The 71,298-nt window shown below is 35.8% G+C and overlaps 6 protein-coding genes across 7 annotated transcripts; 3 read left to right on the forward strand and 3 right to left on the reverse strand.

Annotated features, from left to right (window-relative positions):
- Nucleotides 1-333: 333 nt before the first annotated feature.
- On the reverse strand, nucleotides 334-5,020 carry LOC141812151 (E3 ubiquitin-protein ligase RGLG2-like). The gene is made up of 12 exons (XM_074700186.1): nucleotides 4,906-5,020; nucleotides 4,576-4,828; nucleotides 3,106-3,190; nucleotides 2,494-2,634; nucleotides 2,293-2,406; nucleotides 2,108-2,205; nucleotides 1,771-1,850; nucleotides 1,577-1,682; nucleotides 1,355-1,482; nucleotides 1,121-1,232; nucleotides 830-886; nucleotides 334-607 (listed from the first exon to the last, which is right to left on the reverse strand). Exons 2-12 carry the CDS (start codon nucleotides 4,756-4,758, stop codon nucleotides 527-529), a joined length of 1,185 nt encoding a protein of 394 aa, XP_074556287.1. The 5' UTR covers nucleotides 4,759-4,828; nucleotides 4,906-5,020; the 3' UTR covers nucleotides 334-526.
- Nucleotides 5,021-6,358: 1,338 nt separating this feature from the next.
- On the forward strand, nucleotides 6,359-8,121 carry LOC141812225 (uncharacterized protein At4g14342). Of its 2 annotated transcripts, XM_074700272.1 has the most exons (5): nucleotides 6,359-6,587; nucleotides 6,855-6,962; nucleotides 7,030-7,115; nucleotides 7,215-7,338; nucleotides 7,946-8,121. In XM_074700272.1, exons 2-5 carry the CDS (start codon nucleotides 6,951-6,953, stop codon nucleotides 7,991-7,993), a joined length of 270 nt encoding a protein of 89 aa, XP_074556373.1. In that variant the 5' UTR covers nucleotides 6,359-6,587; nucleotides 6,855-6,950; the 3' UTR covers nucleotides 7,994-8,121. The 2 variants fall into 2 exon arrangements, with proteins under 2 accessions (XP_074556373.1, XP_074556372.1); XM_074700271.1 differs by lacking the exon at nucleotides 7,946-8,121 and having other exon boundaries at nucleotides 7,215-7,413.
- A 2,630-nt stretch (nucleotides 8,122-10,751) lies between these two features.
- On the forward strand, nucleotides 10,752-13,893 carry LOC141812186 (GPI-anchored protein LLG1-like). The gene is made up of 3 exons (XM_074700217.1): nucleotides 10,752-10,974; nucleotides 11,059-11,115; nucleotides 13,244-13,893. The coding sequence occupies exons 1-3, from the start codon at nucleotides 10,890-10,892 to the stop codon at nucleotides 13,609-13,611; spliced, it is 510 nt and encodes a 169-aa protein (XP_074556318.1). The 5' UTR covers nucleotides 10,752-10,889; the 3' UTR covers nucleotides 13,612-13,893.
- Nucleotides 13,894-25,044: 11,151 nt separating this feature from the next.
- Nucleotides 25,045-26,293, forward strand: LOC141812363 (chlorophyll a-b binding protein 8, chloroplastic-like). Its single transcript, XM_074700394.1, has 3 exons — nucleotides 25,045-25,225; nucleotides 25,304-25,365; nucleotides 25,458-26,293. Exons 1-3 carry the CDS (start codon nucleotides 25,100-25,102, stop codon nucleotides 26,071-26,073), a joined length of 804 nt encoding a protein of 267 aa, XP_074556495.1. The 5' UTR covers nucleotides 25,045-25,099; the 3' UTR covers nucleotides 26,074-26,293.
- Nucleotides 26,294-27,390: 1,097 nt separating this feature from the next.
- Nucleotides 27,391-31,616, reverse strand: LOC141812362 (putative protein phosphatase 2C 66). Its single transcript, XM_074700392.1, has 5 exons — nucleotides 31,279-31,616; nucleotides 29,859-30,242; nucleotides 29,452-29,569; nucleotides 28,937-29,160; nucleotides 27,391-28,327 (listed from the first exon to the last, which is right to left on the reverse strand). The coding sequence occupies exons 1-5, from the start codon at nucleotides 31,585-31,587 to the stop codon at nucleotides 27,776-27,778; spliced, it is 1,587 nt and encodes a 528-aa protein (XP_074556493.1). The 5' UTR covers nucleotides 31,588-31,616; the 3' UTR covers nucleotides 27,391-27,775.
- A 21,334-nt stretch (nucleotides 31,617-52,950) lies between these two features.
- On the reverse strand, nucleotides 52,951-58,655 carry LOC141812139 (zinc finger CCCH domain-containing protein 18-like). Its single transcript, XM_074700177.1, has 8 exons — nucleotides 58,631-58,655; nucleotides 57,350-58,262; nucleotides 57,112-57,279; nucleotides 56,852-57,031; nucleotides 56,678-56,754; nucleotides 56,411-56,566; nucleotides 56,222-56,324; nucleotides 52,951-53,032 (listed from the first exon to the last, which is right to left on the reverse strand). The coding sequence occupies exons 1-8, from the start codon at nucleotides 58,653-58,655 to the stop codon at nucleotides 52,951-52,953; spliced, it is 1,704 nt and encodes a 567-aa protein (XP_074556278.1).
- Between the last annotated feature and the right edge of the window lie 12,643 nt (nucleotides 58,656-71,298).

Raw genomic sequence — 71,298 nt, forward strand, 5'->3', positions numbered from 1 at the left:
TAACCACGATAGCAATCAATCATTGATTGTTTATAGTGAACTAAACTATACCTTAACGCTATCAACCAGAATATAAGAGAAAGAAGATAGGTGAGCAGAGAGACCGTGGAGGAGAAATTATTCATGGCTCATCTGTTGCCCAAGTAAGAGCCTCAATTTTTAAACTCAAAACCCAAACACATGCAATTAACCTGAGTAATAGCCATTAATCGTCTGGACTGCAAACCATTAATATGTCTCTTTTAAGTTGTAGGCACGAAAAACGTTGGCATAAATGTTCAGTCAGACGAACTGTGTTAATATCATCTAATTAAAATCAGAAGGAACAGTGTGTTCAGAGTTGATTGCACAACTGAAATCATAATTATAAGCTTAGTGTTTTGCAAATACAAGAACAAGCAGGATTTACACCCCAGTACTTCAGACAAACTCTTAAAAGCTTGTACCCAATCACCAGGCAACAGCAGAAGCAAAGCAAAGAACCATTTGGTTTAAAGCATTCCTTAACCAAAACACTTTCTGAACATTAATAAAGTCTAATCCTTGTATTTATAGGATTCGAGCAAATTGGGCAAAGCTTCATGTCGTTTCCGCAGTCGTAACAAACCTGTGTAAGCAGACATGGTTGATTAGAAATGGTGGAAAGATGTGGATGTTTGCTCAAGAGAGCCCTTAGCTTTTAGAACTAGATCCAGCATTTGAAAAAATTAGATAGAAACACACACTCCTGTTATGCTATCTAAGCTCGCTACGAATTGCAGATAGATTTTGATCGGATGAATTGTAAATGTTTGGAGTGTCAAACGGGAAAACTGTAAGGTAGATTTACCTGATGCCCGCACCCGAAAGCTAGGTTCTTGGTTTGGTTGGAACATACACCACAGATCTGAAATTGAAACAGACAAAAAATGGTAGGTATTGGAGCATTTGTTGGAAGAATAAAGCAAACTAACCTTGACTTTTTAGCTTCTCTAAGTAATTGTTTATAGATTTACTACTTGATACTCAGAATAGAATAGTAGTATGTTCGAAAAAAAAGGAAGTTACCTTGTCAAAAGCACCTCCTCTTAACTAATTAACTCATGCAAGAACCAAAAGGAGATAACGTAATATAAGTGACCTTTTTATCATTGACGGGAGAAGCTGAAGAAACTGCACGGCGTTTTGAGGTTGGACCGCGACCATTAATTGGAGGTGGAAGGCATTTCCTTGCCGGAATTCCTCTGCGTTTGCTGTGAAGCAAGAAAAAACAAATCTGAATTAGCTCGTTATAAAAAGAAGAAAACAAATGTAATAGAAAAGGTCTGCCAATTCATGAACTCAGGTTTGTGATAGAATAATGAAGGACCATTACCCCAGAAGTTGGAGATCTAGCGTGGCCTTATATTGTGAAGGAATTTCCATCAAAGCCGACAGCGCAAACTCTGCCTCCTTTTTATTGCTGGCTATGTTTTTTGACATGATTTCAGTAAAATTGACAAACTGCAAGCAGAAATGTGTTGAGCAAGTTTTTCAGTACTAATGTAACATGTTAAACTAGAAACATTAATGTAAATATGAAAGCTCAATCTATGACCTGGAAATTATCAAATGATCGAGAAGGTATGTTATCATCAAACTGTTGCATCATGTCCCAAGGACCATCACCGACTCCAACAAGAACAATTGAGAGTGGATAATCACTATAGTACACAACACAAATCAAAAGAGGGAATCAAAATATAGCATTCCGAGTACAATCTTCCTAGTCTGGTGGCTGCCAGTAGTTACCTAGCTTTAACAATAGACTTTATAGTATCTCTCTCTTGTGAGCTTAACTGGCCGCTACGCATGTTAACCGCACGTGTTACCTGGAAAAGAATTGAAAAAGAAGGATTAGATCGGAATAAGAATCAAAATACAGAAACAAAATGCATGACACCAGAACAGACTGTGTTTAAAAGAATAAAAACTTCAAGCACAGGCTCATTAAGCACAATTAAGATTTGTAAAAAAATTACTGAAGAGAGCAAATGGAGTCGAAAGGATCAAAATACATCTTGCGAAAATGTCAAATTGTTTGAGATAGTAATTGTTTGAGATAGTAGATGCATGTTTGATAATTAACCTGGCCATCTGCTATAATGAGGAGAACATGATACTGGCCGCCAGTTTGATCTACAATGCTTATTGCTGTTTCAATTATTGGAGCAAAAGACGTTGGACCTGTGATATGGCAATTTCATAGTTAATTAACTTGGAAATCGGAGGATGATCTGCAAATTTACCATCCTAGAAAAGATCAGTAACTACCAGCTAGCCTAAGATGTGGAACTATTTCTCTATATCTTTGAAGTGCTTCCTCGAAACCATTACATGGGCGGTTATCTGGAAAAAAACTGAACACCTCCTGATCATGTGTAGTTGCTGCAATAAAAGGTAGCTTAAACATTCTAACAGAAATCAGATAGCTCTCCAAGCTGAATAAGCATAGTAGAAAGGGAGTTAACTAACCGTCTCCAAATCCAAAGCAAGGAATAAGGTTATCCTCATCAAATGCAGAAAGTGTCCTCCCAATGATTGATATTGCTTGTTCATAAGGGTTCGGAGAACAATCCATGTCATGCAAACTTCGGCGATTGAAAGAAACCTTACCTTATAAAATTATAGCATTGCATTAAAAATTTTAAAGTTTAAAGGTTCACTGGTAAAACTATTTTATGTACTTCGTTAAGTTTGCTTGCTAATTCATGTTAGTTCATGAGGATTTAAGTATGACTAACTCTTATATACTTCTTAGTATGCTTGCACACAACCAGGAAATACCTTGCAACTCAGATAGACACCCAAAGACTGGATTAACAATAGTATGATAAAAACAGATTAACTGTTCAACAGCATTACAAGAATAAAAAATGCAATATTTAATATAAGATGCAGAGTGTGGAATTTCATCAAGCTACTAAATTCCAAATAATTGATTTAGGCTATATAATTCCTTGTTTGCAACCAATTTTTGAGGATAAGATAATTGTTAAGAAACTTATTTCTTCCTAAAATTAGTGGCATTGCTAAACTGTATCGAACTGACAAGAATGGTAAAGGCATTTAAGAGTACAAGCAAACCTGCCCACTCATTGCTCTTTGTAAAATCAATACCGACTATCAGATTAGAAGATTCAAGCCCAGCATTTGAAAGAGCTTCAGTAACCTGCATTATTACAAAGGTGGAATGACTTGAGTATTGCCAAGAAAAACCATTTAATAGACAAAAGAAAATTTGTATAAGTTAATTTAGGTTTCATAATAGTTTTTTAATATAAGTATACTGATTGGATAAGGTTAGTATGACAACTGTTTCCAAATGTTTGCTTAACAATGGCTTCTTATATCAAGCAGTGCTTTGAGAAGCATACTCAATTTGGCTTGAGCTAAACTTAGCAAACATGTCAAGTCATATTTGTCCCAACTATTTAAAGTCGGCTATAGAGATTTTATTCCTCCAATGAGCTCGATGCAAGGCTGTATCACTATTAATATTTGAATCAATTAAATTAAATTTATTGCATTCACTAAATTTCTTTGATTACCCTGTACCTCCTAAATCTTCTACTCTAATCAATCAAACTCCTCTACAGATAAAACCTATTAGTCGATTTTAAACATGGCCAACTTTAAACAACAAAGCATAGGTGAATTGAGTCTAGGCAGCCACATTTTGAGTAGATCCAGGTGTTCTATTAATTCATAGAGATCAATCTATTCCTCTTGATCAATATGCTCGGCTCACTAATCCTTGAATTGTTGTTGCCTATAAGAAGCCAAGGAGATAAAGTTTAGGTAAGAAGTCCAGCAAAATAGTAAATATTGGGGTTACAATTATTGCAAGTAATCAACCAATAAAGAATTAGGACTAACAAACAATGCCATATGCAATCATACTCCCGAACATAATCTCCATGCCCTTACAATAATATAGCATCACATTACATCACAGCTATCACATGATCAGCCACATTGGTATTTCATATGGCAATGAGTGCATCATTATTCTAAGTTCAGTGAGATGCACAAGCATGAGTAGATTTAGGAAAAGTAAAACAAGCACACAGGAGATGCTACTTAGTTGAGCAAGGATTTTCTTATCCACAGACACAGTGACATTGCGATTCAGTGAAACTAACAGTATCACTACACATGTAATAAGCACCCATGTGATACCCTTTATGTTTCAGTAATGAGTACGATGTGGTATCACCAATTCACCGCTATCATGTTAACATATTTTTTCAATTTATTTATAGGAATCGTGACTTATTAACTGACCAATACCAGTGCTACGTGATTCATTTGCTAGTCACAGGCACATGGTATCACCTGATTACCTCTACATATCAACTAATGTATTCAAAAATTCAAACCCATGGATATATGATAATACTCTCATAAACCTAAATTTAAGTATTTGAGTTAGGCATATACAAATTTCATCCCTTCTATGCTAAGAAAATCGCCATGCACAAGCAATTTGGCTACTATCATGAAAAAAAGGAAAGCTTCAGACCAATTTAAATGGATAAAAAAAAAAGTATTCGCCTGTTCAACAGAGTTGTAATCATCGCCTATTCTTGAATACTTCATCTTCAACCTTTCTGTTGCTTTGGGCTTCTCATGACTCTCTGCGTATGCCGAGTACCTCGAAGTGCTCGGCGTTGTCCTGGAAACGTACTCGAGCGAACGGTGGCTACTGTCCCTCGACTTCGACGATAGGGCTCCCATGACAAAAGTTGAAGCATCAGATATATCGGTGAGAATCGTACACCCAACTCTCTTTCTTCATCAAATCACTCTGTTGATAATCAAAGACACAAATCAGTCGATCATACAACATTCGACAAGAAGAAAATCTGTCGATCCAAATCGAACCTTTCTCACTAACACACACAATAAAACTGCAAAAAGAAAAGATGAAAAGAATCGATCGGAACCAGCGGAGAGATTAAAGAAGCCGACGAATTGAATGATTGTCCTTGCCTCGATTAGGACGGCGAAGACGAGCGAAAGAAAAAAACTGGAAGAAATCGAGCGGCGATCCATTTGCGGCCTGCGAGGAAGTTTCCTTGCTAGCCGAATTGGTGTTTACAGAATCGTTACGCATACTTCCACCCCCAATCAACTGGCTTTAGTTCTCACAATACTGGTGGGTCCGGAGTTCTTCATTGTCGCGCCATTATTGCTGGTATTCTTTTCTTAAAAGTGCTCATATTTTTTATTTTCTCCGAACACCTTTTTATAAATTAGCCCTTAAATACAGTAACTAAACGTCACTAAAACTTAATTTAATATATAAAAAATATTTGGACTAAAGCGAATGATGCAATGCAATACTATTGATATAACAGTCATTTTGGATTAGATCCACTAGATTGACTCATCCCATGAAGTAATTTACATGAATTAGATTGAAATTTTATCAATACATTTTAAGATGAATTCAAATGGATTAATTCATCTAGACTCGCGACCCATGTGTGTTGATCTGCAACGAACTTGAGTTGACCTGCAGATTGAGAAAATTTATTTATTTATTTTAAATTTTAAAATTAAAATAGAAAACTTAATAAATTAGTAATTTTGATTCATTTAAATTATAATTTAAATTTAAAAATTTCAATTTAATCAATTTAAATTATAATTCAAAATTAAAATTTTTAAAATTTTTTAATTTTTAATAGATCCGTGGGTTGATCTATCTAATCTGCGATCCCCTTGAGTTATGTTAGGTTAGAGATTTTTTAATCCGTTAAGGTGATAGATTGGCCCACCCTATTTCATATGATATGATGGATTTATTATAGGTTGACTTGTCCTGTCTTGGATTGATCGATTTGACAGTTCTATCAATAATAGGTTTAGCATGTTGGCGATAATATTAAATAAAAAGTGAATAGCACAGTTGGGCTATGCTGTCTGGAAACTTGGAGACGGGAAACGGGGAAACGGAAACGGGAAACGGCAATAGTTGAAGTTTTCAGATTTTGGAAACGCCGACCCTTTTATTCCTCTTCCTCGGCCGATCCCTCTTCCAAACCGTCGCTCCTCTCCATGCCTCTGGATTCGAGGGGTAATTCGTAAAGAAATTTACCCTAATTAAATGTTAAATCCCAACCTACTTACATAGTTAATTAGATTAGTCCTAATAAGTCTATTAGGAAGCCCAATTGAGACCCAATTAGCTTTAGTTTCATGCAATTAAAGAGTAATTGATTAAATGAGTTAAAGGTTAATGGGTAAAAAGGGTTAATGGGTTAAAGGCTAAAGGGGTATAGGATTTGAACCCGTTAAGGAAAGCCTAAACCCTAAAAGCCGGCTACGCTTTTCTTCTTCTCCCCAAAATTCGCGATTCTTTCCCGCAGCCACCCCTGTTTCCTCTTCTTCGCTCCGATCGTGCGACGCGGAGGGGCTGGCAGCTGGAGCCGGCGACGGGGAAGCTACCGGAGGTCCCAGATCTTCGATCGTGTGGTTGCTTGATTGCCAGAGGTGGCGCGATCGGCTGTTAGGACGGCGGCGATCGGCGCGACAAACCGAGCAAGGAAGGCCAGATTCGGGTAAGTTTGATCGGTTCTAAAGCTTTGAGTTTCGGAAATTGGGATTGAACCTCAAATATCTCTTCGTACGCCCTCTTCGCTTCGGGCTTTCCGCCGGAGTGATTCTCGGACCAGATCCCGTTTCTGGTAAGTTTCTCCGTGGAAACGTTTCCCCCCGTTTCGGAAACGGGGACGTCGGTGTAAATGCCGTTTCCAGACAGCATAGCAGTTGGGATGGTAAATTAAACGGGTACTTTACATAAACAGAATTATGTCAATCTTCTACAGATACTGAATTAAAAATACCCTGAGAGAAACCCTAGTCTCGAAGCCTTCATTTCGCCGGCCGGTCTCCGCCTCCTCCCTCGACGACGACGGTGGAAAATGGATTTAAAGGTGCAATAATATTGATCGTCCCCCCTGTTTTTCTATTAGTAAAGATCTCATCGAACTGTCTACACAGGCAAGCGACAGATTCAACATCAATTCTCAGCTAGAGCATCTTCAAGCTAAATATGTTGGAACAGGGCATGCGGACTTGAATAGATTGTAAGCTCCCAAATCTTACTTGCAAAATTGCTATCTATTCGTCATATAAAAATTGAATACATAAAAATAACTCAAATATATCTTTCTTATGTGTTTCAGTGAATGGGCTGTGAATATCCAACGCGACAGTTATGCATCATACATTGGCCACTACCCTATCTTGGCATATTTCTCTGTTGCTGAAAATGAATCCATTGGAAGACAACGCTACAATTTTATGCAAGTGAGGCTAGATCCTGCATCTTCATCTATTATTTATATTATTAGTCAGCTACCCATTTAAGTTCAATAGAAGTTAGTTTTGCATAAATGCATGATATCATTTACTTTTGCCTTTTGTTGATGAATAAGTGAAACGAATGAATTTTTTTTTTATCATAGATTTTTGTTTTGTTTTCTTTCTTTATATTAATTATGTATGTGTCCATCACAGATGTGTGTTGTAGAGGGAAAATGATGGTGTCCTTTTACCTGTAATATATGAAATTGATGTAAGTGTGCTGTCAGTAAACAAGGAGTTGAACTTCTCTCAAAACTTATAGATTTGATTAGGTTGATGGCTGTAGTTAGAAAACATTACCCTGCATATGTGTGCAGCTGATTGGCTTGAGAGAACAAGCAGATATTACCTTTCTTAATAATAACTATCCTTTTAGTCCTCTGATTTTGCCCATCAGAAAAACCTGTTGAATACACATGCCAAGCTAGATCCACTAGTTCTTTGTGTTTTTAGAACAGTGCATTTAAAGTGCAGTAATTTGGGCTTCTTTGTCATTTGTATTCCTTTGCAACAAGATGATTACAGCAAGATAACGTGTCTCTTGTTGCAGAAAATGCTGCTGCCTTGTGGTCTTCCTCCAGAGAGAGAAGAAGATTGAAGTCGAGTGTTACTTGTGGCTTCCTTGTAGTTTTATTTCTACTGCTGTGCTACTGTATGCGTGTTGAACTGAGATCTTCTGTAATGGATTTGAAGCTTTCTGGCTACAAATGGTAAACGCTTGTTTAACTAGAGGTTCAAACAATCGATCCGTTTATTGATCGAATGTATGAAACTTGTGTGGCTTTAAGTTCACTCTCAAACATAGAACATATAATGGGTTTTCTTTGTTTGGTTACGAGAAACAGGAATGTTAAAAAGGGCGCAGTTAGCTCAAAAGCTTGTAGTTGTAATCTTATTGCATGCAGCAGTCAGTTTAGACGTTCAGCATCTTTTGATTGTGTTTCCCATTTGAAGTAAATATGTCGTAGTTGGGAAACGAATCATAGGTGCCTGGGTGACAACCTGGATGTCCTACCACGACACCATTGTCCCGGGGACGCTTTAGAGTCTCTTAAGCTTCTATGATATGCATCTTTTGAGGTCAATCTAACAAGTCCATCATCTTAACTTGAGTCGAGTCAACCGGCACAATTAACCATTTATCAAACTTAAAACTACTCACTTAACATGCTTTAGAAACATTAAAACCCACGAGAGACTAACAAGATCAATAGTCCTAGGTCACATGAGTCACAACATTTATTTATTATAAGCTATCGAAGCCTAGTAGAATTACATCCAAGGGGTAAAGAATATCAAAGATGTAAAATATATATTATAGCTTCCTTGCACTCTTCGTTCATGTTAAATTTTTAAAGTTTTAGACGTATCAAAGTCATCAATGAGTTGATTGATGGGCCTAGATAAGTTAATTTTAGTCTAAATTAAACTTTATTTAGTATGTTCCTTTCACTCTTTTGAGTCTTAGTATTCAAAAACTTTTGATTCAAGACCACTATCAATTTAGAAAAATTATTTATTTAATCTTTTTTACTTTTAAAAATCTGGACTTATACACCTCTAATTTATTCTAAAACAACGCCATTAGTTTCCTTGCATTCTCTTGATATTTTATAATGCCAAAAGGTTAGGATTTTAGAAGTATTTAAGTCTTCAATGAGTTTTGATCAAGACTTATTGATGACTTAAATATCTTTAAAATTTTGAAACTTTGGTATTGACAAGTTTAGGAGAGTGCAAGGAAATTATTGGTATTATCCTAAAGTAAATGTCTACGTCCAGATATGCCAATATGTTAAAAAAAAAGAAGGTTGAATTTTTTAAATTATTTTTTTCACTAATAAGGGTTATGAATCAAGAGTTTTTGAGCATGATGAGACTTAAAGAGTGAAAGAAAACTATTGGATAAAGTGTAGACTGAAATTGACTTATCTAGATATATCAATAAGTTTTGACTAAAATTCACGGATGACTTAAATGCTTCTAAAATTTTAAAATTTTAGTATGAATAAGATTAGGAGAGTACAAAAAAAAGCTATTGGTGTTGTTGTCCTAGAATAAATCATGTGTTTAAATCTAAATATGACACTGTGCCAAAAGTAAAGAAGATTGAATTTTTTAAATAATTTTGCTAAATTGATAAAGGTCATGAATCAAAAGTTTTGAGCATAATGAGACTGAAGAGAGTGAAAGGAATCTATTTGATAAAATTTAGAATAATACTAACTTATGTAAGTCCATCAATGAATTTTGGATAAATTTCATTAATGGTTTAGATGCTTATGAAAATTTAAAATTTGAGCATGGAAAAGATTAGAAGAGTGAAAGAAAGTTATTGGTATTGTCCTAAAATAAATTAAAAGTATTTAAGTCTAGAGGACACTTTTTAAAAAATAAAGAAGGTTAAATTTTTTAAATAATTTCTCTAAATAAATAGGGGTGGTGTTTTTTAGCATGATTAAACTTAGGAGAATATAAGGATTCTATTTGACCAAATCTCTTGATATTCCATTTTTGGATCCTAAGATAGTAGTGATGTTCTGACGAAAATAATATCAAAGTGGCGATGCTTTGATTAAAACAACACTGAGATGATGATGTTTTGACGAAATCAACATCAAAGTTGTGATGTTTTGACTAAAATAGTATTAAAATAATAATATTTTGACGAAATCAATACTAAGATAGTGATGATTTACTTTGAAGAAATTAACATTAAAGTGATGATGTTTATTAAAGTTCTAAAATAAAAAATGAATAAATTTAGGACATAATAAACTTAATGATGTATGTTTAAAAAAATTAATTTTTTTAGGCCATTAATAACTTTTTAATGGAATATTAAATTTTTTTTCAATTTGATTCGGTTCAATTTATTTCGATTTAAATAATTTTTTTTATTTTAAGAATTAAGTACGTTTTTTATTAAAAATTAAAAATTAAGTGTCGTCCTGAAAGACAGAAAAGCATGCTCTTACAGGCAAGAAGAGTTCGTTCAATGAAAGCTCGAAGTTTCCAGCGAGATTCCAGCTATCACTAAATCTCAGTCGTCGGATCGTTTGGCTGAACTGAGCCTCAACTTTCTCGGCCGTTCGATCACGCTCGAATAAAATAACAAAAGGCCCGACGGGACACAGCTTGAAACCATTAGCGAGATTGCCTGTCACTCCTCAACCACCATTCCCAAATTATGAACTTCTAATTGGACCGTTTCTGCGGGTCCCAGAAAGTCTTTTAGTTTTGCCCAATGAAAAGTGAGCACAATGGAAGCTTCTGCATTGAGTGAGGCAGGCGATTAATAGTATCACGCCTCTTTTAATAACGTGCATTTACGCTCTCTCTCTCTCTCTCCTTCATCCGCGTTTCGCTTCAGGAACCGACGCGGTGGCCGAGCTCCGACTTCGTGGTCGCCATTTTCTCCTCCCGTCGAGAATCCGCTTCTTCTCTCTCTGTCCGTCCCGGAGGTTGACGGCGGCGCGGAGGGATAAGCCACGATGGGCTTGAATGCCAAGTTTTTCTTGCTGTCGGCTGTTTTTGCGGCGTTTGCGCGATTGGCTTCTGCTTCTGGCTTCATTTCAGGTGCTCCGGGGTTTGAGTTTTCATTTTTAGGTCAAATTTCGTCTGCATTTTTCGAGCTACCAATCGATTGGCATTTTGGTTCAGATGATGTGTTCGTATCTCATGGATCTGGCATGCGGAGCTTGCTGCAGGCAAAGACTAGTAAGATTTACTCCATTTTACCTTTTTTTTCCTTTCCTAACAATTGATCTAGTTGACGTACTATTATTTGCACTTTAGATGCAATTTGTGATAGATTTTTTAGCAAGAACTTCTGTCCTATTCTTGGATTTACTAGTTCATCTTCCAGGGGTGAGATCGATTGGCGTTAAATTAAGCCAAATAGGGTGGATGTTCAAATTGTATTGAACAATAACAGGAACATAAGGGAGTAAGGAATTATGAAAATTCGGCTCTGTTATTGTTCTTTTTGTCTTTACTGCCTGACAAATTTTATATACTTTGATATGTGGCTGTGGCTAGTAAGGATCTAGATTTACTAACAAATGTTTGCATATAAACAAAGAGCGTCTTGTATTTTCCTTCTTTCAAATTCAACTTACATTTTCCTTGTTATGCCAGTCTAATAGGCAGGGTTTGAGTGTAAATAGTATGCTTATCCTGCTTCCAAAATGACTCTTTTGAAGGTGTGTCCTTCCATTGCATGTATTCTGGATGTATTATAGATCTTTTGATTTATTTCCGTTGATTATTAGAAATTGACTAGTACCTCAAACAAACTGAGCATTAACAGTTGGACTGTGAATGGACAAATATCTATTTGTGCCTGGTAAACATATGGCCAAAAGACCTTGACCATCCATCGTGGTCCTATTTTTGGATATCACTCTCCATGCACCCTCTTAAGAAAGAAACATCAACTCTCCATTGCATGTATTCTTGATGTATTATAGATCTTTTGATTTTTTTTTCTGCTGATTATTAGAAATTGACTTGTACCTCAAACAAACTTAGCATTAACAGTTGGGCTGTGAATGGACAAATATCTCTTTGTGCCTGGTGAACATATGGCCAAAAGACCTTGACCATCCACCACCTTGTTGATTTTTTTCCATCAGCTCAACTGACCTCATCCCACCATCAACTTCCTCCTGAGTCAAAATATAAATGATCAAATTAGTTGAAAGAGCCAAAAGGGGCACACCTTACTCAGACATTCATTTTGTAGAGACCTTTAGTTGTATTAATTCGCTCTCTGTGAGCATCTTTCCACTGAGATCTAAAGCAGGTTCAGTGCTCTCTCTATGTGCATCATTCCATGGACATCTTAAGGTGTATCAATTCTCTCTCCGTCCGTGTATATCATTCTGCAAACATACAAGTTGAATATATTAGTTAGGAGTGAGTCTCTATAATATATTTCGAATTAGCTTGTGTGGGAGTGTTAGCCGGTTATGTGTTAATATGTAAAGGATTATTTGTAATATTCCCTATTCATCAATAATATGTAAAGATAGAGAATCTATCTATAGGGTTCCTTGAGGAGAAGATTTATTTATTTTTTCACAACATATTCTTTGTGAATGGAATAGTTATTCCTATGGACAACAAAACATGTAATCAAGAAGCATAGTTAAACTAGCTTCCACGGATGTGTTGTAGTGGTAAAACACTGAGAGAAACTACTAAGAGGATCAAGATTCGAATCTCACTAAGGACGAATAGAGGTCAGTTTCTGAGTGTGCATAAGTTGCGCTTCGATTTTACCCGGTAGACGAATCGGGGGTAGGTCGTTGTATCTTGATAGGTAAGCTGAATTTTACTCAAGTTTTTTTTAAAAAAATGCATTGAAGAAATATATGATTGAGTGATAACAAAGTATCTTTCCATGAATTGAATATAGGATATATTAAAATTTGATAATGAAAGAACTTGTATATTTCTTACTATTTTACAATAGCGGATAATTCAAAGCCGAGTTTTGTAAATTAGGGTTGCTTGCAAAGTTATAGTATGGAATGCTAAGAAGGTATGAAGCCATCATATGCATGAATATTAGCATGTAAACACAAGCTCGGATAGATATGAAATATCATCTAGGTAGACACACTAGGTCGGAACTTTCACAAAACAAAATCTGCATTTGATCACGTTGCTGACATTGGAAGATTAGTAACATTAGCTCAATTTAAATGGTATGAGTTCATCGTAGAAAACAGGAATCGTTGTAATAAACAGTGAAGTCGTGTAGACCTATTTTGTTCCTTTGCAGTTCCCATCTGACCTAATCATGAACTTGTAGATTAACTCATCTTATGGAACTCTGCAGGTTGTCCTGTGAACTTTGAATTCATGAACTACACAATCATTACTAACCGGTGCAAGGGCCCGAGGTACCCGGCTGATCAATGCTGTGGAGCTTTCAAGGATTTTGCTTGCCCATATGCTGCTGAAATAAATGATATGACGAATGATTGTGCATCGACCATGTTCAGTTACATCAACCTCTATGGTAAGTACCCGCCAGGATTGTTCTCCAGCGAATGCCGAGAAGGAAAGCTGGGCCTTGCGTGCAACGCCGCTGCTCCACAGTCGTCACAGGATGATTCAAGTTCATCTCCTGGCAACATGAACCAGAGCCTCATTTCTGCTGTCTTCCTTGTGTGTGTTGCTGTTCTAGGTGTTCTATTTTCTTAATCGAAGAAGTTGTAAATGTCTGCCCCTCTGAGTTCTGGGTAGTTTGTTTGAATTGATTGAAGAACTAGTGAAATTGGTTGTAGGATTCTGATCACCAAGTGGGATTAATGTTCATATGAAGTGTTGGTGGAATCCATAATTCTCGAATGAATTCAAGTTTGATAAAGTTCCAAGATTGTAGTAGACTAAACGGCAGCCTCTGTTGATTGAATTTAAGAACATTATGTAATAAATTTTTGTATTGACATTTAAAAATATGTATTAGATTGTTTTTTTTTTTAATTTCGAAGGCACATTGGTATTTGCTGTTGTATGTTAGGTTTTTGTAAGATGTAATTTACTGATAACAAATTCATTTGTATTTTTAGTGTTCATGATTGTCATATATTCTAACATGATGTAGTGATTAGTAGAATAGTATTATATAAAAAAAATACATATTCATTTTAAAATAAAACCGTTTTTTAAGATATTATTATTTTTAATTCAAATTTCCTCTGATTAATTTTTAAAATAGATGATTTTATTTCTGATTTATTTATAAATTTAAATTTAGTATATAATTTATGCATATTTAAAATTGATAAGATATCATAGATACATTCATACTAGGAATGCACCCAAAGTGGAAGATTTATCATAGATTTTCAATACTCTCGCCCATACCTAAACATCTCAACTCTTTCAAAAAAAAAAACACTATTTTGATAGCTTTTCGATATTTATATTTTAAAAAACTAAAGATATAAATGTATTTTAAGAAGTATAAAGTAGGTAGTAGATCCGGGTCAGATTTGAATCAGACTTGGCCCGTAACAAGGTCAATAGGTCAGGTATCCGTTGATCCGGTTGTCGGGCCAGAAAAATAACCCATAATAACCATCAATTCAGTGGAGTTTTTTATAGTAAAAATTTATTTAAAAAACTTTGTTACTGAGATTTTAGAATACTGAGTCTCTTAGATAAAAGTTTAATATCAGTTAGATAACTAATTAATAATTTTCTTTTATTATATTGCTATTCTTAATAATCGAAAGAAAAATAAAAAATAAATAATTTTTTTCAACTAACGCTTTAGTTTATGCTAGAGAAAAGGAGCAAAAGCAATTTTGATCATTGGGGGAGAGGCAATTTTTTTATTTTTAATGATTGAAATTATTTGATTTTTTTTATCAATAATTACAATTCTGTCAATTAATTATTTAATAACTAATCAATAGTTTTCTTTTACTATATTACTATTCTTAATAATTAAGAAAAGTAAAAAAGTAAATAATTTCTTTCAACTATGTAATAGTTTGTTTATGCTAGAGAAAAGGAGCAAAAATAATTTTGATTATTGGGAGAGAGGAAGTTTTTTTATTTTTAACAATTGAGATTGTTTGATCATTTTTTTGATCAATAGTTATAATTTAGTATTCAATATTCTTCAAATTTTTATAAATTATCATTTTCACACCATCTTTTCTACTCTCATCTTTTAATTTCAAAATCTCGATTATTTTCAAATTCAATTCTTCAATTATAATGGAAGAAGAAGGTTTATCATTTTGATTTTGGAACGGTAAAAAAATTGTCAATCTAAATGAGGATCACAATATTCAATTTATCGATGACAAATCCAAATAAGTTAATTTCAACACCCGAGATATAACGAAGTACCAATGGTGATACTTTTAAGGTTCAAAATATTCCTTTAAATCGTAGAGGATACATAGACAACTTAAATGAGTACAAGTCCTTCTTTATATATATATATTTTATAAATTTATAATTTTAAAATATTAATAATCTTGAACTATGACGAACTATATATTGAACTGTGAACCATCGAACCGACGATTCTGAACCAAGATCGGATCTAGTATGTAGTGATGGATGTGTAGTCAACTTAAATGAGTGTCAGTGCTTCTTTATATATATATAATAATCTTAAACCATGACGAACCGTGAATCATAACATTTTTTGATGGTTAAGATTAAGGGTTGATCTATCAAAAACTATTGAACTGACGATTTTAAACTGTTGGTTTCGAATTGGGATTGGGTCTAGTATGTAGTGATGGAGGTATATTATCATTTGACTATTGAAAGTTATTAAACTATCTTTTAAAAAATTCTTTAATAATCTTAAAAATGGTCTAAATGGATTTTTGAGAGCATTAAAGGAGCTCGATTATGAAAAATACTATAAGGATATGTTTGGTTAGTTATTATACATAATATTAGTTATGTGATTACTTGATAATCATATACTAAGTTTATGAGGTATAAAATATAATATAATATTATTTAGTTCAACTTACTTATTTAGAGGGAATAAAACTTAATCAGTTTTACACCCTTAATTTAATTTATTTTTAAAATAAAATAAATTAATAATATTAATATTAATAATATTAATGATGATAATAAATTAATAATATATAAAAAATAAATATAATTTATTTATAATTTTTAAATTTAAAATAAATTTATATATATTTTAATAAAATAATTCATTAAATTAATAAATATAATTTATTAATTTTATTTTTTAAATTTAAAATAAATTATCTCTTTTAAATTTATAAATATTTAAATTAAAATTTATTAAATTAATTAACTCAATTTCAATTAGGTTTCATGGTACATTCATTAACTTAATTTTAAAATCAGAGGATAATCATGAAAAAAATTTTCGTTAACCTTCAAAATCGCAGAAAACCTTAAGCTACCGAGGTAATTGCATTTTAATTTTCTAACCCATTTGTTGATATTTTACTGATGTGGCGATGATGCTGCATTATGTGGGAATCCATTATAACCTAAACAACAAGGTTATTATTGATAAACTTGAATAGATAACTAAGATTATCAACGATAACTCTAAACCAAATGCGCCCTAAAAGTATTTATTAAATCTAAGTGATCTAAAAAGGGAAAGAATTATAAATGATTCAAAAGGGGATAGAGTATCCTTAGTGACTAAAAAAATAATCTTTGATTTTTTGAAACGTGTTACAATATCAAAAAGAGAAAGATTATTGATACAATAATATCTTAAGTGGTCGAGTTCAACCAAATATTAAGGAGATTAAAATATTAAGGAGATTGTTGGGGCAATAACACCCAAGTGGTTGAATTTGATCAAGTAATTTTGATATTTGGGTAAACGTTAATGTTAAACCTATATTGCTTTTATTGACTAGGTTTGTCAAGTGCGTAGGTAGATGTTAATAATATGTTACAGATGCAATGGATGAAGTCCAAGTAGTTTAAGGACCAAATAGTTGGTGGATGAAAATCTAAGTAGGTTACTAATTTAACTTCAAGCTCGATGCATTTAGGTTATATATCTCACTAGATTAAACACAATCCGATGAGCCATTCTAGTTTGAACCAAATCAACTTGAACAAAACTTAACTAACTCGTTAAACACAAATATCTCAATTTATTATGCTTTATCAAATATCAAAACTCATAAAGGATTAACAACGAATCACCCTAACCTACCTGATTAATTATTCCAAACTAATTAGATTGATTGACCCAACCATCTGTTGGGTCCAAAAGGATGTTCGTATCTCCACAATGGTATGATATTGTCCACTTTGGGCCTAAGCCCTCATGGTTTTGTTCTTGGGCTCTCCCCAAAAGGCCTCATCCCAATGGAGATACTTTCCATCCTTTTAAACCCATGATCTTTCCTATGTGTTTTAGATGTGGGACTATGTTTGCACCCTTGCAACCCAACAATCCCCCCCCCCTCAAACAAAGGACCACTGGAAGCTCCGCTACCATTTCTCATGGTCTGGTTGCCATTTCTCATGGTCCGGCTGCCATATCCTCATGGTCCGGCTGCCATGTCCCTCATGGTCCGGCTGCCATGTCCTTCATGGTCCGAGCCTCCCCTACTTCCTTTGTTTTCCCCGAGGGTCCCCACATGGTTAGATCTGGATCATGGCTCATCCGGCGGTTAGTCCGGTGAAGAGCGGCCTCGCTCTGATACCAATTGTTGGGTCCCCAAGGATGTCTGTATCTCCACAATAGCATGATATTGTCCACTTTGGACCTAAGCCCTCATGGTTTTGTTCTTGGGCTCTCCCCAAAAGGCCTCATTCCAATGGAGATACTTTCCATCCTTTTAAACCCATGATCTTTCCTATGTGTTTTAGATGTGGGACTATGTTTGCACCCTTGCAACCCAACACCATCTCATTTGGTTCAACTTAATTGTTGTGGCTTGATCGTGTGACTCAACTAACTTAATGAGTCTATTGTTAGAATTAGCCCTTAGTGTCAATTCGGATTGAGTTGGACTCGAGTTGGACTCAAGTCAACTCAGATTGTGTGAGATTCGAGTTGGACTCAAGTCACACAAGTCAATTCGAATTCATCAAAAAGAATTATCATGCATGAGATGCATGATCTTCCTTAAAAGAAGAGAAAGATTATCATGCATGAAATGCATGATCTTCATTAAAAGAAGAGAAAAATCTTCATGCATGAGATGCATAAGAGTTAATAAAATATTAATTCCTTAGATCACTAAAAGTCAAAATTAAACCCTTCATCCCATGGTGAGATATAAAAAAGGGTAAGAGGCTCTTGATGAAGGACTTCTTGATGCTCTTGATCTCCCTCTTCCTCTTCTCTTCTACCATCTTGGCCGAACCCTATCTTGTGGCTAGCACCACAGTTTGGTTCTTCTCCATCTCAGTGTTTGTGTGGATACCGTGAAGGCGCGAACACACTGATCGTGCTGAGATCCGTGAACCTTTGAAGGCAAGAGTTGCTGTCGGGATTGCGAAGGGCTCGCATCAAATGTAACCTCGATTTTAGTAGGTAGAATCGTCAAACGAGTATGTTTATCGCATGGATCTTCTGGAGGGATCCTGTTTTCCGCTGCGTATATGCGATTAAAATTGTTTGATGACGCATATAGATCCCTACACCTATCCATCTCAATCACCTTAACCATCCCAACTTGTTTGATTGGTCTGTTAGAACCAACTAGCGTGATCGTCGTACCATCTCCATCAGTCCAATCTATCCGCCTGACCTTAGTGGGCAATGTGGTGGAGATAGTACGACTCATATGGCAAGTTCAAGACTTGATCAACGTAGGAGCCATGTGACAGGTTCAAGACTCGATCAAGTCATGTGACAAGTTCAAGACTTGGTCAACACAAATATCATCAGTATCCAACCTACTGAGCTAGTCCAACCTCGACCTCCCGACCTCCCAACATGTGAAGGCCTCCCAACATCTGAAGGGATACAATGCTTACCATAACATGAAGGGACACGATGGTTGCAATGACACCCTTAAGGAGGTGCACCCCTTGAGTTTCTCTTCATGAGGTGTGTTTCTTGGGTTTCTCTCCCTGTATAAAGTAAAAGCGGGCTCTCTCAAAGAGGTATCATATGCTCTCATTTACTTTACTCTATTTTTTGTCATTTCTTTCTATTCTACGATTTTTGGGACATTGGAGAGACCTTGTCGGGTGACTCCGATGAGTATTTTGACGCGTGTTATCCCTTGCAGAATCAACTATGTAAGAAAGTTTTGACGTCATCGCTCTTTGATGCAGGTGGATTTCTCATTCGTGGTGAGATTTTTGTCGCTCTATCAGGTGTCGTGGTGAGACAATACTATTTATGGGCATAAATGTCAGTGGTTAAAAGCTAAAAATTGTAGTTGTTGTTGGTGCAATCTTTCCAAGTGCATTGAGTTTCAAGTCATGTTTAAAGTTAGGCAATTCTTGTGATCTAACATGTGTGATGCAAGTTTGCAGGAAAGTGGGTAGTCTTGGCAAGAAAAGTCCAAGTGGAAAGTCTTGGCAAAAAAGTCCAAGTGGGAAGTCTTGGCAAGGAAAAGTCCAAGTGGGTAGTCTTGGCAAGGAAAAGTCCAAGTGGGTAGTCTTGGCAAAGACTTGACATGACGAAGCTGATGGAAGCATCTCAGGCTAGTGCAAGGATGATGGAGCATCCAGGGAAGGCATGAGGTTATGGGAGATGTTTGAAGGCCGAGGTCTAGGTCAAGAGAAGCTGAAATGTGATTTTTCAGCTTCACCAGTCGACTGGCCCTGCCAGCAGTCGACTGCTCATAAATCAGACGCACACAGAAAAATCAGTCGAGCCAGAGGAAGACAGGAGTCGACTGGGCAGTCGACTGGTGTATGGTGAGTCGACTGATGCCAGTCGACTGGTCTTGGAACAGTCGACTGCTATTTGAACGTTGGCGAAGATTGGCAAGCATTTAATGCGCTTTAATGCGAGATTTTGTTGCCGATTGAAGCCATCAGTCGACTGGCCCTGCCAGCAGTCGACTGATGTTGCAGAGTTATAAAAGAAGCCTGCTCGAGAACAACTTAAGATTTTCAAGAATTCTACTATTCTTTCATTTCTTTGTGCTTCTTTTGAGAACGTGTTTGTTCTCTATTCTTCACTTTCTTCCTCTCCTCCTGAACACTATTTCATATCATATTTGAGGAGATCGAAAGAGTTGTAAAGGTTTCTCCGCCTTCGAGGTTTTCGAGAAGGAGAAGATTCATAGTGCATCGGGTGTGTGCGTGCGTGTGGATCCTTGGATTAGTCACCTCTGCGGAGGTGGATACCAAGTAAACAAACCGGGTTAGCGTTGTTCTGTTGTTTTCTCTTTTATATTTTGCTTCCGCTAACACTCTTGCAGAGAAACAACCAAGAAGAATCGAAAAACGCTATTCACCCCCCTCTAGCGAACCAACCGATCCTAACAGGATGGATATTTACATATTGGTGATCTTCGTGTTGGACATTTCTCTAGCTTTTGTCCTCAACTCATCTTATAAAGTTTTCATATTGATAATTTGCTAATCTTAGGCTCATTTCTATTAATTTACAAATTGTAGACCGATATGTTTAGTGTTTATTTTCTTGGATTGCATCTTGTAATTTTCAAATTTTTATAACTCCTCCGTCTAGGACGGAGTCGCCTCCAATATTTTTCTCTGTCAGGAACAAAGTCTCTACTTTCTCTCCTGACTTAGACATAGGCGTGAATCAAATTTGTCATCCCCTTCGAAATTTGAGAGATCGAGCTATATTCTCTTGGCTCAGACATAGTTACGAATCAAGTACTTATTTTTCTCCATCAAGAACGGAGTCCCCTTTGATATTTTTCTCTGTCAGGGACGGAGTCGCCTACAAATAAAATTCTTCTGTCAGGGACAGAGTCGCCTACAAATAAAATTCCTCTATTAGGGCAAAATCGCCTACAACAAAAATACTCCTATGTCAAGGACAGTCACCTACGAAAACTCTCCTATGTTAGGGATAGAGTAGCCTATAACAAAAACACTCCTTTGTTAGTAATAAAGTCGTCTATGAAACTCTCCTTTGTTAGGGAGAAAAGTTGCCTACAAAAACACTCTTCTGTCAGGGCAGAGTCACCTACAAATAACTTTCCTTTGTTAGGGATAGAGTCGACCATTGATAATTTCCTCTATTTGAGACAGAAGCGTCCATCAAAATTTTCCTCTGTCAAGGATAGAGTTATCCACTAATAATTCCCTCTGTCAAGGACAGAGTTGGCCATCAACAATTCCCTCTGTCTAGGATAGAGACATTCATCAAACTTTCCTCTATCAAGGACAGAGTCGGCCATCAACAATTCCCTTTGTCCAGAACAGAAGCATCCATCGACTTTCCCTTTGTTTGGGATAGAGGAATCTTTCATCATTTTCCTCTGTTAGGGATATAGAGGCGTCCACAACATTTCTCTCTGTCAAGACGTCCATCAATATTTCATCTCCTCTTCCCGAGTAGAGTCGTCATGTCCAAGTTTAATATGTCCATCTCATTTCTAACGAAGTTATATTTCTATTTACTATCAATAGTGGAGGACTTCTCTAATTCAGCTGACTCGTTGTGTCTTTCCGACTTGCAAAAAGTTCAAAAAGGGACTAATTCGTTCAGTAAATTCCTTTGTCTAGGACAATGTCATTCCAAATTTTCTTCCATTTAGCACGATGATTCCTCCAACATAAACTCCTCTGTTCGAAACAGAGTTGCCTCCAACATTCCTGTATCTGGAACAATGTCGCCTCTTGCTATCTCTTGTACATCGGGCAGAGTCACCGTTTTTAAGTTCTAATCTCATTGTACTATACCATGATGTTATTATAGAAATCCTGCTTCTAGAAGAGAAAGTATAAAAGAAGAGTCACTTCGATCTTGAGCCCAAGTGGGTTGTGGATGTTGAACTTCTCGATCCAGAGCCCGAGTACTTAAGCCAGAGTGGTTTGTGGCCCCTAGTGACTTCCCAAGCCCGAGTGGGTTGTAGGTGCTAAACTTCTTGATCCATAGCCTGAGTACTTAAGCCAGAGTGGCTTGTGGACGAATTGTGAGCACCATACAGTTGAGATAGATCTTGAGCTTGAGTGGGAGCAACCCAAAGCTTAGTTAGCGATCCTTATGAGACGATCATTATCCAGCCTGTTCTAGGTCAACAGGATGCACCTACATGATCTCATGTTGATATAGTCCGACTAGGATTGTAAATGAGCCAAGTCCGATCAAGCTTTGTGGTATTGAAGCTTGTTTGATAAGATAACCGAGTCAAGCCAAGCCGATCCATAAATGAACCAAGTCGTGAAAATGATTGTTCAAGCTTGGTTTTTATAAGCTTGAGCTTGGTTCAAGCTTGGCTCAAGCTTGGTTTGTTTAGACGTTATCGAGCTCTTAATTCAAGTTTGTTTGATTGTTTGAAACTTTTACATTTTAAGCTTGTTTGGTTGGTTATTAAATTTGATAATACAAATTTATTTGTTCATTTTAAAATTTCTTTATTTATTTAACATGTTGATAAGAGTTTTATTGATGAACATGGTTCATAAACATTGCTCACAAAGCTTGTTAATGAACATTAACGAGCTGAACACATATATATTCAAGCTTGTTTGTTTAGTTTAACGAGTAGTTCAAGTTTGTTCATTTAATTGATTTTATGTGTGTTGAACGAACATAAACAAGCTCTTACCAAGTCAAACACCAAGCTTGTTCATGAACATTAACTTCATTTACAACCCTAGGTCCAACTCACTAATTTGTTGACTCGCAAACCCGCCAACCCCTGTCTTGCCCACTCACTGACCCGCCAGGTTCGATTGTATTTTTCTATTTTTGAATATAAATTGTAGCTCTTCTTTCCAACTCTACCTTGAGGTGCTCTACCTCATCTACTAGCTAGTTCCTTTGACTCTGCCCCTTCGGTCTCAGCATTTTAGCCACATGGACCCAGACCTCAAGAACCTCGGAGTCGTTGACTAGACAATTGTCTAGTTAGTTAGATTACACCTCCTTAGATTAGACTTGGGGAAGCTTGTGATGCGGTGGAGATGACATGGGTCATGTGATGGTCAAGATTCGATCAACGTAGGAGTCATGTGGAAGGTCAACGCAGATATCATTAGTATCCAACCTAATGAGTTGGTCCGACCTACTAACCTTCCGAGTGCCCGACTCAAGTGCCCGAGTGAGTTGCACTCTCGAGTGCTCAAGCGACTGTACTCGAGTGGGATGGCGTTCCCAGGTGCTTAACATCTCGAGCACTATGGCATGCCAACACAGTAACGTCCCTGCATGTCCTAGCCCGAGTGGGTAACATCCCTGAGCATTATAGCTTCCTAGGCACCATAACACCCGAACAGTAACATCCTTAAGCATTGTAGCTTCCCAGGACATTGTAGTGCCCAAGTACAATAGTGTGCGATACTTGGCATGCCAGAGCTCGAGTGGGTGACCCTCCGAACACTATATTTATGTTATTCTGAGTACATGAATAGCTTGAAGTGGGATTAGAAGAGGCGTCAATTCTCAAAAAGGCGCATTAATTACAAGGGAGACAAAATTTATCGAAAGGCACGACGATTATCTTGTCAACAGTAATTATGCCAAGGGAAAAGGCGTGTCAATTACAGTAGCAAATGTCACCGACAACCATCAACAATAATGATGTCAGGTGAGGAGAAAGATACAACTGTTGCGGAGGACGTGTTCCCTACCATTTTTGCACTCCTTCTTCTCTATATAAGGTGATGATATCAATAAGAAAGAGACTGGTGTGCACAACCAACTAAAAAACTACATTGTTCTACTACTATTCTTTGTTCCTATTCTCCGCTCTTTTCTTTAGTTCTGATTTAAGCATTGGAAGGGCCTTGCCGAGTCTTAACTAGGTCACCCTCCTAACACTTTGTCTAAGTCCTTTATTAGTTGCCAGAGACAGAGATCTTCATTTGGTTCTCAACCCTCATTCGCCCAACAACAATAGACTCGACAAAGACAAACTCTGTAGAAGCGGACTCAGCATAAGTTGACTCAGCAGAAGCCAATTTAAGAAGAACCACCCAAAAGCACTATCGATCCCTCGAAGGAGCTTGACTGCGCACACATCAAGGAGTTGGCCCATCAACTGGTCTCGGACAAAATGCGAACTATGTTGGACATTATCATTCTACTACTATTCTATATTTTTATTCTCTGCTATTCTCTGTTTTCTTCACAAATCTGATTTGAGTGTTGGAGAGACCATGTCAAGGTGCGCTTTGACTCATCTCTAACTCTCTTTCTGAGTCCTTTCAGTCACCATCGTCAGGAGCCTTCATCATAGTCATCACATAGTGCGGCTTGACCACTGCCAACTTAGTGGTTGCCAGACCTGAGAGGAGAAGACTCAGTAGAAGTTTATTCAATGGAAGCAGACTTGCCTTGTCCAATAGAAGCTGACCCGGAAGTTGAGGATCCACCAAAAGTTGACCCGCCAGAAGTCGACTCACCTGAACTGATTTGAAGAAGCCAACCAGACTCAACGGAGCGCACCAAAAGACAATCAGAAGGGAATTGACCTATCTCCATACTCAAACATTTTATTTCTACTGCCTCATTAGTGGACAAACCTTACCGACTAATAGAATCTCACAACTTGATTGAATCAACCAACCACTAACTTGATTGGACAAAACTACCCATCCAAGTCGACTATACTTGCCTTACTTAACCCCGCCCACCCATTCCATTCCATTCCACTTGACCATATCCAACTCATTCAACCATATCCAACCTCTCGAAAGGACTATATTATAGTGTATGCTTTGACTAACTTGTCTTCTTAACTTGACCAAACTAGCAGGCTAGCATGAAAAACCTCCTGTGGCGTACACACAAATCCTATCTCCCCACACTTGTGACCTCGTGTCCGGCCTCTCCAGCCTCCACCACGGCAGTCACACACAGACCACAAGCCCTGCCACAATATCTTGAAGTGGGTCCCAAGTCCTGCCACTCAACTCCATATCTTCTATCTCCAGCTGTCACAGGGCCATTGGTCAACCCTCGAGCGACCTGATCTCGCTTAGATTTCCCCTGGCCCACTGCTCCCCCACCAGCCGCATATTTCTTTCTCTCTTCAGACTCGATACCTCCGACGCACCGAGACCGCAAGAGATCGAGAGCGTGGAATTAATGGCGACTCAGGCTCTTCTGTCTGCGAGGCAGCTGCTAGGGGGAACCCCACTCCACTCCGCCCCCTCCAGGTCTCCGAGGAAGGCGACCTTCGTCGTTAGGGCAGCTGCCACTCCTCCTGTGAAGGTCAGTCGTCGCCGGCGCTAGCTGTAAATTGATTTAATTGCCTTTTCAGGGAATTAACTGCGCTGTCTCTCGTCGCAGCAAGGAGCAGATAGACAGCTCTGGTTCGCGTCCAAGCAGTCACTCTCCTACTTGGACGGAAGGTAGTTTTGATCTTTCTTCGATTCATCATCATTCTCTTCTTCTTCTTCGTTTGCGATGTAGTGATTAATTGTCGTCGGCGGCGCACGTGCAGTCTTCCCGGCGACTATGGGTTTGATCCGTTGGGGCTGTCGGACCCGGAGGGCACCGGCGGGTTCATCGAGCCGAGATGGCTGGCCTACGGAGAGATCTTCAACGGGCGGACCGCCATGATGGGGGTGGTCGGCTGTCTGGCGCCGGAGATCCTGGGTAAGCTGGGGCTGATCCCGCCGGAGACGGCGCTCCCATGGTTCAGGACCGGCGTGATCCCGCCGGCGGGGACGTACACCTACTGGGCCGACAACTACACGCTGTTCGTGTTCGAGATGGCGCTGGTGGGGTTCGCGGAGCACCGGCGGTTCCAGGACTGGGCCAACCCGGGCTCCATGGGGAAGCAATACTTCCTGGGGCTGGAGAAAGGGCTGGGCGGCTCCGGCGACCCGGCCTACCCCGGCGGACCCTTCTTCAACCCGCTGGGCCTCGGCAAGGACGAGAAGTCGATGAGGGACCTGAAGGTGAAGGAGGTCAAGAACGGCCGGCTGGCGATGATGGCCATCGTCGGCTTCTTCATCCAGGCGTGGGTCACCGGAGAAGGGCCGTTCCAAAACCTGCTGGATCACTTGGCCGATCCCTTTAACAACAACATCTTGACCAACCTCAAGTTCCACTGAGCACGCTTCTCGATCGGAAAGTTGCTAAATTGGGAAAGGAATCTTTGTAATTTCCAGTTAAGGAATTAAGGGATCTGTAATTAATATCCAGTTTAAGGGATCTGTCGGACATGCCTTTGCTTTGCTGTGTACATGAAGATGGCAGTTAGATAGATTGACCAAATCTAGTGCCAGTATCTAAAGTCAACCAAAAATGAATTAAAAAACATATTTGAATTTATCTTTGATTATTATATGTGCTTTATATTCAACTTTGTTTTGGATTTTATTCTTTGGTTTAGCAATAAATTATCTTTGATTTAACTATTTATTTGATAAATTAGGTTTAGTATGCAGAGATGTAATGCCTATATGATGGAGAAACCCAACAATCTAAAAAAAAATCTTTAAACTATTTAAATCAATTCAGCAAAATAAATAAATAAATTCTCTCATGTAAACCAATCGATATCAAGTTTAATAGATAAGAACAAATAATTAATAAAAATTAAGGATTTTTACAATAAAAAACTTCGACGGTTAAGAAAAATAGGCACGACAAGTCTTTTCTACTAACAACTCATCGGATGTTCCTACTTAAGACTTGGAGGGTTTAGCCATTGGTGAATGATCTTACAAGTTAGGGAGCTTCTAATGATCTAGTGAAGAATTAGCTTTTAATGATCATCGCACCACCTTCTTCCACTTCTGTAAAAAGGTAGAATCCGTCATCTTAGCGGTCCTACACGATCAGCCCCATGATCATTTGTGAGGAGATAAATCGAGAAACTGTAGTTGGTCACAACGCAGAAGGGTATTGCTTGTAAAAATCGCGCCACCTTCTTCCATAGTTAAATGGTGAGAGGTCTTCCATTCCCCATCCCATCCTTATAAGTATTATATGACATGAATTTAGTTATGCAACTATTTATAAAATATAAAATAAGAAAAGAATTGTGTCATAAGTATTTAGAGTAGAACAATTTATATTTTTGTGAATAATTATTGAAAATATATCAGATTATGTGTCTCATTATTCATCCATTGACTCTATAAACTAAGATATATATATTTTTTTCTTTCTGTTCTGCAAAAAGATAGAATTCGCCACCTTAGCGGCCCCACATAGTCTGCCCCACGACCATCTGTGAAGAGATAAATCGAGAAACTGTAATTGATCACGACGCAGTATATTTTTCTTTTTGGAATTTACTGTGATGATTGATAATAAAATTTTTAAAGGATCAAATGGATCACTTTCAAAATTAATCAGATCAACACAGTACAATCCGTAAGTTGTTCTAACTTCTAAACAAATTAAGGAGGGAACTGAATCCTTTGATGGCAAAATGAAATGAAATATAAACAAATTCCTAGATGACAAATTTAGATTGTTCATAAGTTGGAGAGACAAGGCATAATTCACAAGCTTCTTTCCAGGAAAAACAAAAAACAAGATAAAATTACATAAAAAAGAATCTTGTGAAGTAGAAACTCTCCAACATCAAATTCAACCTTAGAAGGCGCAGAGATCCTTCATGGTGCTTCTACAAACAATGTAGCCACATAATGACTCCTCAGAACCGAAAGCAAACTTTTACTAGAACAAAATCTTCGAATCCATGTAGTTTTACCTTCACCTTCATCCTTCTTTGTGTTGCATTAGGTCTTTAAAGTAAACAGACAAGCATCTCGATGAGAAGGTGCGTGTGACTCCGGTTTCTTACAACCATTTCTTCCAGTTCATGGAGCTCTTTTCGCTCGATAAAAATCTTGGGAGATTGACTAAGGAGTTCACCCTAGAAACACCTTCTAGGGCAGACCACTCTTCCTCCTCTCTTGTGGAAATGCATTCGGCGAGGCTCCTGGTAGACGGGGACCTTTCTGGCATACTCTCCACTTGTTCAGTAACTGGGACTACCTCATTTGCGTCTTGAACCGTGTAAGATGGTTCCAACACAGGAGTTGGAGCATCGGCAGAGGTTAAATCTTGCATTTCTTGCTTGCCTTCAATTTGCTTTTCATTGACACTTGACATTGTTGTCTCTAATGGCTCGGTGTGCACCTTATCAGGGTTACATGCCTGAGGTGGATCGTGTGACGATATGCTTTCCAGAAATAGACAAACCACAGCACAGTCATCAACCTTGGATGTAGGATACTTAAGTCGCCAAGCGCGTACCGCACAGTCAACAATAGCTCTAGCAGCAGCGCTGCGAGTGTGTGCAGATGCAACAATGTCTACGACTTCCTTGTTGGAAAGGACGTCCCATATCTGCATAAAAAAAAGGAAATCTTTTACTCAAGCAAAGATGGTAAGTATCAAGTATCTTTATTAATGTAAACAAATGAGAAACGATTCAAGATTCTTCTAGCTTATATCATAAGTCGGCAGGCATATCAAGATTCTTCTAGCAAAGACGATAAGTATCAAGTATCAGGTATCTTTCGGGAGCATACTAAAGTATAACCCATTGATTGCCTTGAGTCTAACATTGATCACTAGAGCAATGGTGAATAAAACAGATTTCTCAGTAGAATCTACTTATTTGAAGCGAAATATTGAGCCACCTTTTCTAAATTCAAGAGGACTTTAAGGGACAAGTTTCACAAGAATGATGATGTCAATAAACACACAACTTTACTCATAACGAGAAAAACTAATAAGGCTGTTTGCAAAGGCACAATAAAAGCACAAATATATTAATGCTTTCGTGATTTAAATGACTAATAAACTGGGCAGCCAAATTTGGTAATTTGGATAATGGATCATAGGAAACAGGGCAATTTGGCCAAATTTGGTTTTTCATGCTTAAGATATTGAAGATTCACCACTAAACACGAATCGAGTTCTTGTCACACGAGTGTAGGCAATGGAAATTACCCCATCAGTGGCAAGAACAATAAACTCATCTTCCTCAGTTAGTCGGTGATATGAAATTTCTGGAACTGATATTAGACCATAATCTTTGAGACAAAAATCTCCAAAAGCCCTGGCCATAGCCAAACCAGGAGAGTCGTTGTTTGGCAGCCATACTCGAGCAACTTCTGGTTCATCCTGCAATGCGAAAACTCTCCCTTTACATTGCTGGATTCTGGCAGCTTCCCCTGATGACATGATTCTGAGTTTAGTACTATAAGGAAAATCTACTATGTTAGGAAGAGTAACAAAATCCATCGACAATGAGAATTGGGATTACATATTAATGTGAAAAACTAGAGACAAAAATGCATCATATTGGCCATGGATTAAGGTATAACTCATTTCACATCTTAAGGTGGTTATTAGAATAAACAAAGGTTGATACTAGGTACCCTACTTCATAGCGAAAATCTTAGTAGAAATTAAACAATATTTTCTTTAGTAAATATGTAAAAGAAAATATATATATACATTACTTGGAAGATTGGGCTTCAGATCAACAGTCAACTGCACGGCTAACAAGTTATTGTCCTTATCTCGTGTTCCCATTACAGCTCTCGAGTCGCCAATGTTTCCAATAACAAGATCACGCCCCTGGTGTGTAGAATAGAGTATTATGAATTTAATGGCCATCAATCTCTAAAGGAAAGACCTCAAGTCTTTTAGCAATTACTTTAATACAGCCACATCAACTTAAAATGAAGTAGATGAATCTAGCATGTTGAAGAGCAAAGCTAAAACAATTGGAAGCTTTTTAAGATGAAGCAATAATATTTTTTATAGAATAATTTTTTTTAAAAAATTATGAGAAACATCTAAGCGTCAGCAGGATAATAAGTCAATAACTATTTGAAGATGGAGAAAATTAATTATGATTTGTTACCTGTTTTACTATAGTGACAGCCGTAGTCCCACTGCAGAAGCAATCGATTAGGGGATGAAACTTCAGCTCTTTGTCCATCAACTTGAAAGATTTAAGAAAAGATTGCTTCAATGGGAGATACATCTCTGGCAATTTTTCATTCTCCTCAACATCTAAAGCATCACGTCCGTCATCATCGATAATGGATGAGGTTTCTTCAGAGTTCATACTGCCAGAAATGCTACCATTTAGATCAGGGCTCTCGTGACTGGCGAGACTAGCTCTCCACCTAGTGGACAACTTAAGAGGAAGAGAATCTCTGACTTTCTTGGAAACCATATGACCATATGGCCCATGGCCATCAAAAACCCCACAGAAGACTGTGTCTTTTGACGAAGCAAAATTCTACATTTATTGCACATAAGTCAGCAAAAGGTTCGATATATACTTATCGATATTACAATTCATAATTGTTAAATAAAAGTAAATTTAATGATTTGGATAATTGAAGTGGATGAACTTTCTTAGATCTCAGATTGTCTCCAGGTTATCGTCATTCATCAAGAAACACATTTTACACAAAAAACACAAGTTTTACGGGCTCTCTCCAGTATTCTAGCCACAAGTAAACTAGAACATCCAAACTAAAATACTCATAAACGCCAAGTCACCTGCACAGACAGGATAGCAAACAGAAATGTGTCGATTTACGAAGCCATTACTCATCAAAACTTAGTATAAGAGCAGTACTGATGGCGGTTAAAGTGATCAATAAGAGTATACACTTTTGAGTGACAAATCGAGTTGCAATATTACTTTGGTTTATTTTGCATAGTAAAAACTCATCAGGAAAAGGAAGAGATTCGCCTTTCACTTAGAAAGGTACAAAGACGAGGACCTCTACTTTCCTAGGAAAAATGGGAGAACTGGAATAAATTACTGAGAGAAACAAGATACAAAGAAGAAACATGAAGAGGAATCATAAAAGAAAAGGAAAACCATACTCCAAACACATCACGATGAAAGATATCATCGGTCAATTGAATAAACATTGCCAAATATAAGAGGCATCAGAAATTATAATTTTCTACATGATCTCACAAGATTTGTTACGAAATATCATGTCAACTCGGTTGAATAAAAGGTCAATGGAGAATCACAAGAATCAGCCATAAAGGGACTGAATCTGGCAAGTTGAGGGGAAAATAATTTTTAAGGCAACACAAACGCACACAACTGAAGTTCTAATCGCAATCAGATAAAAAATAATTACCGGGAATTTCGGGATTTATCAGAGTAATTATATCCAAGAAAAAGATCTCAAAAGCAGAAGTCCCTGGCACATCAAAAAGTGTGTTTTTTTTTTCTTGAGAAAGTGAAAAAAAAAATAAAAGAAACATCTTTAATCGAACAAAAGAAGCACGAGCTCCAGAACAGGTACCTCCCACACGATCATAGCGTCCTGATTGGTGCCTTTCTTTCCCTGCTGCGTGTACAGGCAAGCCGCCTCGCTGAAGCCATTCGAAAACATCCGACCAGGCACGCTTTGGAGCTCGTCCTCCTGGATCAGCCCCGCACCGCCCGCTTCCCCGCCAGCCCTCTTATGCTTCTCCTTGTTTGCCTTCGTCCTCCCACTCCAGCTGCTTGAACCGAACCGGGAAAGGTAAGAGGCGGCGCCGCCGCCGTTGACCCCCTTTAGGGTTCCGTCAGAGGCCGGCGACGGCCGGGTCGACGAGACACAGGAGCCCATCAAGCAGCCTGTAGAGAGAGAGAGAGAGAGAGAGAGAGGTTGGAGAAGGGAGAGGAAGGTGTTTGTGTAAATGTTGAAGTGGGGCTGCCGTTGTGGTTGGGTCTTTAATTACATTGAAATCGGGGGGTCCTTTTTGTTTGTTACTATATTTAGTATTTGTTGCGTTAATTTATTTAATCAGTTACTTACCCATAAACAAAAACTCAATTGTCAATTGAAACAGAAATTTTCATTTTGCCCCCGCAAAAAAGGTAGAATCCCGCCACTCTAGTGATCCCACACGATCGGTTCCACGATCATTTGTGAGGAGGTAAATCGAGAAACTCAGTTGGTCATGATAGAGGAGGGTATTGCTCGGCTTCGTCGAGATTCAAATTCTTGCCCTCTTCTGCAAGTATATTCCGTTGTAATTAACTCAGTTATACCCCGGGAACTAAACTGTATTGGATAAACTTTTTATAGTGATCAGCTCCACTGCTGAAATGACCTCATATCAAAAAATCCTCTAAGAAATTTTTTGACAGTACAATACTACTATGTTGATAAAAGTTTCCTGCCAAAATAGCACCTCAGCCAATCTTCAAGTAATACATATCTCGATGTTTATTACTTGGGATAAGACACTTCAACACCCTAAAGCTATTCACCCTCATATTTCATGTTTGTTATCAAAATGTTTTTCGGAGCACAAATTGTTTCATATGCTCACAATGGGCAGAGTATTTCTACAATAAATCAAACTAGAAGTGGTAAAATGACAATTGCCAATCTTTTTTTAAAATAGCAAACTCTAGGAATTAAAATGAATTCTTTTATTAATTAAATTAGGTAAATTTTCCAAAAGGCCCTCCTAAATTTGAGAATTTTCCAAAGGGCACTCCAAAAATAAGAATTTTTGTTGCCATCACTGTCAAATATGTTTGGTCTTGGTTTCACAAGATCTTTCATGCCTCCTTCTTCCAAAGCAAATTACACTTGAACAATAATAATAAAAAGATTAAAGTTCAAATCTTAAATCTTAAATATAAATGGATTTTTAAATATATATATATAAATTGTACTTCAAATTTAATCATAAAATAGTATTCATAATTGCTTTATGAAGACAGAAAGGTGGGTCAAAGAGAATTAAACAAAAAGGTTTTCATCATCTCTCAGTCATGGCGGATCATGCAATGATGGTGGCTTCTTCTATCCATCCCTGTTTATAAAATACTGTGTTTGGCTTTAGTTTTATGTGAAGAATTGACGGAAGGAATTAATCCAATAAAACTTTAGATTCTTTTAAATTAAAGATAATTTATGAATTACTATTGATATAATGGAAATGATCGAGTTAAATCAATAGTCAAATATAGATAGAAGTTAAAGTCAAACATGTGGAAATCAAAATCAAATTTAGGTGGAAATCAAAATAACTTATTTGACTCTAGAGGATTCTGACTCCTCGACTCTATCATTTCAACACCCTTAACTTCAGAGGATTCAAACTCCTTGACTCTAGAGGGTCCAGACTTATTGACTTTATCAGCTCAGCACCCTCAACTCTAGAGGATTCAACACTCTCGATTTCAAAAGATTCAGACTCCTCGACTCCATCCATCAACTCAACACCCTCAATTCCAACGAACTCAGCGTCCTTAGCTCTATAGGACTCAGACTCTTCGACTCCATCAATTCAATACCCTCGACTCTAGAGAATTCGGGCTCCTCGATTCCATCAGCTCAGCTACTCAACTCAGGCATCATGATCTTCAAGACCACTCCTCATCTACTTATTTTTCTTATTTATAGTTGGGGCCTACACTCTACGTTGGCTGACTGATGGCTACTATGAATATTCTCAAATGCAGCGTCATGGTCAGATGAAAAGGCAATAATACGATTGTCAGATCTAGTCCCCTAGATAACCCTCTATAGACATGTGACGCTTAGCGATTGGAGAGACCTTCAACGACTATTGACTTTGATCTCCTCATCGTCTCTGATGTGGAGATGCTCTTTGTGTTACTATATAAACTCTATGGAAGGTGTGTACAAGGGAGGGTCACACATGCACTCACCCTTTTCTTCTTCTTCCCTACTTTTTTATCTTCTCTTAGCCCCTGTGTTAACTTGAGTGTCGAAATGGTCACATCAAGTCCCACCTCGACGCACATTCTAACTCTTGTTTGAGTGTTGCAGACATCTTAGACATTCTCTTCTTCATCAAGGTCTTCGTCATCCACCTAATAACAATTGCTCCCACTGACTCACCAGGCTGCGATTTCAGACAAAAATAAATTGACGTCATCTGTGAGAAATGTCTGAATTGAGATGTTGAGATGGTGGAACAAGGGAGAATTGTTGAGACTTTGGATTCCACAGAAGATATAGCTCGTGGCAAAGACTATGACCATGGCTACGGACGAGCTTCAAGCATTGATTAATCGGGTAGTACAACAGGTCTTACAAAGACTTCCTCCAATAAATCCATCTCTGGAGAAAGTACCTGACACCTCAACTAAGGTACCACCTATTCCTAGTCGAGGACCAAGGGGTCTAGCAAGTCCTCTCCCTACCACCTTCGTTAAGCAACAAAATAAGCCCATTATCTTTCCCAAATAACACTCTGATGGATCAAGGGCAGGAGAAACGCCACCTCCGAACTAGAACAAAGGCAAAGAATTTGTATCCACGGAAAGCACACCCTTCTCAAGCCACATCCTGAACGATGAATTGCCTCACAATTTTTGAGCACCTCAACTTGAAATTATAATGGATCATCCGACCCCGAGGATCATTTGAGCTGGTTCAAAAAAAATATCATGTTACATCAATACACAGATGACGTCAAACGTAGAGTCTTTCTAACGACTCTATCCAGTCCTATTCATCATTGATTTGGTCGACTACCATTTGTGTCAATTTGAACCCTTGTCGACTTCAAAGCTATATTCCTACAGCACTTTGCCAATAACAAAAGGTACCAAAAGACAGCACTTAAATTGTTCCTCTTGAAGTAGACCACTAAAAAATGGTTGAATGATTACATTCATTGGTTCAATAAAGTGGCTATGGATGTGCCCTCAACTACCTCTGAAGTACTCATCAGCGCTTTCTCAAAAGATTTGCAAAAGCAAGACCTCTTTTGGTCTCTGGTGAAAAAACCTTTGATGACATTCGACCTTCTATTGGGACACGTATAAAAATACATCAACGTTGAAGAAGCCCAAGCCGCAAGGAAGAAAGAGGTTGTCGTACAAACCTTAGTGTTGGCTTGGTCTGAGCGCAAGGCTCCCCCATCACTTCTTCGACAAAAGGAGTCATTCACGACACATCAATTTGTCCTGGCTCAATAGGCGAGCGAGCTATTCAAACTGTGGAAGCAGTCCCAACTAGTCCAGATCATTCCATTAGGTCGAATATTGAGGAGGGATGGTATTGTTCTTTTCATCGTACTTGGGGCATTCCACCCATGAGTGTCGATAGTATTCTAGAGAACTCCGTCGCACAATTGAGGAGTGTATGCCTACTCGGAGATCACCTTCGAGGTCGGCTTGACAATCGCCCATCTACTATGCTCAAGGTAAAAATTCATAATATCGAGCCAATCATTGAAGAGATTCGCGAAATCACCAAATCAACCAACGAAGGGATACACCTCCACGAAGGAGAATAGTCTCAGGAGCCAAATTAGCGTCGACAAACAACCAATACTGGAGATGTCAAGAGGGATTCCTCACGCCAAGGGAACATCAATATGATATTGGGAAGCTCGATAGATGGAGACTCAAAACGAGCCTGAAAGACCCATGGCCAAAGACTCAAGAGTTATGGGATCAGCGCCAAAACTCGAGCAGAGACAAACTTAGTGATCAGCTTTGGTCCCCGAGACCTTGATGGGGTAGATGCCCCCGATGAGGATGCGCTAGTGATATAAGCCATCATAGCAAATTACAACATGTTGGCTCTGGTAACTTATCAGGGAGGATGCAAACTGATATGGATCGTCGAGGCTAGTGTTCAACACTATCTCCGTAAACGATATTGCTCCACTACAGGTGCTTACGGATAGCAGTAATTCATTCCCAAGATACAACAACGACGTCTCAAAATAGTAGCACTTCAAATTTCGAGACCAGCGAACCTTCTTGTAGGCTTTTTGGACTCTGAATGCACAAGATGAGATGAATGCACAAAAGATGAGAAGAATCGATGAATTCGATGAAATTTTCAGCATCTGGCGAGGGATCTATTTATACCAAGTGAAGAGGTTGAATACCCTTTGGGTGAGTGGATGTGACCTTTGGACCAGATCGATCTAGGTCGTCCGATCTGGAGGGTTGTAACCCTTCACATAGTCCTCTTAATCTCATCCATCAGATTTGAAGGGTTGTGACTCTCAGATCTTCCATCTGGTCATCAATCGTCGAATCTGGAGCCAATAATCCATTCGATCTGACACTTCAGATCAAATCTCATCTCAAGGGGTCAGATCGTGACTCTTCGCAATCCAACGCTCCAGATCGCATCATATGCGATCCATCACACCTCTTTGATCAACGGTTGTCATCAATTCACCCAGTCAACAGTCCAGTCATCTCTCCTTGCCCACATGGATGCCACATAGGCACTACCACGTAACATGTAGGTCTGGCACGTCACCCGGGTGCCACGTAGGCACGGCCATGTCCGTTGGAGCATAAATTTAATCACCTCAATGCTCCTCGCAATGACACATATATGCGAAGTGCAAAGTGCGCCGACAAAGCGTCCATTGCGCGCGTGTGCATGTTGCGAGCTCACAGATACGAGCACATGCTCGCCCGTGAGAAGAGAGCACATGAGCTTTTTGTATTAACTTCATTAATACAACAACATTAATAAGGAATGGAAGCCCATCGAAATTCTCCAATATGGGACTATTCCCCATGCACTTCCTTATATAACATTAATTAACAATTAATGTTATTCTGAGCCGACTTTAAATAATTAATTTCTCATTCACTCTTAATCGATTTTGAGCAAATTAATAGTCTAAATCTATCTACGCGAAACGTAGATTTCGATTTTGAAGTCAATTACGATTTTCATCAATTGAAGGCATTTTGATTTTTTCACAAAACCGTATTGATCCGTTAAGGCCTCAATATGCAACATTATAAGAGTCTTTGTCGACACGGAGAGCTCGATGAACGTACTCTTCAAAAGATCGTTACGACCTATCTCCACTATGTTGATCACTCCCGATCTTCACTTCATTGATATTTAGCTCGCTAAATATTGTTGAAAATCATCTGAGGAGAGGTAGCTAAGTTGATGAGAAGTGAGTTATAGGTAACGGTGAGACTCAGAAATAGTTAATTTTGATTAAAATAATTTTAACTGCTATGATTAGAACAGCTTTATTTTATATTTTAATAATTTTAATTAAAATTACTATAATAAAATAATATAAAATATTTTTTTAATAGGGATGCATAATAAAAAAATAAGGAGAGCCCTACTCATTTTTACCTTTAAAATTTTGCATGAGATTGATAACCAACTAAAGCCGACGTCTATCAAATTATAATTATAAAGTCTCGACCAACCAAATAATGTATTAAATTAATTAAGTCTAATCTCACACTTGAAGTCATCATCTTGTGCTAATTTATTTTTTGTTTTTTGTTTTTTTTTTGTATTTTTGTTATAAAGGTGTCACAACTCACAATAAAAACCAATTAGTTATTTGATTAAAATATATAAACACCTAAGTTTGGTAAATTAAAATATTTGTGTCCAAACAAGAAGAAAAAGACAATGAAAAATTATAAGAAAAGACAACAAAAGCTCAATCCAATCTAGATACTAAAACACTTAAATGAGAAGCTCTCGATATTTAAGCATATTTAACACTTCTTTCTTAGAAATTTGCATCAAAAACATTGAAATTTGCTCCTTTTCATTCTTACTTAATCTCTTTAACATGCCCTACAAACACAAGATATTATTTTTTTTTATGTATTTAAAATGTACTAGTGAGCAAGAAGAGGATTACACAAAGGAAGGATGAAGAGAGTTGGGAGAGAATCAATAGTTATCTCAAAGTATTTTTTTTCTTTCAATTTTATAGTCTAAACAAAAAACTTAAAGGACTTATCAATAATTTTCACACCATTTATCTGTATAAATTTAAAAGTGTCTAATAATTTTATCATTTAGTAAAGAGGGTGTAGTAAAAAGATATATTATATAAAAAATTGAATTTTCTAAAACAAATTTCAAAATTGGGGACAAAAGAAGGCCCATGGCATGTTCTTCCCCGAAGAGGAAGGAGATGTAGTGCACCAAATCAACACATTTGTAGCCTTCCAATTGGTCACCACAACACCTAACCACATGAAGCATCACCCATAGATGTGTGGGTGGTCAACCCCAGGGCGTAGCTGAGTTGGTACATAGGTGGTAGAGTTGCATCAAAGGACAAGGGTTTGAGTTATAGCAATCGCAATTAAAAAGCCCTTCCACCTAGAGGGTCGTTCAGTATCTGATTTACCTCCCTTCATTAAGTTATGGAACTAGCCATGAGGGTTGCTTGACGTGAGTGAAATCATGTTTTGCATCAAAGAGATGAGTGTGTGGTCCATAAGGAAGGACATGCATGAAGTTGTTTGATTTAGATTTCAAATCTAAACTAGACAAAAATCTAATTTTTATTCAAGTATTTCTCCCTTTCAAGGGATCTAGTGGATTCTTAAATACTTGCGTCAACTAGAGCTATCAAACGTATCAATCCATGATGAGATGGGTCAACTCATTAAAAATTCATCATATGATGGGGTGGAGATGGTCGACCCACCAACTTGGCAGGTTGAAAAAATCTTCAATCCAACCCAGCCCAAGATGGATTGCGGGTTAGGCAAGTCAATCCACGAGTCTGTCAAAAAATAAAAAAATATTAAAAATTTTAAGTTTGAATTATATTCTATATTGATCAAGTTAAAATTTTTAAACTTTAATTATAATTTAGACGGATCAAGCCCACTAATTCATTAAGTTTTCTATTTTAATTTTAAAATTTAAAATAAATAAATAAACTTTCTCAATCCATGAACCAATCCATGCGGATCGTGGACCTAGGCAGGTCAACCCATCTGAATCCATTTTAAAATTAGTTGATAAAATTTTTAACCCAACCCGTCTAAATTGTTTGGTGAGACGGTCTAATCCGATAAGGCCCAATCCAAATTGATGGCTATAGTGTCAACTAACTTACCATCTTGGTCAACTCATTTTATGTATGTCGAAATAACTTTATTAATTGAATGAAAATAAATAAGTCGTTGAGAAACTCGATGTTTGGCTTTAGTTTTATGTGAAGAATTGACACTAGGAATGGTAATGGATTGAGTTTGAATTGGATTTCACATATTCCATCTTCATCTCCATTAATTATATTCATCTCCAAATCTTCATTGGATATTTAATTTTTATTTTCATCCTTATAACTATAAGAATCGAATATCCATCCTTGTTTTCATATCCATCAAAAATCAAATATCCTCTATACTAATAATTTTTTCATTCTATCCAACTACCAATTTATTTCTCATTTGATAATCAACTTTAGTGAAATCTAACACTATAATAATATTAACATCATAGTGGTGCTGGATTTTAACGAGCAAGTAATATTCATATTTGAAAATCAACATCAAAATGATAAATTATATAAGTTATGTTGCGCGCCTATGCATTATTTTTTTTTTACTTATGATTAAGTCAAGATTTTATCTTTAAGATTTAAGGATTGAGTTATAGTATTAAGCACAAAATAATTTTTTTAAAAAATAAATTGAGGTGTGTGTAGTATGTATTAATGGAGTATTTGGATCAGATATGAATAAAATTTTATCAAACCTACCTTCATATCTGAACTCAAAAATCTCTAAACCTGATTACTCGATTATTTAATTGGGTCTTAAAAAAAATCCGTTCATACCCTCTTTCAGTTAGATCAGATATCAAATTTATCATCAGATTCGAAAGAAATTATCATCCTTAATTGACAAAACAAATTAATCCAATAAAACTTATCCGAAGAAATTTTAAATTATTTTAATTTAAAGATAATCCATGAATTTTTTTAAAAAAACTTAATTAATTAGTTCATGTTGGGTTTAGTTGGGTATGATTGAAGGTTGTTTAGAGTCACGTAGAGAGGATGCACTTTGTTCGATTAAGGTGCACGGAGCTTCAATTGAGTTCGTCCGCTATTGAGATTGGTTAGTTTACCTTAGTCTTCGGAATATAGTTGAGTTGGTTATAATGAAACAGACTTATTGAAGTGGACAAGGATCAAATCTCGACGAAATCGAGACAATACCTTCCCCCGGTGTGACCAACTGCAACTTCTCGATTTACCTCCTCACAGATGATTATGAGGCCGATCGTATGGGATCGCTGGGTGACAGATTCCATCTTTTTGTTGAAGTGGTTAGTTTAGCTTAAGGTCTCTTTGTTGATATTTAGCTCGTCTAATGTTGTTGGAAATCATGGAAGAAAAAAAACTCATGACGTCCACCCTCTAACTACTTTGACGATCAATTATAAACTGATTTCCGTAATTTACCTCCTTTCATATAAGTTGAGAATAGCCAGTAAAAGTAAAAGACGTCTGAAATGAACGTAATTACCCCTTGCCACAGTAAAAATTATGGAGGAAAAGTAGCTAATTTTATTTTATATTTTAATAATTTTGATCAAAACTATTATAATAATCTTGCATATGAAAATTAAAATAAAATATTTTTTAATAGAGATGTATAATAATAAAAAAATAAAGAGTGCCCTTCTCAATTTTTACCTTTAAAATTATGCATGAGATTGATAACCAACTAAAGCCGACCTCTATCAAATTATAATTATAAAGTCTCGACCAACCAAATAATTTATTAAATTAATTAAGTCTAATGTCACACTTGACGTCATCATCTTGTGCTAATTTATTTGTTATTTTTTTATTTTTGTATTTTTGTTATAAAGGTGTCGTCACAACTCACAATAAAACCCAATTAGCTATTTGATTAAAATATATAAACACCTAAGTTTGGAAAATTAAAATATTACTACTCTATTGAGTCCAAACAAGAAGAAAAAGACAATGATAACTTTTAAGAAGAAAAAAAAAATAGAAATTTGAGGAGATATGTGAAAAGCTAAAAAGTGAAAATTTCTCCTTTCATTCTTACTTCTAATCTCTTTAATATGCCCCATAGGCACAAGATTGATGAAGAGAATTGGGAAGATCCCTAGGGGCATAGTTAAATATAGTTAAATACAAATTAAAGTAGTTCTCACATAATGATCATGAAATCGATAAAATGTATCGAACCAAATTAATTAAAATCGAATTTCACCAAATGTTTTTGAAGTTAAGGGGAAGACTAACTTTGATATTACATTAAAATTTACAAACGAAGATAAAAATCGATTAATTTGAACCTACTAAATAAAAAATCTCATAAATATTTTAAGAACTCTTATTTTTTTCATGCATTTAAAATGATATCCCACAAGTAATGTCATAACTACTTTAAGCAAGAAGAGAATTACAAGAATCGAAAGAGAATTGGGAGATTAATTTCATAGTTATTCTTAAAGTAATGTTTTTCAATTTTATAGTCTAAACTTAAAACTTAAAGTAGTTATCAAAAAATTTTCACACCATTTATCTCTAATAAATTTAAAAGTGTCTAATAATTTTATCATTTAGTAAAGAGGGTGCAAGTAAAAAAGATATATTATATATATTTTTCTTTTGAATTTTCTAAGACAAATTTCAAAATTGGGGACAAAAGAAGACCCATGCCATGTTCTTCCATAAAGAGGAAGGAGATGTAGTGATGCACCAAACCAAGACATTTGTAGCCTCCCAATTGCTCACCACAACACCTAACCACATGAAGCATCACCAAGAGATGTGTGGGTGGTCCAAATGGAAGGCCATGGATGAAGTTGTTTGATTTCGATTTCAATTATAAACTAGACAAAAATTCTCATGTAGCTCGGACTTTTATTCAAGTATTTCCCCCTTTCAAGCGGTCTAGTGAATTCTTAAATAGGTTATCTCAACACTTGTGTCGACTAACTTACCAACTTGGTGGTTGAGAAACTCAATATTATTTAAAAATTAGGGTGCTCCAAGGATTAATATCTAACTTAGTCGAGGCATCCTTCAAACATAATAAAAATGTAAACCAACATATCAAATTGTCAATGCACCCTTCAAATGTTGAAATCCTAAGTTTGTCTTAGCCTTTTTTTGATCCTTTGAAATTCAAAGATATGTCCAAGAAATGATGCTCTCAAATGGTCTTGTTTGGTTATATTATTTTGACGTGTTTGACAAAGTATACTTAAGTTAAATTTGACTTGTATTTTTAATATGTGCATCAAGTATATAAAAATTTAAAATATTATTATTATTATTTTTTAATTCAAATATACGGATCCAGTTAATTTTCTTTTTTTTAAAAAAAATAATAATAAATTTTCTATTCAACTTTCTCTTTTGAAACATTGCTCCTAGTCAACCTGCAAGTGCCAAAGTCAAAGAGTGACAACGGCAACACTTTGGTCAACTTACGCAATGTGAATGAAAATCAAAATTCCACGTCTACTCGAGACTGACCATAGAAAAGTAGACGGTGTTTTCAAAGTTTTGACCTCTTTCCTGTCATAATAACAACAATAAAAAATAAAATCATCTTTCAAAGTTTCGAATCTCAACGAATCTGAGATAAGACTCTCTTCTATCACAATGAACTGTAGCTTCTGGATTTACCTCCACGTAGATGATCATAAAATCGACCGTATGAAACATCTGAAATAGTAAATTCTACTTTTTTACAAAAGAGATATCTCTAAACAACTTATCTCCTAAAAGAATTATAAGATAAACTTATTGAACTGACTACAAAAAGGTATAAAATAGAATTTCTTAACAAATTAAGAGTAGAATTTTCAAATAAAAGATAGAGAGTCAGTCACATAGATGCATGGCTAATTTAAAAAAATCATCAATCAGACTATACACAATTAGAGACCAAATAAAAAACCAAGACTTGATCAAATATGTTTTAAAAGTTTTTTCCCATGCTCCTCGTGTAGTGTATGGGGATTTATTGTTTATTTGATGATTTTTTTTTCTATAATATAGAGTTTCATTAACAATCTTACCAAGAGCCACAAAAGGAAAGTAAAAGTCACATGGCAAAAGTGTAGTGGCAAAGTGTTTTTTTAATTTCTCAGATATTTAAGGATCGAGTCTCAACTACGATAAATTAACGGATGAATTTTTCTTAACGAGTCGTTGACCTAAGAACGTTGATTTGATGAATTGCTTGCTACGAATACCTCATTCTCCGAGATGACATACCTTATAAAAAAATAAAGATAAAAAATTTAAAAATCACTAATTATTAAATCACTCTTCTTACTTTTAAAAGGTTAAAAAGATGTCCTTCATATTTTTCATATTGAAAATATATATAAGTGGACATTTCTAAACATTCCAAGTGGGTAGATTATTGCTAAATTACCCCAAACTTGGAATGGTCATAGAAAGAAACTTTTGCATAACAGAGATAATTTAACCATAGAGGACTTGCAAAAATATTTGAGGATTGAAGCAGAGACTATGTTTCACAATCCCAAGAACAATAGCAATGAATCCTTTAAAGTTAATGTTGCTAAAGCAAGCAAGTTTAAAAAGAACTTCAAGGTCAATAATGACAGAAAGTTCAAGAAGTCTAAAAATGATCAAAAAAAGTTTCTTGGTGAATATTTCAATTGTAGCAAGAAAGGTCATCGCAAAAATGACTATAGATACAAGAAAGAAATCAATATTAATAATGTCAATGTTGTTGAAAAATAATATGAAGAAATCAGTGCAATGATCTCAGAAATAAAAATTGACATGATAATTGAAACCAACATGACTGCAACAAAGTCCAATAATTGGTAGCTTAATTCTGGTGCTACCATTCATGTTTGCAATGACAAAAAATTATTCTCCTCATATCAAATTGAAAAGTAACAATAAACTGTTCTCATGGGGAATTCTAATGCAACGGTGGTTGTCGGAAAAGGAATGGTGCATATTGAATTTTCCTCCAGGAAGAAAATGACTTTGAGAAATGTTTATCATGTTCCTAACATTAGAAAAAAAATCTTATATCTACTAGTCAGATGTGTAAGAATGAGCTTAACAATGTACTTGAGGGTAATACATGTATTATATCAAAGAATGGGTCTTTCGTAGGAAAAGGTTATTTATGCGAAGGCATGTATAAGCTAAGTGTTAATGATAATAAAGCTATGAATTCTGTTAAAATATATGTGATGCAGGAGCATCCAAAGATTTTTTATTATTAATTTTGATAATTTTTATTTTTAGTAATTTTTGAAGTTTTTGGTATTTAGAGTAGTTTTGAAAAGTTTTATTTTTTTTATTTTTAGATTTTTAAAATCTGTTTAGGATTTTTAGGAATTGAGTCGGTTAAGAAAAATTTTTTTTATTAGGAATCTTTCTTTTCGAGTTTGTTAAGAAATTTTTCTTTTTATTAGGAATCTTTCTTTTCGAATTTGTTAAGAAATTTTTTTTTTTAAGAATCTTTCTTAGAGTTTGAGTCTATATAAACATGTTATGAGTTGATGTTTAGGAGAAGAAGTTTTGGTTTAATAATAATTTCGGCAATGCCGTTTATTTCCCTATCTCCTGTTATTCTTCCGAATTAATAGGTTTTAGAAGATTATTTCCAGCGTTCGAAGTCGAATTTACGGATTCAATATTACCCCCGGGATAATCGCTATCCCGTCCGGCGTCAGTTGGTATCAGAGCTCTCAAGATCCGATGGATCGTCGTCAAGGTTGTTATCGTGGTCGTGACAGGCAGGTTCCGGCAGAGGAAGTCTCACACCGTGATCGTAACACCGAAGACGAGATTCTTGATGCACAGAGACAAGTTACGGAGTTGTTCCAGCGTCTAGCAATGCAAGATCTTGAAGATCGTGAGGTTCGTGATCATGGTCGTGAAAGGCAGGTTCTGGCTGAGGAAGCCTCACATTGTGATCGTAGCACCCAAGACAAGATACTTGAAGATCAACAGAGACAAGTCATGGAATTATTCCAGCGTCTAACGGCGCAAGACCTTGAAGATCGTGAGGTACGTGGTCAAGATCGTGATAGGAAAGTTCCGGATGAGGAAGTCTCACACTGTGATCATAGTGCCTGAAATCTTAAAGATCGTAAGTTCTTTTCTTTTTACTTGGATACAATTTTTCTTGAGAAAGATATGGATGACAAGATCGAATAGTCGGTGATCCAATTTATGATGAAGATGAGACCGAGTTCCAACATCTAACGGTGCAAGATCTTGAAGATCGTGAGGTACGTGTTCAAGATTGTGATAGGCAGATTTTAGATAAGGAAGCCTCACACTGTGATCGTAGTGTCCGAAATCTTAAAAGTCGTAAGTTCTTTTCTTTTTACTTGGATACAATTTTTCTTAAGAAAGATATGAACGACAAGATCGAAATAGTCGGTGATCCAATTTATGATGAAGATGAGACCGAGTCAATTAGCGAGCCAGTGTATGACGAAGTATTTTATGGTGATGATTGTGAGATTCTAGATGATAGATTATCTGAGGATGCAGTTTATGTTCGATCAGAAGTACAACAACCACCTAGAGATTTGACTGAGTTAATATCAGAGGATCTTCCTCCTATTCCACCACTTACGCGACGACTTTTGATTCATCAGCACTTAAAGATTTTTTATTTTGAAGACACTATCCTAAACTCGAGGATGAGTTCTTTTCAACCTGGACCGTCTGATGCAGGAGCATCTAGCAACATGATTAGTTTATGTATTCCGATACAATTATATTCTCCTTTGAGCTGTGATAAGAAGAAATCGAGGCTATCAACCACTATTTTGGGCTTTGAAGAAGGACGATTGAGGCTACCAACAAGGAAGATGATCAACCCGTGGCCTCCTGATGTCATATTTGTTAGCGAATCGACGAGAATTTCTAAAGCCCAGCAACTACTAATGAATTTTATTGATTTGGTGCAAGACGATCTTCTTCCTGGGCGACCACCTGACACTACTCTAAACTCGAGGATGAGTTTCTTTCAACCTGGGGCGACTGATGCAGGAGCATCCAAAGATTTTTATTATTAATTTTGATAATTTTTATTTTTAGTAATTTTTAGAGTTTTTGGTATTTAGAGTAGTTTTGAAAAGTTTTATTTTTTTTATTTTTAGATTTTTAAAATCTGTTTAGGATTTTTAGGAATTGAGTCGGTTAAGAAATTTTTCTTTTTATTAGGAATCTTTTTTTTAGAGTTTGTTAAGAAAGTTTTCTTTTTATTAGGAATCTTTCTTTTCGAATTTGTTAAGAAATTTTTCTTTTTTTTAAGAATCTTTCTTAGAGTTTGAGTCTATATAAACATGTTATGAGTTGATGTTTAGGAGAAGAAGTTTTGGTTTAATAATAATTTCGGCAATGCCATTTATTTCCCTATCTCCTGTTATTCTTCCGAATTAATAGGTTTTAGAAGATTGTTTCCAACGTTCGCAATCGAACTTACAGATTCAATATTGCCCCCGGGATAATCGCTATCCCGTCCGGCGTCAATATGTCTAAACATGGTTTGCTTAATTATAAAGATACAAAATATGATAAGTGTAAAAGTTGTATACAAGCAAAAATGACTAAGAAGTCATTTCCAAAAGCCGAACGAAACACACAAATATTAGATATCATTCATATTTATATTTCTGAGTATAATAGTGTTTTGACTAGAGGAGGAAAAAGATACTTTATCACTTTCATGATTGTTCTAGATATACCTATGTATATTTGATTAGAACAAAAAATGAAGCATTTTAAAGTTTAAATTTTTCAAGGCTGAAATTGAGAATCAAAAAGATAAAAAAAACCAAAATGGTTCAAAGTGATATAGGTGGTGAATATCTTTCAAATGAGTTTGATACCTTCTGTGAAGAGCATGAAATTATTCACCAAAAGTCAACACCGTTTACTCCTCAACAAATGGTTTGGCCCCAAGGAAAAATAGAATTTATATGGATATGATTAATTCAATGCTTCTTAATGCTAAATTGCCAAATAACTTGTGGGGAGAAACTTTACTTACTACCTATCATGTTCATAATAGAATTACTATAAAAACACATGTTTCTCCTTATGAAGTATGTAAAAGAAGAAAACCAAACTTGATATATTTAAGAGTATGGGGTTGTTTAGCCTTCTATAGAATACATGATCCTAAATCATCAAAGTTAGGCGCAAGGGGAATTAAAAGTGTATTTGTTGGTTATGCTGAAAATTCCAAAGCATATAAATTATTGAACCTAGATTCTAATGTAATTGTGGAATCAAGAGATGTAATTTATCAAAAATAAATTCAATTTTGATTCTATTAATAGTTTGGAATCTAGTAATAATCAACCATGTGAATCTACTCCTAGTGCCTTCACTCAAAACAAAAGAAAAGAGTCTATGACATCTTTTGAACCAAAGAGAAGTCAACATGAAAGGAATGAAAAGAAATTAGCACCAGAATTTATTTCATCTCAAGTTTTAACTTTTTGATTAAAGGAGATAGAAATGATATATTTAATAAATTACCTTTATTACTTAATATAGAGAAAGATCCAAACATATTTACGGAAGCGATGTGTCATCATGGGATGCCTCCTTTTGGAGAAAGACTATGAATGATGAAATGGATTCAATAATATCTAGCCAAACTTGAATTTTGGTTGACCTCCCTTTGGGATCTAAATCGATAAGCAATACATGGGTGTTTAGAAAAAAAGTACAATTGTGATGGATCTATACAAACTTTCAAGGCTAGTTTGGTAGCAAAAGATTTTAAACAAATACGTGGTATAGATTATTTCGATACATATTTTCTAGTAGCTAGATTAACATCCATAAGAGTGTTATTTGCTATTGCTTCAATTTATAAATTGCATGTCTATCAAATGGATATAAAGATAACTTTTCTAAATGGTGATTTAAATGAAGAAATTTATATAGAACAACTTGAAGGGTTTGTATTACTTAAAAATGAAGAAAGTTTACAAGATAGTTAAATCGCTTTATCAATTAAAACAAGTTCCTAAACAATGACATGAGAAGTTTAATAATGTTATTTTATCTCATGATTTTAAACATAATAATGCTGATAAATACATATATTCAAAATTCACAAATGATTTTAGAGTTATTTTATGCTTATATGTTGATGACTTACTTATATGTTCACAAAGTATCTAATTTCACAATTTAAGATGAAAAATCTTAGTGAGGTAGATACTATCTTAAGTATAAAAGTCATGAAAAATAATGGGGGTTACTCATTGTATCAATCTCATTATATTGAAGAAGATGCTTCTTAAATTCAATTATTTGAAATTTAAAGAAGCTAATACACCATATGATACTTAGTATTAAATTACTAAAAAAATTTGGTAGGGTAGTAGCACAACTAGAATATGATAGTGTGATTGGTAGCCTTATGTATGCTACACAGTGCACAAGGTCGGACATGTTGGATTTAATTTCTTAAAAGTGGGCTTAATTATAATTTGTATATGCGGATACGAACCGAACCCATTCAAGTGATCAAATTAAAGTTTATTGGGTTTCGGATTATTGGATGTGGATTAAAATATGTAGAATCCGTTAGTCCATTCCGGTATTATTGGATATGGATTAAATTTATTAATCCGTTCTAGGATTATTGGATAGGGATTAAATATATAGAATAAGTCAATCTGTTCCGTTATTATCTATGAGCTGATAACGGATTGGATACCTATATAAAGGTTTGGTCCCCGAGGGTTTAGGGTATTAAGTGACATCGCCTTCGTTTCCCATTGACGAAGGTTTTACGGCGCCATCACCCTAATTCCCTTGGAAGACCTCCCTTTCGCTTCCGCTTTATTTTCTTCCACAGGGATCAAGTAGTTGGCGTTGCAGGAAAAGGACAATGACTCTCCAAACAGGTTCCTTGTCATTATTTTATGTTTTTATATGTTAAACCATGTTATTCGTAGAAACTAGATCCTTGTTCTTGTATTTTCAATTACCTAAGTTCTAATTCAGTTTATAGAACTTATGCGGCTTATGAATTACAAGATCTATCAATTGGACATAGCATTTGTAGTTGCAAAATGTCAAAATTCACAAGTAACCCAAGTGTTGAACATTAGAATGCAATTGTTAGTTAGAGTTTGGTTATCTTAAAAGATTCATACAATCTAGGGTTTGTCTTATAATAATTTTTTGCAGATACTAAAAGGATCCTCAGATGCTAGTTGGATAACTAATATCCATGAAAATAAATTCACAACTGGTGGATTTTTATAATTATTGGAGGTGTATGTTTCTTGGGCTTCTAAGAAACAAACATGCATAACTCACTCGACTATGGAAAGTGAGTTTATATCACTTGCTGCTACAGATAAAAAAGCAGAATGGCTGAAAAATCTGTTATATGATATTGAGTTGTGGCCATGACCGATACTATCTATTTCTTTATATTGCGATAGTGAAACTATATTGTCTAGAGGTTACAACAAAGTATATAATAGTTGTCAATGTGGTCTATGTTAGGACCAATAAGAACCTAGCAAATTCTTTAACAAAGTGTCTTTCAAGAGATTTAATCAAGGAAACATCTAGAAGAATGAGACTGAAACTTTTTGAAATAATCATCGATGATGGTAACCCAACTATGTAGTAGTATTCCATATTTAAAAGGGTAAGAACAAGTCATTGTTATGTGATTGGTTTGGCACCAAAATACTTTATTAGTCCCTTCTAGGATGTTCAATGTGAATAACTATGTGATTGAAATTGAGTGCATTGTAGGATCGTGTAAAGAGTTAGAGGGAGGGTGAATAGCGCTTTAGCATTTTTCACACAATTTTTAAAGTTCGTTCGATTGTGTAAATCACGAGTGCGATAACGGAAGACTTAAATGAAATAAAGAACAGTAAAAGAAAAGGAGACGCAAGCTTTTTTACTTGGTTCACAGCCGAAGGCTGCTACTCTAAGGCCCACGGTCTTTGACTGTTTTCGACGGACAATCCACTAGTAAACTTGTTCCCTTACGAAAACAAGTTGAACGATTACAAAGATATCTCGATAAAGCCAATATATTTATCGAATGTATAAATTAAACAAAGGAACTTTTTACCCAAATGTCGAAAGTCCTTGATCATCGATTCAGTGTGATTCCGATGTTACGGTGGCGTTACGGTAGCTTCTAGTTGCTAAGGGTGTCGTCGTCTCGACAGGGTTTGCACGTGGAAGATTTAGAAAATTCGTGTTCCGAGCCTCTGGTCGAGGTTGCTTATATAATGTGCTCAGGTCGACTCTAGCCAATCTCAGGTCGACCCCACCTAGGCAGCGATCCTATTTCTCCCCGTTGACTCCGCCTTTAGGTCGACTCGAGTCCCTACTCAGGTCGACTCGAAGCTGACGTGGAGATTGCCGATAACCTTTGTCTTCCGCTGGGCTATCCGGTGCTCAGGTTGACTGGATTACCTATTCAGGTCGACTCCAATCCGACATGGAGGATTTTTGATATACTTTGACTTCCGCTGAGGTTATCTAGGCTCAAGTCGACTTGACTGTCACTCAAGTCGACTCCAACATCTGAACCTTGGATAACTTAGCCCGGAGTCTAAGTACTTTACCTCTCCAACCTACATTAAAAGTTAGCTCCAAAAACATGTAAAATACAGGTGTAGAGTCAGTTTCTAGAACTATCTCTTGGTCATAACTTTAGGTCTCTACTGAGACCTTGAGTTAGAACGACGCCTAATATTCCTCTCAAGAACACGTCCTGATCCACTCCTCTCAAGAGAGTATACCTGATGCCAACCAAGTCCTCCAGACTTATTAGACTTTTGCTCGGTTTGTCCTTGGCCCTTAGAGTTTGTTGTTGCGACTCGGTCCTTCAGACCGTCCAGACTTCACCATGTCCTCTAGTCTCCTGACCATGCTCGGCTGGATTTGACCATGCTTCCCGATCCTCCTGACACTGCATGGGCTTGCACTTGGTGCTCTTGACTCTGTCAAGACTTCCGCTTGATCCTCCAAATCAGGACTTGCCCTTGCCTAACCTCCAGCTAAGACTTTGTCCTTTGCTTAGCCTCAACTAGGACTTTGTTTAAACCTGTGCTCCCTGCACACTTAGATTAACAACATTAGTCCAACACACTTAACTTGAACCTAGTGTCATTATCAAAACTAAGATTCGATCATCTGGTGCTTCCCGCACCAACATACATACTCTTAATAAAGTTCAAGTCTTAACATAGCTAGAGACAATTTGAAACTTCACCTATTGAACATGAGAAATAGTGTCGTTTCTAATAAAACTATGGTTTAGTCTTAAAAATGTTCATGAATCTAACATCGAGCACAAAGCTATAATAGTGCTAAATAATTTGAACATATTTTGAAATTTAAGATAATTCATATGTGATATATTTTCGATATTTGCTTGTAGATGAAGTTCAATGTCAAGGCACACTATCATCTTGCAAATGCTTTAAAGTATTTCACCAACTGAATGTTAAAATCGAAAGATATCTTCTTGTATGTGTGAATCTATTATAATCAATCCGAAAGAAATATTACAATCTAGTAGAGGATTATAAGAGATTGTAACATATGTGAGTTGAATTAATGTATCTCTCTATTACACTATTTCATTTGAATTGTTGTACTCATGTGTCTGTTGACTGAAAAGGTATAATAGTTGCATCATTTGATGAAAAGACAACAATCTCTTTATAAATATTTAGACTTTTAAGATTTTAAATGTGTTTTTGACAATTCAATATTTTTATTAGATATTAAATTAGAAAAATTATTATATTTTAAGATAATTTGTCGATAAAATTTATTAGTAAATTATGAATACTAAGGATAAATAAAATAAAGTTCGATACACTTAGCATTTCGATACGTTCAGTCCTTCACGCAGTTGGGTTGGGCGTTGCGTCGATCCTCGCCTACGTGGCATTCTTCTCCATCAGGAAGGGGCCCATCACGTGGGTGTACGGGGCAAAGATTCTGCCACTGCGACTGCAGGCAAAGGGGGCGACCATCGTTGCGGCGGTCAACCGGGTGACCAGCAGCATCATCACCATGACCCTTCATATCACTGTACAAGGCCATCACCATCGGCGAAAGTTTCTTCTTATACGGCAGCGGTCGCGTGGGTGTTCTTCTTCACCTGCCTATCGAAAACGAGAGGGAGAATTCTGGAGGACATTAAGGACTTATTTCCGACAGATAAAGACAAATAGATGATGCCCACAGATGGGGTAGAGATGTCGGCGGCGAACTCTACTAGAGCAAATGCTACAGCCGAATGCAAGAAGACCACTACTATTAAAATATCACTAAAAATATATATTAATTAAAAAAATTAGTTCTTCTGAGTGTGTAATATTTTGAGGAGGTGATCGAGTCGATGAGTGAGACTGTCTTGTACATGTTCTAATAACACACTCAAAAGACAGAAAATCCAACCTTCACATTGTGTTTCTCTTCTCTCAACAGCGATCTACTGATATCACAGGCTTATGGTCTTCTGTGACTAGTTAAATCCATCATATCTCGAGTTAATCCGAATAAATGATGTAACGTTTGAATTCCGTTCAGATTTTATTTAACTTGGAAGCTGAAACATTTCTAATGCAAATGGAAATGCAAGTAAATATAGATTTGTTACACCATTCAAAACAGAACCAAAGAATGTCATAACACAAGCAAAGATTTCTTGACTCACTAACTTTAAAATTTGAAGTAGCATTGACTATATATTTACATTCAAGTGCTTCAGCAATAATTCCAAGACAGATGAGCATAAATTTGTATACATATGCTACTACGAATGTTAAATTGTCTGGTCTTTTCTTTGATAAACAGTCATCTGCCCATTGTTTGTGACAAGCTTAATAACAAGGGACATTAGTGATTACTGAGGTATATCAGCTACTTACCACCTAAAACTGTAAGTTATAGAACATTTATTTCTATTCTCTGGTAGTTGTCGTCCTTCTATGATAAGTTAGTTTCCTCTTCTAACAACATTTTTCTTCAATATCTACAAAGACAAGTTTATTGCGTTCTTCTGGTTGGTATCATCCTATCCTTTTCACAGTAAAATATGGAGAAGCATTTATTTGTCCATTCATGAATATAGAGATTATTAAGAGTCGGAGTCAACTGATGTAAAATGGAATTGAAAGCTCCGTTGATTTCTTTGTTGTTCAGTCTGGATATACGAGTGGAGAAGTCCTGCTTGCTATAGATGGAGTTGCAAATGGGCTATCAGGGAGTTCAATGTTGTCGCTGCATAGAACACAGAAGAATTTAAGTTATGTGAATAACAAAAGCAAATATGCCAAGTTAAATAAATGACCTTATACAATTAACAATGAGAAATTTAGAATAAACTATGATTGCTGGCAAAGTTTCAAGTTTTAATGTGGTCTTCTGATTTCAGTGATGAAAAACTTAGTGAATAGTTTTCAAAGCTTTATAGCATGTAAGCAATCAAAATATATAATAATAAGTAATTCAATGTTATACTGTCAACGAATGTTTTCTGCACAGTTAACTAAATATAAGACTTGGATGACTGGTTATTTCTGATGTAAAATTAGTTATAGGGATCAGAAAAAAAGTATCTGCAAGATATTTCACAAGCTCTGCATTAAGAATATGACATTTTTAACTCAAACCAACCGTTATATCACATCAAAAAAATCTGAGCTAAGCTGGGTGATTTCTAAGCTGCAAGTTTTTGCTGGCAGTTGTTGGTCTATCTATGTGGCCTTCAAATAAATTTTAGCAAATCTCCCCTTTCTTACATTGGACATAATGCAGACTTGGGTGTTGCATTGGCACAGACCTTCAATTGCTTCTATGCTAGACTTCCTATCAATTAATTGGGTTGCCAGCTTAAGAAGGCCAACTAGAGTGTTGGAACACACTAGTAGCACAAGTGTAAGAGGCTAGAATGATCTTAATTAAGAGTTCTCTTACTTGGGTGTTGCATTGGACATAATGCAGACTTGGGTGTTGCATTGGCACAGACCTTCGATTGCTTCTATGCTAGACTTCCTATTAATTAATTGGGTTACCAGCTTAAGAAGGCCAACTAGAGTGTTGGAACACACTAGTAGCACAAGTGTAAGAGGCTAGAATGATCTTAATTAAGAGTTCTCTTACTTCATTGGTTCTTCATTCAGCTATGGTTTATATCATACCTTTTCGGGTCATCAAAGCAATAGACAAGGCTAGGAGAGGATATTTTTTGGCAGCATGGATCTGAATCTCCATCCAGAGCTAGATATTTGGTTTCTTGGGAGCAAATTTCTAAACTAAATCCTCATAGAACTATTTTGACTCTACTTGATCAGCTTGAACCACTTTGACTCAGCCACACATTGCAATTATGGTGACTATGGAACTTCGACTCCCTCACTGTATGAAAAGTAATTTTAGCAGCCACTTATTTGTCTAACTCTAGCTGGAGGATGTGTATGTTTGATCATAGGTGGTTTTTCCTACATAGAGCTTCATCCTGGTCTAGGACTTCTGTCATTTAAGTATCCTAGTTAAGTTGAGCAGGAACAACCTAGAACCCGGGTCAGGTGGAGGGATGGCCTGGTGTTGCAATATATTTCTTAGGGATATTTTATGGCTTATGTAAAAACAAGAAATTATACTTATCTGAGATCTCCAGTTGTCACAATCACTGGTAGGCTTTCAATTTTCCAGAGGAATCCATAGCTTGGACCTTTCGGAGCTGCAGCAAAGATGCTCTTTCTTGAGCAAGTTTCTGACCATTGTATCTGGTGGTGGAATTCAAATTGCCCCACCATGCAATCCTCTTGTGTATCAGCTCCCCTCTTCACTCTTAGTGTGGACTTCTTTAGCACCACTAAAGGCCAAGATTTTGGCATGGTTGATCCTTCGTGATAGAATCAATTGCAAAGAAAGGCTAATTAATAACAAGGTGCAGGTAGATAGCTCCCACTGTGTCAATTGTTCAAATGCAGTGTTGGAAGCCTCTTCTCACCCTTTTTTCATGTTTATGGGCTGGGAAATTATCAAACAAAAACTATCCATCCCACTGAATACTTTTTTTTCCCATCAATGTTTCACACAATTGGCCACAATCTACATCAAGATTTCTGTCCAAGTTGGGCAACCAACTATTGGATGTATCTCATCTGGAAAATCAGATGTGATAGGAACTTTAGAAATGAAAACTGGAATTCTAACTCCTTAATGATTGCATGGAGACATCTTGCACACTTGAAGCAGCAGAGGATCAATAAAGGAAGGGGCATTATTACTTTGACCGTTTTCATTAATTAGGCTCTTCAATATATAATCTTCTGTTGGCTTCAACGTATATTATTGAACTATCCTTGATGTTGGTGTTCGACAGCCGGGATTTTGTTGTGATCAGATCACCACTGTTTTAATCTAAGTCAGTATTTCTACTTCTAATGCAATCCTTATGCTGCACTTAGTGAGCTCTGATTGACTAATTGTTAGTGTTTCAAAAAATAAAACAAAATAAAATACATCTGATTACTTGATCCTCCATAAACCCCCTAAATCACCAAGAGCCTTCCACCACATTTTCATTGGAATTGAGTTTACTTTGTTTTGATTGTATTCAAACTATATTTTATCCCATCAAAACACTAGGGACTTTTCTAGGATGATGGATGTGTTAAATTGAGCTTCCTAGTGGCAATTTAGCCTTGAATTACTTTAAACCCCCCAAAGTGCTGAAGCCTCCAAGTTCATCAAGCTATCAATTTGTCAATTTGTAGTGGAAGGATTTCAAGTGCTTAAGATACCAAAAGGGGAAAGTTTCTAATTATGCAGCATTTTCTAACCTTAATTTTTTTTCATTCATTATGGTTTTGCCTGTACAGAGAAAATTAACCTAGTAATGTCAAGAAGAAAGTTTATATTTGTCTAGTACTTGGTTGGAAGCGCAAACAATTTACTTAGAAAGTGATACTATGACAAGGAACCTATAGGAAAATTTCCAATATGGTGAATGAATAATTACATAATGAATTAAGTTAAATCCTAAGTGGTGAATTTAATTACTAAGTAGAAGTTGGTTTTTGGTTTGTTGATTGTCAAAAAATCTCTAATCATTGTATCTTGTATTCTTACTTGTTTCAGTCTTTCATATGCTTTATTTTTCACTCATTAACTGAACATTGTATAAATTGATAGCCTCTGATTAGCTAGGTGTTTCCTTTTATCTGTATTGATTCAGTTATATAGTAAACCAATGACACCGAGAGAAGATGCATATAAGCCAATAGCAGCCTCTACTGAGTATAAATAAATAAAAATTTCAAATTCACAAGATAAGGATTTCATTTGTGTGAATATGAAGAATGCTAGAGATCAAAATATCAGATTAGACGATGGCAAGATCTTGTAGTTGAGATCAAATAAACCAATAATCATATCTTGTACTGATATAATCACTTTTACCTTTCTTGTTCACCTATATTTTTAGTTTTGCTTTCAACTGTGGCACCATCGTTCAGAAGATCAAGTGCACAGCTGAAATGATTTCGTAACAAGTGATTGGGACCTGAACAAGCATACGGCATTGCATACAAGAAGTTAGTTAATGGTACTAAAAATTGCCAACTGTGAATAAGATTAGCTCTTCCTTACCTTCAAAAGGTTTCAATTCAACTCTAGGAGTCAAATAATGCTGCTGAGTTACCGCCTCACGAGTCAAGTTCAATCCAGAGAGATGTGTTCTCTCTTGCTCCATCATCTGCTTTTCCTCAATCAGCAGCTGATATTGTAGTCTTGCACACTCAGATTCTTGTAACACAAATGAAGTTACATATTATTACATTGAAAAATATGTAAATTATATATTACAAACATCATTTTTCAAGTGCAATAAATTTTAAGCTTTGCAACCAAATTCACCTGAATGAGCATCACGATCCATTTCATGATAATTGGAAAGACAATGTATCATAGGCTTCAATTTTTCTGTGTAAGATCTGCCTCACATATAGGAAATTATTAGCACTTGGAAAAGATTCTACAGAAATAAACAATTAAAGAAATAAAATCTTCAATAGTAAAGAAGAAATTGACCTGTCCACGATTGTTGTCTTTTCCCTGTATGGTTTCACCAAAACTCTGGCATTACATATGTAATGGGGATTCCTCTTCATCAGAATCATGTTGACAGTCTCTGGATGGACAAAGCTAACAAACCCAAACATGCGTTTTTCTTGACAAGGAATCCTAACATCATGCACTTGGCCATATTGCCTGCAAAAAGGCAACAGATAAGATAAAAAGATAAAAGCAAGCAACCAATTCAAATGCTCAACTTCATTCTCTATAATTACTTGAAATAGTTGGAAACATCTTCTTCAGTGAATGTGCTTTCGGCCGGGAAAGTAAGATAAATCTGATGAGAACTAGACGATGTTGGAGATAGGTCATTTCTCTCATTCCTGCCATCTATATATTTTGGAGCATCCTCTGCCAGAATTACTGAGTGCTGTCCATGCGGCCTGCAATTCATACATAAACAGTGAATTTAGATAAAGAAGCTAAGTTCACAAGCCAATGCCCTTGAAGTACCTCTCAATGACCCTAATGCTCTTCTTCAAGTGGGACAGCAGCTTGGTCAAGTTGTAACCAGCCTTGCCATGACGCTGGCTCTCAGTGAGGTACCCCTCAGCCTGGAGGTTCTTTCCATATTTCTCAGAGTATAACATGGGCAATGAGGCAATTGAAACAGGCATTCCCTTCTTGGACCTCAAAAGCTCTGAAATCTCAAATTCCAGCTTCTCTAGAGATCTTGGTGTGAGTGTGTGGTCCTCAATGGGACATTCTTGCATATTGGTGCTATGTGCATGAGGAAACCCATCTGGGAAGGACTGGGCATGTGAGTACCTACAGTTCGTTCCATGCTTGCAGTAGCCCTTGTTGAAATAGTGGCATGCCTTAATAGGCAAATCAGATAAGCTGTGCAATCTCCTGTTAAACCTAGAATCCATTCCACCAGCCAATGCAGAATCCAGGCCATAGTAGTTGCTAATGTGCCTTGAAGCAGAACCATCCAGCAGCTCCACTGTTTGGGCTTGACTGTGGAGGGAGTACTTGTCTCCAACCAAATCAGAAAATGGGGAGAAATCAAAGCTGTGGGATGTGGCATTGTGTTCGTTCTGAGCAAACTGAGTACCCCAATGAGAAGTTGAGATGTGGTTGAGAGAGGAGTTGGATTGTGATCCAAAAGGAGGGTAAGAACCAATTCGGAATTCAGGCATGGATTTCTTGGGAAAAAGCAAGGTAAGCATGTTCTTTGCATCCTCTACTGTTGAAAGCAACAAGTGTTCAGAACCATATGCCAATTGGACCATTTCTAGGTCACTTGGTTCTTTCAAAAATATGCATCCCATGATCTTGAATACGTTGTCTGGTTCCAATTTTTGAACTTTTGCAAAGATGATCTTCGCCAACTCAAAGAAATCCAGGTCACAGTACCTGGCTTCTACACAAGTCCGAAAAAGAAATAGCGTAAGAGACAGGGAAAGAGCAATCTAAAACTTCAAATGGGTTTTAAAAGAACCAGTAACATAGGAATGGTGCAAAATAGTAAGTGCATTATCATGGATGTAAAATCTAACATTGCCTAGGGTTTAGTACCTTTGATAATAACCAACGTTTCCAACAAAATATTGTTTCCGAGTAAAATAATAATGGCGTCAGAAAGAAGAGATGGCAGAGAGATTCATCAGGGTTTTAAACAAACATCTCAGAAAGAACAATGCAGTCGACAAAGAAGAACAAAGAAACTCACAGGATTAAACTAACATTCCGTAAAACAAATGCCACAGTAAAAAAAAAAAAAAAAATTACCTCCTGCCTCCATGCCAATAACCATCGATGAAGAACAAAAACAAAAAGACTCTTCTCTCTCTGATACGATTCCTAGTTCTTGTCTTTTAACATCTACTATTCTGCTATTTTTATATGGAATACAGCTAGGTTTTCTCTTTATAACTCGCAGAAAATCACGCGGCTCGATTTAGGCTTACAAAATCGCACCATGTCGAACTCAATCTCTCTATTTATCAAACAAAAAAAAAAGCAACAAAAATTGCATAAAAATACACCAAATCTTAGCCGAAATGATTTGGGTGAAGGAAGATTGGCCCGATCAACGGTTGACCGCTTCCACAGGCTATCGAGACGCTATTGGACGAGGTGGAATTAAGGGATGTTATTTCTACCGTTAGAACAGGCGTTTTCAGTTTCTATTTGACTGAAGCGAAAAAGGAATTGTTTAATTGAAAAGTATTTAAAAAGCACATTGATATTTCTAATATTTGGAAACAATTACGGGGAGAAAATTTAAAAAGCACATTGATATTTCCAATAGTTGTCATCAAATTTTTCTAAGTTTTTAATTTTATGAAAGATTGAAAATTAAAAGGCAAACGAGAATTTTATGATTAATTACTAAATATATATTATATACTATAAATTTTATGATTATTATTTCAATGAATCTATTATGTATAAAGAAGCTATCATGTATTAATTGAAAATATAACAAATTCATTATGCAAATAATGGAATATTGCTATGATGTAGATAAAAGGTTTGTTAAATAAGTAAATATTTTTATGCGTTGAAAGTTTAATTGTGTGATAGAATTACTGTATTTTTTATGGACTATTCTTAAATATATATGATATTCCTTTAAAATTTTATAAAATATATAATAGATTAAATGTGCAATTATTTTTATGAATTAACGGATAATTAATGAAATTTTATTTGTGCGATAGATTTACTATATTTTTATAGTCCGTGATAGATTATTTAAAAAATATGTGATAAAGTCATTGAAAATTATAAAATACAAAACGGATAATGATCTGTCAAAAAAGTTGATTACATGAGTACATATTTTCATAACAGATATTAATTTTTTTATAGAAAAGTTAAATATTATTTATTAAAACAAAAGATACCTACATAAATAATAATTCATATGAGAGTCTTGATTTTCTTTCTAATCTATACTCGTAAATTAATTTTTATAGTATATTATATATCTCATAACCCCTTAAATATTTATTGAACAAATATTAATTAAAAGTATTAAATGTTCTTATAAAATTTAAATTTATGTTAAATTGGTGTCCTCGTTTTTAGATTTTATTTATGTCATTTTTATTTTAATTTAAAATTAGTAGGATATAATAAGAGAATGATAATTTCTTTTAAATGAAGGATCTAATATCCGACCTAAATAAAAAAAAAGTATGGAGAGATTTTTTTAATCTGATTAAAAAATTAAGTATGAAAATTTTCAAATTCGAATATAATGACGGATCTAATAAAATATTATTCATATTCAACCGAATACCTTATTAAATTTTATATTAATCGATCAATTAAAGAAAGAAAAAAAATTCTGTGATACTGGTACTTTAAAACTTAGCACTAATAAAACCATCATCGACGCATGATTTTTTTCCGGTTGAAATTTTTAATTTATTTAATTTAATCAAAATTTTCTTTGGTTAAAATTTCATCAATTCGATCAATTATTTTGATTTGATCAAAGTTTTGCTCATCTTTAATATCTGATTCTCTCATGAATATGAGGATGGATATGAATATTTGATATTATACGAGGGTGAGAAAAAAATTATTTGATAAGAATAAGAATGCATATCATAAGTACGAATGTTGATGAAAAATAAAGGATATAAAATTCAACTCAAATTTGATCCATTACTCTCCTTAAAAGTTTAGACGTCTCACTATAAAAAAAAAAATGGGTTCTGCAACGAATTTTACAACAAATTATGTAAAAGAATTTGTTGCAAAATTTTTTGTAACGAATTTTACAACAAATCTAAACTCGTTGCGAATAACTCATTGTAAATATTAGCAACGAAAATTTTTCTTTCGTCCCAAATTTCTGCAATAAAAATCCGGATTCGTCGCAACTTTTGTTGCCAATTGGTAACGAACAGTATTTGTCGCCAATTGACGACGAACTAGTAGTTCGTTGCCAATTTGCAACGAACTAGCAGTTTGTTGCAAATTGGCAACGAACACTGTTCGTTGCAAATGGCAACGAACACGGTTCGTTGCCAATTTGCAACGAATCCTGTTCGTTGCAAATTGACAACGAACTACTAGTTCGTTGCTAATTTGCAACGACTTTAGCGACGACTAGGATTTTTCGTTGTAGAATTTCGTAATAGTACATTACGATAGAATTGCGACGAACACATTTTCGTCACAAAATTCATTATCAATTTGCAACGAAAATGATTTTCGTTGCAAAATTTATCGTAAAATTTAATTTTTTCCTACATATTCTATTCATTTCTTGATTATTTTATAGATACATATAAATATCGATCCGAATGGATCGATTCACAAAATACATTTTACCTGTCACATACAAATATCAATATACATCAATAACAAATATCCATATACCAACAACATTCATTTATACATCAATCCATACATCACGTCAATCCATAACATAATATCAATCCATACATAATATCAATCCATAACATCGATATATACAATCCATATCATCCTAGCATCAAAATGATGCACAATCCGTACAACATATCCATACAAAGTATCCATACAAAGTGTCTACAAACTAATCCATCAAATCCATACAAAATACCAATATAACAAAGTCTGAATATGAAGAAAAGATATAATCAAATCATCGTGGTCGTTGCTAAATCTGCAACGAATCTGTATTCGTTGTAGATTTTCCAACGAATATCCAAATTCGTTGCCAAATCTGCAACGAATATGAATTTCGTTGCAGATTTTCCAACGAATATCCAAATTCGTTGTCAAATCTGCAACGAATAACGAATTTCGTTGTAGATTTAGCAACGAACATAAATTTCGTTGGAAAATCTGCAACGAATTCGGTGTTCATTGCAGATTTTGCCACAAATTTACTTATTCGTTGCAACATCTGCGACGAACTTTCTATTCGTCGCAAAGTTAGCAACAAACCTTGAGTTCATCGCCAAAATCCTATAGATCTTACGTTTTGGCGCCGATTTGCCAACGAAAAAATTTTTCGTTGCCTATTTGCGACGAATGTCATATTCGTCGTAAATTGATAACGAATTTAGCAACGAATATTTCAGTTGCAACGAATTTTGCGATGAAAATTATATGTTGCTGAATTTACAACAAATCTATTTTCATCGTAAATGTCGTTGTAAATTTGCGATGAATTTCATTTTTATTACAGATTCTGTTGTAAATTTACAACGAATATATTTCATTGCAAATATTCGTCGCTAATATGATTTTTTTTTTTTGTAGCGTCTGCACTTTGCATTAACGCGGTGGACCAAATTTAATTTGGATGCTCTATCTTTCTAATAAAAAAATTCTATTTAAAATTATCTCTCATTAATTTTTATTATTTATTTTAACTTTTAAAAATACTTTTAATATTTTAAAATAAATAGAGAGCTTTTGACAAAATATATTATTTTTTTTGCAATGTGTATGTTTTATTGAAAACTTTATTTTTTTATAAAAAAAATCATTTTATTATAATTTCTAATTTAAATTACTATATTTTCTCCTATGAAAATTGATAATTAATTACATCTTTATTTGTCTATTAAGTTGGATTTCAAACATGTGATACACTTATTGAAAATTATAAAATACGGAATTAATAGTGCGACGATGCCAATTTATGTGAGACTGGGTTATAAAAAAATTTTGACTAAAAATATTTAATAAAAAGTAATATTTTGGGCTTTTTGCATAGTAAAAGTCGGTTTAAATCAACTAAATCGATCGAATTTAAAAATTTAATTTAATTATTTAAAAATTTAATTCAATTATTTTAAAATTTAAAAAAATTAATTAATTTGATTAATTTAATTCAATTTTAAAATTTTTTATTCGATTAAATTGAATTAATCAAAATAAAAAATAATTGATAAGTTCTTATAAATTCTTAATTAATTAATAAATTTATCATAATATTTAAAAAAATTTAATTAATGATCCTGATTACAAGCCTGGTGGAGTGAAATATGGATGTCGCCCTACATTAGAAGAATGGGCTAAATCGTGGATCTGGTGTGAAAGATGTTTAAAAATAGGGCGTGTAGGTGGATGTTACAGCAAGAACATTTGTATCCTTGATGATATGATGGAGGAATGGATATCATCACAAGCCCTTTTATGTAAGGATTATTTTAGACAAGTAAAATATTGTGATGATTGCTTCAAGGATTATTTTGATTCTGTAAACAACCAGCATGATAATGATTATGACACTAGTTCATTTGTGAAAGATGATAACTTGGAGGTGTCTACAAATATGGTTGGTAATTTTGGTGCTGAATGGGAAAATTTTGTATCATCACAAAATGTGTTATGTAAGGATTGTTTGAGACAGATAAATTTTTGTGATGCTTGCACCAAAAAACATTTTGATTCTAAATGGGAAAAGTTTGAAAATCTTGCTGAGGACTTATTGGAAAATCAACTCTATCCTGCTATTGAGGAAGTTTTTAAAGATCTTGTAATAGAATATTGGAATAATGTGATAAGAGGATATGTAGGGCTTCGTATCTTGGCGGAGGAGTCCCAAGAATCATTTTCCTCTGTTCCACAACCACTAGATATTGTGGACAATGCAGGATTAGGAGTTTTTGAAAGGGGTAGTGTAGGGACTTCCCAAGAATCGCTCCCCTTAGTTGATTCTCCACCCACACCACATCGCACCCTACCCCCAAATATGTTTGATGACTTGTTAGACTTTGTGATTGGTAAAGACACTAATTCTTTCAATATATCTATGTTTACCAATCTATCTTTTCTCAAGCATATTTGTGGTAGGAAATTTTTTGATCATAAATCGCATACAAACTTTTCACAACTCTTTTGTGGGATCACTAGTAATAACCTTTTGTATGTAAGCATATTTAATGAAAAACTCAGGGCCCTCCACCGTAGGGTTCTGAAGTTTCTTACACCTCCACGGTCGAGGTTTAAGTAATAAAAATAAAGGTCAAGCTTAGGACCTTAAACAAGCGCTTCTTGGGAGGCAACCCAAGACTTTATTTTAGTTTCTTGCTTTATTTCCTTTTATGCTTTATTATGTTTTCTAACCCATAAACCCTCTACTTACTTTTTCTTGTCTTTTTTCTTTTGAAGGTTTCATCGATATGGAGGAGTGTGCCTACCTTGAGGAGAGGAAATAGGCAACTAAAGGCCTAGAACATCTTCTGAGCTTCATTGGGTAATTTCTCTCCAAATAACATTTCTTCTCCATTATTATTTCTTTGTTTTCATTGAGGTATAGAAAAATGTAAGTCTGGGGGTTGTACATATTTTGGGTTCTTAGTTAGATTTTGTTATTTCTCTTTGGTTTCTCCATGCATAATAAATTGAAGCATCACTTATCATTGCATTGATGGTTTGTCTTCTTGCAAAAATGCTAGCACTCTCATTTTAGATTTCATTGATTTGATGTTTGGAGATAGTATGTTTGATGATCTGATCTTTCCTATCCTTGGTAGCATGAAGTGAGCTATATTTTTATTGAAAGAATTTGAGTTTTGGCCTAATTTTAGGATCTCTCTACACTATGCCTAGGTTTGATAGTAGAAAGTCTGAAATTAGTCATGAATCATTGAACCTTTAGTACTTGCGCTTCTAAGGTGATCTCTCAACTACATTTTGGTTACTGGATAAACTCGGATCATGGAAGCTCACTTGGAAAAATCAAGATCCAAAAAAAAAAAAAAAAGAAAAAAAAAAAAAAAAAAAAAAAAAAAAAAAAGAAAAAAAGATATAAAGGGATAAAAAAATAGTGTCGTGAGTGGAAACTGATTAGATACCCCTTTGAGACTAATAAAGGTTACTGGGGAAATATCTATCATGTTTCTCTTGATACCGAGTATTCCTTTGAGACCTTGTGTAGATGGTGCATAGCATTTTTGAGAGGGATGAACCATGCGAGTGTCTATCGCCGGAAGCAAGAGGAAAACTGGTTAGATGATGATTTGACTTTGATTATGATTTGACACTTGAAAACCCAAGGCCACATTTTACACCGAGCACGGAGAACTAACTCTTAGGCCATATTTAAGTGATTTTAATGTTTAGCTCACCAATGAAACTATAGGATAGGATTGATTGTGATTCATTAGATATTATGATACTCCATTATTTCAATTCATGAATCTAAATGCAGGTTTTTGCTTGAGGACAAGCAAAGGTTTAAGTCTGGGGGTGTGATGAGCGTAGATCATATATAGTATTTTAGCTTTGTTTTAACGCTCATCTACTTGCGATTTATTGCATATGCTACACTTTGTCACACCTTATTCTTTTATATTGCATATTTTACTCTTTTGCTCGGAGATCTGCTCTTTGTATATTTTGCTTGACAGGATGTGATTTAGAGCCAAAACGATGCATTATTGATGGTGGAGAGAAACAAGAAGAAATGGAGAAGGAGTAACAAAGAAGAACACGGCCGTGCCTACCAGGCACGGCCGTGCCTCTACCCGTGCCCACTTCCAGAGCAGGACCGTGTTTGGGCCGTGCCTATTAGGCACGGCCGTGCCCCAGTTTTTGCCAGATCCAGCTAGGGGCCGTGCCTCAAAGGCACGGCCGTGCTTCATTCCAGAGTCGCGCCAAGTGTAGGCCGTGCTTCTTAGGCACGGCCGTGCCTATTTCCAGAGGTGCGACCATGCCAAGCCGTGCCTCACAGGCACGGCCGTGCCTATTTCCCGAGGCACGCCTGCCCGAGGCCGTGCCCACTAAGCACGGCCGTGTGACGGAAAGTGCACGGGCGTGTCTACCTATCATTCTGGACTGCTCTGCAGACTTAAAGTAAAACGGGCATATCTTTCAGCTCCGATTGAACCACGGGCCGTGCCACCCCTCAAAATGAAGCTAACTTCAAGATCTACAACTTTGCTTCAGGGTGTACAGAACGATGACTGCTCTAGGCCGTGCTAAATGGCACGGCCGTGCCTCCGAACCGCGGCCGCGCTGGGTGCTCTGCCCAAACTGCAGACCAAACTTCGAACCAACATAACTTTCGGCTCAGATGGAGTTATGGGTCGGTCCACCACCCAAATTGAAGATAATTCAATGCTCTACAACTTTGGTTCAGGGTCCAATTGAAGAAAACCGGGTTTACTAGGTGAAAAACCCATTGAGGCGGAGCCTTGTAAACCAGGGACAATCTGGGCAGTTTTGGGTGAGTATAAAAGGTGGAAACAAACCCAATCTTGGGTTATCTTGGGTCATTCTCCAAAACCCTAGGTCTTGGCTTAGGGGAAGGTGCCTCCCCACTCTTGGGGAGGTCCTACACTTCATCTCCACCGATCCATCCTACACCGGAGCAAGAAGATCTTCAAGGGATGCCCACGCTTCAAAGATAAGTCTTCCCCTTTCTTGTGGATGACTATTTTCATGTATTCTTCTTGTAATCTTCTTGTAATGGAGTAGATCCTTGAGTTTAGGATGTAGGATGAACATCTATGTAATGATGGTGATGTATGAACTTGTTTATGACATTTTCCCTATTCAATGAAATGTTTACCTTTGTTTCATGTGTATTGTGCCTTGAACGTGTTTGATGAAATGTTTGTGTGAGCAAATATGCATGATTATGAGGGGTAGATTACTTTGTAGGGAGATCCTAGGCCGTACACCGGGGCGCTTCGTGACAGGAAGAAAGCCTTGAACCGGGCGAGTCCGAAGTGATTCCTACATAGTGGTAAACCCCCATAAGGGATATCTAATGGTTGATGGCCACTAGGACAAGGTCCTTAACAAGATACCCTGTGACAGAGGGTAGGAATCTAGTAGCATTCCGGGGCGCCTGAGTGACAGCAGGAATGCCTTGAACCGGGCTATCTAGAATCACCTTTACTAGAGGGCCACAACATAGGACTTCAAGGTCAATTGCCAACAAAGCCTGACGAGGTAGAGTTGGTATTTTGGTTAGAATCCCTACAAGGTGGTAAACATTGAGAGTTAGGGAATGAACATGAATTAGGGACTTCACCTAGCATGGATGTGAAACCGAAATCCTAAACTTATCCATCTCATCCATAAACCCCAAGCCAATCTCTCTTCCTCTGTCACACACAACACCAATCCTCAACTCAACCATTTCCTTCTGAGTCTAGATAACTATTACAGTGACATCACTATAGCTAATACACAGTCCCTGTGGATCGATATCTTTTTATTACTTGACGACACCCGTATACTTGCGGGAGCCTATCATGGAGGGCACGGTCGTGCCTGTGAGGCACGGCCAAACCTTGGCTGTCTTCTGTTCTGAAGCACGGCCGTGTCTGGCAGACACGGCCGTGTCTGCTACTGAAAAGGGAAGATGGCATGGCCGTGCCTGTGAGGTACGGCTAGGGCTAGATGCTGTTCTGGATGGAAACACGCCCGTGCCTTGTTGAACACGGCTAGGAAGCTTTTAGACACGGTCGTGCCTGTGAGGCACGGCTCTATCTTGCCCTATCTTCAACAGTAACTCTGATTTTGCCCGATTTTGCTCCATCTTCCGTCCTGAAACATATAAAAACAAGAGCAGTCCCCCGAACTAGGAAATATAGAATATAATGCCATATGCATGGATAAGGGATGCAATGCGCACAAGATATAACATGAAAACCACAAAGATATGCAAATAAAGTATAAATACAAATGTAAACCCTATGCATATCACGTAGTGACCTATTTCTTTGGCCGACATCTCTTCGTCGCTATCCGAAGACTCCCAATCGGACTCGGATGAGGACTTCTCCTTCTTTTCCCTCTTCTTCTTCTTTTCTACAATCAAAGCAATACCTTTCTCTTTGAAAGACCCATTAACTTGTTCATATAGTTCAAATTCACAAAATAGTTCATCTAGTTTAATGACTAAAAGATCCCTAGATACTTTATAAGCATCTACTATTGATGCCCATAAAGTAGTTCGGGCACTACTAGAAAACTAGGCTTTTGAGACAAAAATTTTAAGACAGTAACAAAATTCATCTCAAATACTATGTAATTAAGACAGTAATTATAGGTGTCTTAAAATTTTATATTGAGACATTAAATTTAAGACAGTATTTAAAATTTTGTCTCAAATTCAACTAAATAAGACACCTAATAAAGACGGTTAAAAATATAATTATATAAGACATTTAAATAAGACGATAAAAAAGTATTTGTCTTAAATTATCTTGATTGTGTTTACATAAACGTTTTTATTATATAAGTACTTACGTGTACATAAACATTTTTATTATATTTATAAATTAATAAATAAATAAATATTCTCTGTATATAAATATAAATACATATTTATAAATTAATAAAAATTTCATTTATGTTTATAAAAATTTAATTTTTGTTTATGTTTTATAAAATTATTTTATAAATATATTTAAATAGAAAATAATCCTTTTATAAAATATAAAATTTAAAAAGAAATTTATCAAATAATTATACATTTATATTATTTAAATCCACTAAAATCCTAAATATAACCCTAAACGGCTAACCCTTCTTCCGCGTTTCGCTGTTTTTTGGGTTTCCACCGAAGCTCGCACGGCGCTAAGGCACGCACGGCGCTTCAAGGTGGTGGAGGAGCTCACGGCACTCCAAGGTGGTGGAGGAGCTCACGGCGCTAAGGCATCTTCTTCGGTAATCCTAAACTTCCTCTCATGCCTATTTCAAGGATGTGAACGATTCTTGATGCTTCTCCCCTGCTATGTTCAGCACTAAACTTCGTGGATTTCAATGAGTATTTGCTAATATCAGGACAATTTGAAGGGGCTCTTTTCTTTTTGATCATTTTTTTCTTGATGTCCAATGGAATAAGTGATTTGCAAACTCCTGCATCTTATGATCAACCATTTTAATGACCAAAAAAATTTTCATTCTTGCATGGAGGATGGTTCACTAAATATTGTTTGGACTCGGTATTTATTATGATTTCTAGGATAGAGGGTATATAGGTGGGCCAAATGCTATGTGCATGGTACTCTTTTCCCAGTCAATAGTTTCTTTAAATTCTTACAGATTAATGTCCATTACTTCATAATTCACTATCTGTAACTAAGTTTAATTGAAGGAAATTCAAAGTGCTTGACTCGAAGATGTACCCTCTTCTGTTTCACATGAATTAACATTTGACTGCAGACTTAAATCTAATTGTATATGTTGCTTTCACATTTAGCTTTTCATAAACCTGATAAGCAGGTTAAAGAAGTGGATTGTAGCACTTCGATGTATTCTAGAGATTGGATGAGCGATCCAACCAAAAAAAAAAAGAAGTATTTTGGTCTGAATCAAAGGGCAGACTTACTCCTAGCTTGCAGGTATATCTTCTATTCTTTTTGTTGTGTTACATTTGGTACTCTTCTTTTAAATTCAAGAAGAGTTGTCTATTTTATATATGCTCAAGGAATCATGTAAATCAACAAATTTTTTTCTTTATTTTCTAATGAATATATATTTTACAGTGTGAATTTGGCTCCTAGTTCATGCATGTCCTGCTGTTCAAAATTACCTGTCATACTATTCAAAATTAGATCAGAAAGCATGTAAAAAAAACACTTTAGGACTTCCAACTTGCAGTAAACTGCACTAAAATTTGGTATTCTATGTTGACCTTTTGAGATATGGCAATGTTTTAACCTTCTCAAACATGTAGTTTCATCTATTATTTTCTTACAACTTCTATTATGTCAGTTAATTATTATGACTTAAGGATATTGTACTTTCTGTTTAATCTATTATCCTGTCATTCATGTAATAGTTATATATTTTGAGGATAAATTATTATCATGGTGTAGTGAATTCAATATTTATATTTTATAGGCACTTCGAAAGGAACCTATGACTGTCTATGGTGATGGAAAGAAAACTCGGGGTTTCCGATTTGTTTCAGATTTGGTATTGTACTATGTTCTACCTTTATATCTGACATTGACTTCAATTAATTCACTTCATATTTAATGGGAAATTGCCTAACTTATCTACTTCATTTTGCATGTTTTATTTCGGTGAGCCTAAACATTTCTGTTCATCAAACAAATTGTTTTCTCTAGTAATGTGCCTCATTTTTTTTCATTCACAAATTTTATTTCTGGAAACCGCAATTAATACTGTCCCAAAAATATAGTATGACACATAATATCTTCAGAGGAGATTTTCATAAGGAACCAAAGCATGTTTGTTCATCCTGTGTTTTACATGTATGCCAGGTTGATTTGAAAAAATTATTGCATTGTAGTTCATCTCATTGAGTTTCTTAACTAACTTGTGATATATTTTTAACCAAGGTGTCATCTCCATGGATTCTCAAAAATTCATCCTTATTTATGGCATAAGAAGAGAGAGAGATCTAACAAGCATAGCTTTTAACCCAATCAGCTTTCTCATGTTTTGGTACAAGTCGTTTACTTCTTCAAAAGTCATGGTTATGTTCACATTATGGGTTTAGGTCCTAGTCCTTCTGACATGCATACTCACCCCTTGTTATCCAATGAACATTCAAATGAGTTAATCAAAATGGCTACGGAGAAAGCTGTAGCAGAGTGTAAGAAAGTAGTGACTCCTATTCTAAATCAAATGAAATCCCAAATAGATGTACTTTAATCAAAGTTAGAGAATCATGAATCCCCATTGACCCATCTTCATATAGAATCTAGTGAATTTAGTAATCAAAAGGTATCTTGACTTTATTTAAATAATTTACTTTTATGATGAATTTTGATAATTTGTAATATGTACATTTTTTTTAGGTTGCAAATAATACTATTTCACATGAACAAGGATTGGGTAACCAACAGGTACATTAGTAGTTGCTTTCACAAGCAATTTTTTTTGCTTATATATATAGTTGTAAGAAAGATGATTATATACGTGTTAGATGATGAAATTTCTTATTGAAAAGTTCTATTTATTAATTTTTTTTGAACAATATATGTCTTCTATTATTTCTGAACAATAAATCTTATGCACACCTTTTGAATTCAATGGACTTTGTTAAATTGACTATTTTTATGTGGGCCTCAATTTTATATGTTTAGTCATGTAAGATTATGTTGTTAATCTACATATATGTCTCATGTTGAATCAATTATGTTTGAGTAAATGAATTCTTTATATTCTTATAGATTATAAAACATCTTTATCTCTAAAAAGAGTTTTTTTTTAATGTTCAGGATTCTGATGAAGAAGGATCATAGAAGTTATCTCCAGATCATGAAGAGTTGTTCTTTAAACTTTCTCTTGTGTAACTTTGGAATAGTAGTTTTTTTCTTATCAAATTAATGGTGGATATGTACACATTTTTATTATTGGATAAATATCGGCATGAAACTTTTTATTTTGAAATGACAATTCAATAATTCTGATCTAGATTAATTTGTATAGTAAGTATTTATTAATTTCATTATAAATGGTGTATTTAACAAATGAAAACATTAGGGACAGTAATTTATTGTCTT

Source organism: Curcuma longa, chromosome 18 (assembly GCF_044706935.1).
Source record: "Curcuma longa cultivar G26 ecotype Majalengka, Jawa Barat chromosome 18, ITB_CL_G26_1.1, whole genome shotgun sequence".
Lineage (NCBI taxonomy): Eukaryota > Viridiplantae > Streptophyta > Magnoliopsida > Zingiberales > Zingiberaceae > Curcuma > Curcuma longa.

Excerpts from the sequence above, each read along its gene's own strand:
- LOC141812225 (XM_074700271.1), top strand. Across the intron at positions 7,116-7,214 it reads CATGCGGACTTGAATAGATT|TGAATGGGCTGTGAATATCC; the intron begins GTAAGCTCCCAA and ends TATGTGTTTCAG.
- LOC141812139 (XM_074700177.1), bottom strand. The coding sequence starts at position 58,655 with ATGGTTATTGGCATGGAGGCAGGAG. Across the intron at positions 57,032-57,111 it reads GATGTTTCCAACTATTTCAA|GCAATATGGCCAAGTGCATG; the intron begins GTAATTATAGAG and ends GCCTTTTTGCAG. Across the intron at positions 53,033-56,221 it reads AATATAGGTGAACAAGAAAG|CGACAACATTGAACTCCCTG; the intron begins GTAAAAGTGATT and ends TGTTCTATGCAG.
- LOC141812363 (XM_074700394.1), top strand. The coding sequence starts at position 25,100 with ATGGCGACTCAGGCTCTTCTGTCTGCGAGGCAGCTGCTAGGGGGAACC. Across the intron at positions 25,226-25,303 it reads CTGCCACTCCTCCTGTGAAG|CAAGGAGCAGATAGACAGCT; the intron begins GTCAGTCGTCGC and ends CTCTCGTCGCAG. Across the intron at positions 25,366-25,457 it reads CTCTCCTACTTGGACGGAAG|TCTTCCCGGCGACTATGGGT; the intron begins GTAGTTTTGATC and ends GCGCACGTGCAG.
- LOC141812362 (XM_074700392.1), bottom strand. The coding sequence starts at position 31,587 with ATGGGCTCCTGTGTCTCGTCGACCCGGCCGTCGCCGGCCTCTGACGGA. Across the intron at positions 30,243-31,278 it reads ACGCTATGATCGTGTGGGAG|AATTTTGCTTCGTCAAAAGA; the intron begins GTACCTGTTCTG and ends CAATAAATGTAG. Across the intron at positions 28,328-28,936 it reads TTGTTCTTGCCACTGATGGG|ATATGGGACGTCCTTTCCAA; the intron begins GTAATTTCCATT and ends TTTTTTATGCAG.
- LOC141812186 (XM_074700217.1), top strand. The coding sequence starts at position 10,890 with ATGGGCTTGAATGCCAAGTTTTTCTTGCTGTCGGCTGTTTTTGCGGCG. Across the intron at positions 10,975-11,058 it reads TGCTTCTGGCTTCATTTCAG|ATGATGTGTTCGTATCTCAT; the intron begins GTGCTCCGGGGT and ends ATTTTGGTTCAG. Across the intron at positions 11,116-13,243 it reads CTTGCTGCAGGCAAAGACTA|GTTGTCCTGTGAACTTTGAA; the intron begins GTAAGATTTACT and ends GGAACTCTGCAG.
- LOC141812151 (XM_074700186.1), bottom strand. The coding sequence starts at position 4,758 with ATGGGAGCCCTATCGTCGAAGTCGAGGGACAGTAGCCACCGTTCGCTC. Across the intron at positions 2,635-3,105 it reads AAAGAGCAATGAGTGGGCAG|GTAAGGTTTCTTTCAATCGC; the intron begins GTTTGCTTGTAC and ends TAATTTTATAAG. Across the intron at positions 1,851-2,107 it reads TCATTATAGCAGATGGCCAG|GTAACACGTGCGGTTAACAT; the intron begins GTTAATTATCAA and ends ATTCTTTTCCAG.